A 72,089-nucleotide genomic window follows, 5' to 3' on the forward strand; every position below is an offset into this window, starting at 1 on the left:
CAGTGATGTTTAATTTTCATCCAACTTGTTCATAAGATCAAACAAAAATGGATGAAAGGAAAAAAAAAAACAAATATCAGCTTAATCTAAAACTTCCATGGCCCCCGAGAACTTTTCAATGGTAAAAGTTTAATTCACACTTTTTACATTGGTGTTGTCCAGTTGATCTTTTTATAGGCCTCATTTTTGGGCTAAAGTCCTAAAATTATTTGAAAAAATGGATGAACGGGTTGGATAAAATGCATGAATGAAGGTGGACCCCATAGAGTTTACTCAGTATGCTTAGGATACTGAGTTACTCAGTACACTTAGGGTACTGGCGTACTGAGTAACTCAGCATGCAATTCGCTTCCTGTCACATTGACAATGGTTTATTGACTGAGGGGTAGGTGTACCATGCAACAACTGGTGTATTGACATCAATAAGTTTTGTAGGTCCCATCATGAAGTATGTGTTATATCCAAATCATCCATCCATTTGGCGGGCTTGTCTTAAGGCTTGAGCCGAAAAATAAGACTGATCCAAACATCAAGTGGACCACACTGAAAAAAGTAGTGGGGAGTTGAACGTCTACCATTGAAACTCTTTTAAGGGTCACAGAAGATTCAGATCAATATGAAATTTGTTTTTTCTCTTCATCCATGTAGTTGTGACCTTATTAACAGATTGGATGGAAAAAAAAACGTTATGGTGGGCCCTACGAATTTATTAATGGTGAAAATCATTATCCTTGGTGTGATTCATTTGAGCTTTGGATATGATTCATTTTTTCTCTAATGCTCTAAAATGATCTTGAAAAATGGATGAATGGTATAGATATAATACATACATCACTGTGGGGCCATGTAACTTTGATGTCCTTTGAACCATTCATACAACTCGAAGCATGACAGTGTCTTTGCACGACAAGTATCTACACAAGTTTGACCTGATCCGAACAAAGGCCAACTTGATACGACTCGGTATCTCTAACTGAGTCGGACTCAGTTCGGGTCAATCCAGTCAGGATCCGGTTCGGATCGAGTCAGGCCCGCTGGACTTGGCCCTGATTCGAATCGAGTTCGGATTAGGGTTTTGACGGTACCGGATAGAGTCGAGTTGGACCTAACTCGGTCTGACTTGGCTCGATGCCCACCTCTATATATCAGTACCTTGCTAATTAGTACTGCTAAATGTTTTAGAATTGTACATTTGTTTTGCAAGGCCCAACCTGACAGTGGATCAACCTAATTCTTGAGCTAGGGGATCAATATAGTGGGCCATTTCTAATAGATGGATTGGATCTTAGACCTGCATACCATGATGGGTGTGTATATGAATCATATTGCATACATGCCCACTTCTTTTTACACACTTTCGCGCAACCGCGTACCCACACTACAATATGATTTCACACTAGACCCCATACCCTCCAATTGAGCACATGCTTGGGCTCAACAAATCTTATCTCCCGATGACCTTAACTGCAGAGCTGTGGGGCCAGCACGATGACCATGTCACATGGACTCCATTCATCCGTTTTGCTGTACCATGCTAAGGAAGAAAAATTGGGCAGATCCAAGACAGTGGCCCTCGCCATGGCATTAAAACATTGGTTGGGCAAATTTATTTATTTTCCTATGCACTTTTTTTTACATGAACAATTCTCAGGAATTGTTTATGCAGTTCCCAGTAGCAACTCCGAACGGGTCCCAACTATTACAGTTCACAACAAGTTGTGACCACGACGCGTATAATTTAGCGCCGGCGTATCAACGATAGCGGTCAACCGGAGTATACAAATGCAAATAACTATTTTTTTTTTAAAGGTTCTGGGTGGGTAGGTTGGCCGCATTTCGTTGCAATTATATTGGCTCAGACGGTAAGAAAAAACGCGTCTTCATCTTGTCTAGTCGAGAAATATACATATCAAAATTAGGGGAGAAAGCAAAAGCGAGGAGAAAGGATGTTTCCGGTTGATCTAGCTGTTCCCCTTTCCAACCGGAGAAAAAGAAGAAGAAGAAGAAGAAGTGAATAGAGATGGATGGATGAGTGTCGATACAATTCGTTTATTGAGGGAGGGGCAGGTGCTAACGTGCGACTTTTTCCATTCGGAATTGGATTGGTTTCTCTCTCCTATTCGATCGATAGGTGGATAGATGGATAGATGGAATTAGGGTTTAGAGGAGGGCTCGTTATATTTTATTTATTTCTTTATCCATAGACTTCTCTCTCTCTCTCTCTCTCTCTCTCTCTCCAACTCCAGTTGGATCTGAAGATGGAATCAGAACAGGAGGAATCATCCAATGTCAAAGGAGAGAGTCTAATGCTTTAGCAATGTCCTTGGCCTTTGCAGGCCCTTCACTTGACGTTCCTGATTCCAGCGTTGGTAATATGTTGGTGCTGATGAAATGGGTGTCTAAGGCTGGTGGAAATGCAATGAAATGAAATGATGATCAACTGGATTTGACCTAATCATTATGGAATGTAATGGCAGCAGTCCCTTGGGAAGAGGAGATCATGGGAACAATCTCCTAGATCGAAGCAAAGTTAGGATTCTGCTCTGCGACAATGATTGTAAGAGCTTACAAGAAGTTTTGGCTCTTCTCTGCAAGTGCTCCTATCAAGGTACCCTCATGCTGCCCCCCCCCCCCCCCCCTCTTTCCTTTCTTTCTGAATCGAATTCTTGTTAGCTTTCTTAACAAAGAAGAAGAAGAAGAAACCACACATGGAGACTTTTTTCCCCATTGAATTACATCCATTTAACCCTTCAAAAAAAAAAAAAAAAAAAACATACATTTAGGAAAGTTGCTTTGATCTCCTTCCATTGGTCTGTGCTTTTCTTGGGAGTTTTTGATAGCAAATTAGATTGCTCTGCGCAACTAGTCCCAAGTTTGCTGTTGTATATTAAACATGATGATAAAAGCAAAACCAGAGAACATGGATACGTGATTGTTTGTTCAGTTAGGATTGTGCACATGTTTGAGATATTGGATCCTGATCCACTGGAATGACCAGCTTGGGCACTCTACATTGACAATCTGAACTGGAATGAGCATCACTTTCAACGAGTAGGCTGTAATGGGATCTCTCTCTCACTCTCTCTGTCTAGATCCCTACCAATACCTTTCAGCATGTAAATACTGAAATGAATCGCCATGAGACCAACCCATTTTGAAGTGTTAGCTGACCTGTCAGATTTTTGCAATTTGAAACTTTAAAACATGGAGCTATAACCCTTATTATGGTTACCTTTCCATCTTCCGTTTAAAGATTCCTGTCACAATAAGTGTCTAAGGTGTACCAGTAGGTGCAAGCCAAGTGGCCTAGTTCCCAGTTTTCCTGTTATTATCCTGACAACGTCGCTTACATCTAATGTGAGTGCAGTTGAAGAAAATTCTCAACATCCACCATCAACCAGATATTTTTACAATCCAACAGCAAGGAATCATGTCTGCCCACAAAATGTAAACTGTTGATCAAATGGCCCACATAATGCTCATTATAAAACTTTCAAACTTCCTATCCTAACCATCTGATGAGCCATATCCTACAAATTCCCACTTGGTCACACACAGGCTAATTTATGAACTTTTCAAGTAATCATGTTTGGAATTTGGCCAAGTGATTGCATAAAAAAAAATAATCGGGCCAATTGAGAAATGTATGTGAACCTTTGGAAAGTATGTATGTTGCCAATGGTACTATTCAGACCTTAACGTAGATATGCTTTATTATGCATCCATAGTTAAAGTGTGGTAATGGTCGCTAACATAAATGCGTAAGATCTTTACAAAAGGTTGTGGACAACACACTCATGAGACAAAATGCTTATGGGCATCTAATGTGCAAGAGATTTATGCAATTGTGCTAGTAATGGCTATTTGCCTGTAAATGCATGATGAATTGCCATGGTTGAGATTCACCACTCTTCATTACTGTGGAGTCCTCTCTGTATGATTATCCAGGTATACCTAAACCCAGGCATTTTGAGAAAAGCCTCCATTTTTCATGGAGATCTTTTGTAAGTAGGCTTACCTAGTGGTATGGAACATTCTCAAGGATTTCATCTCCTAATTCCAAGAGAATATTTTCCATGCTAGGAACATGGTAACTACCTTTAAAAGAATTCAAAAGGTAACATCTCGTTTTGGAGGCTAAATTTAACCATCATCATTCATCAATAAAACAATTTATGCTGCAATAGGATAAAAGAACGCCCTTTAGTTTGTAGATCAGTTAGATTATCTTTGGAAGTAATTTGCTAGACCTCAAACTCACTATTGCTAACCTTCTCCCTAACAAAGTGATATTGAAGTTGAATGTGTTTCAACTTACATTGGCAATGAGCATTTTTGAAGAACGAAACAGCAACACCATGACCACACCAATTTCAGGGGCTCTTAATCTAATCATGGTTTGGAAAGAAAATACCTTACTCAAATATTAAGCTTTCATGCTTCATACCATTTTTGTATACAACTTCCATGATAGATAGTGTTGTGCAAGCTTTTTGCATACTGCAAGATATGGCTCCACAAACTATCATGAAGAGTGGAGCATTTTCACACCTTGTCCAATTAGAATAAAAGCAACCCAATTGATGGGGACATCTTGTGTACATGCATGCCCCCCTACGCACATACGCGAGGAGGAGGAGGGCCCCACCGTCGATTTAGATCGATGACGACGTCCAGGGAGGGCCCCCTAGTTAGAAGATTATGTTTCGGTTCCTTGGAGTGGGCCCCATCATCATGTGGATCCCACCATTGGATCTCATGATCGTGGCTCACTATTGTAGATGATCTAGTACTTAGAGTTTTGCCTATTATTGTTATTAGGAATATCATGGATGGTTTAGATTGCTTTGATTAGTTATTATTTTTGTTACTTCGTCTCTAAGTAATAGGGTGCGCACATGCCGCAGTTTTTGGGGTATAGGCAGGGTGTCCCATATCTGTTACGATATGGCCGTTTCGGTTGATACGTAACGGTAATGGTTGACATCGTTACACGATACGGGGTTAAAACGGGCACCCCCCCGATTCTGTGACCGTAACAGCCGTTACAGACCCGTAACGGCTGTTATGGGCCTTAAAAAAATAGGAAAAAAAGAAAAAAAAAGAAAGAAAGAAAGTAGGAAATCAACTCGCAACACGCTTTTATCGCATGAGTTAATAAAAGGTCCACATGCCGCGTGGGCCCCATCATGATGTATGTATTTTATCCATGCCGTCCATCCATTTTGCCCCATCATTTTAGGTCATGATCCAAAAAATTAGTAAGATCCAAATCTCAGGTGAACCACACCATAGGAAACAGTGGTTATAGAATGCTCACCATTAAAAATTTCTTAGGGTCCACTGTAATGTTTATTTTCCATCTAACCTATTAATTGGGTCACACTAACATGGATGAAGGGAAAACACACATGTCAGCTTGATCTAAAACTTTTGTAGCCCCCAATAAATTTTTAATAGTGGACATTTAATTATTGTTGCTTCTTATGGTGCAGTCCACCTGAGCTTTGGATCTGCCTCATTTTTGGGCTCATGCCCTAAAATTATTTGACAAAATGGATGGACGGTGTGGATATAGCACATTCATCACGGGTGGGGCCTAAAAAACTTTGACACTCGTGTGCTACACTTCACAATCCGAGTCCCGCCTAATTCGGGCCCTTAAAAAATTGTACATGAGACATGTATTAACTTAAAATTTACCAATTAAATTATGGATTGCAGTTGCTAACTCATAATGCCAAAATCAAATTGTTTGAATAGTTTTAATTGTTAATTTGTGGACGCTTATTTTTTAAAATAGGACCTTTTGATTTTTTTCATGATTCACTATACAATAAATGTCCACCAATTCATAAGTGGGATAATGCCAATAAATTGCATGAATTTGAGGCTGATTTGGGGCATAGATAGGTCTTCCAAGTCAGCCCCAAATTGGCAACGCCATCTACCTGAATTTAATTTAATTTTTCAAAAGAACTATTGGGAGAAATGATATCAAATTGTTAAGTATATAAATTAGATATTTAGAAAATTAAATATATGAATTTTGTAGTCAAATTCTGGTTATCTGGTTCATAAATTCATCAAACAGTCCGATACAACTTTTCACCAAAGAGTGGACCGTTACACCACTATAAACATGTTCCAATTTATAAATGAATGCATATTTGGAATGCTTAGAATATTATGGATTTAATCCATATTTTTTCATATTTTTTTGGCAAAAAAAAAATTGCACCATTATGGGCCGTTACACCCCCGTATCGCCATTACACTCCCATATCCATATCGGTATCGGAGGGCACCGTTATGCCAACCGATACCGATACGGGATACCTTGGGTATAGGTTTTTCTTATAAATTGGCAACCCCTTGTAGCTTTTTTCACTGAATATTATGAATAAAATTATGCGTTTTCCTGCATCTTTAATTCTCTAAGTTGTGGAAATCCAATTGGGTGCGAAATCCTCTCTTCTTCGAAGGGCCAACTACCGTGGTGCGAAGCCACTCCCATCTCAAATCGCCCTCGTCTCCTACCATGCATAATTATCATCTCCCTCAACTATCCTCGCTTTAAATCCACCATTATTTTGCAGCCAATTTTTCTCTACAACAGATTTTCAGAATCAGGCCCTTTAGGAGGGCTGAAACTTCGGCGGAGCATCGTGCTCAAACCAGTCATCCGTTCGATCTGAAAATTGGTGTATGGGTGGCCCATCCTTGGCCGACCAACCCCTTGCTAACCCTTTTTGGGTTCGTGAGCCCCACACACGTGCGGGCCACAATTCACACACGTGCGTTAGGCCCGCATGTTACCCACACGCGTGGATTGATCCCAGGTTCTCTCTTTTCTCTCGTTCACTCCTCTCTCACTATATTTCCCTAGCCCTAACTCTAGATTATCCTAAATCCCAATTTCTATTTCTCTTTTTTTCAACCCTAGGGTTTCCCGAATTGAAACATGTGAATCCCTTTGATTGTGGAAATAATCATTTGCATGTGTGGATGAATATACTCTACTTTGATCATTGTTTGATCTATAATTTTAATTGATCCAGCCCTAACATGTGGAGGCTTGGACCCTTGTAGATTCCCCTTGATTGAATACTTGACTTTATGCAGGATGTAGAAGTTTTGTGAATGTTTCTAAATTAGTATGATCCAAAGTCTGAAATCTTGCATAACATGTTTAATTTCTGTGTCCTGCATCACCAACAATTCAATAGAATCACTAAGCCCATAAACCAACATACTCAGGTGCACATGTATGTATGTTTGATATATTTGAGCACCTTTCTAGTGTTCTTAACTTGGATTACTTTGTAATGCCCAAGGAATTTGACAGTAAAACCAAGTCCGCCTGTTCCAAAATCAGTGTACATCAAATATCCTATTGCAGAAGCATAGGGAAGCTCCTTCATTTTGTCCTTTTCAAACTTATCCTTGGAGCACTGCCATGGTTTGCAATATCGGTATCTTATTAGCTGATATGAGCGTATTGTATCTGTATCGGCTGAAGAAGGACGTGATACAGGGTTCCCATCATTAAATTTTGGGCTTTCTTGGTACTGATATCGTTCTGTTGTGGCTTTGGCTAATACGACCATAAAGTTCCATTTTTTTAAATTTTTTTTTAGAGTTTTTCTCTCATTTTTCCTCTCTCTCTCTCTCTCTCTCTCTCTCTCTCTCTCTTTTCATTTCAACCATGGAGGAAACTTGGAAGGTTATCCAAGACTAGATCTAAGCCTATTTTTGAGGTTCACAATTAAAATTTTGAGTGGGATGGGGCAAATAGAAACAGAATGGACCATTACAGGAAAAATCAGAAGGGTAAACCATCACAACTATTTTTCGTTCCAGGTTTTCATATTCTTTTCGTTGTATTTCAATGTTGTAGTTCCTAATTCACCAAATCATGCTTGATTTGTATTCGATTAAGGCCCGTTTGATTGACTTTTAATAGGTAAGAGTTGACAGACAACATTCTAATCACAGAATGGAAGCAAAATGGACCATTAAGGGAAAAATCAGAAAAAGAGTATACCATCACAGGTTTTCATCTTCTTTTTGTTGTATTTCAATGTAGTAGGCCTAATTCACCAAATCAGCTTGATTTGTATTCGACTAAGGCCCTTGTGATTGACTTTTAATAGGTCAGAGCCAACGAACAACATTCTTATCGAAGAATGTCTGATACACCATTAGATACATGTCCAAAAGAACCGGCAATATTTTTTTTAATTTTTTTTTCTTAAGCTTTTGGCTTATAAAAAATTCAACCTGTACGAGCCAATACCGATACTCAACACTGGTATTGTATCGTTTTCTAGCCGGACTGATACACCCCTGATACTGGTAAGAGAATCATGTGCACTGCAACACTCGAAGTGCCTGCTTGGTGTTGCTCATTTAAGTGATTTTGGGCAATTTTGATTCCCAAAATTGCTTCTATGTAACTAAAATGCTTTTGGTTAGCCTTGGAAATTAATTGCTTATTAAAAAAGCAATTGTAAAAAAGAAGAAAGAAGCACTATTTAGGGGAAATGGTCTTGAGAAGTTTCTGAGTGCACTTTTATGCCAATGAGGGTGGACTTCATTTGAACTGGCAGAACACTGAATCAGATATACATGTTTACAACAAACATGGAAGAGATCCTGGCCATTCATTTGTCAAAGGAAATATCAATCTACACAGCAGATTTACAGCTTTACAGATTTACAGATTTACAGCTTTACAGATTTACAGATTTACAGATTTACAGCTTTGCAGATTTACAGATTTACAGCAGATTTACAGCTAATATCTACAACAGATTTACAGCTAATAGCAGATTTACAGCTAATATCTACAGCTTTGACTGATATGACAGTTATACAGATTTATTCCTTCCTTAATTAGGATATATTAGCTGTACAGTATATTTAGATAGATGTATATATGATAGGGGCTGAAGATCAGCTTGTATTTCTTCCCTAAATAGCTTGTAATCTACCTATATAATGGGAAATTGTCAATAAAGAAAGGCAGACTTTTTCAAAAGGACTCTAAACTGTCATGGTATCAGAGCTATAGCTCTAAATTTCCATTTGTCTCGTGCTCTCAAGTTTCTTAGTCTCGGTTATTCTTGTTCTAGTTCTGTAGACCTCATGTCTTCCGATAAGTCTGATGTTTCTTTGATTCGTTTCAATGGCAAGAACTACTCTGCTTGGGCGTTTCATTTCAGGATTTTCGTCAAAGGTAAGGAGCTGTGGGGACATGTTGATGGCAGTAACCTAGCTCCTGACAAAGACAAAGACAAAGATCGACACGCCAAGTGGGAAGTCAAGGACGCACAAGTTATGGCATGGATTTTGGGATCCGTTGAACCCAACATCATCTTGAACCTTCGATCTTCTCAGACTGCAGCTCAGATGTGGACATACCTGAAGAAGGTCTACAGTCAACAAAACACTGCTCGTCGTTTCCAGCTTGAACATGAATTGGCCACTCTCCAACAGGATAGTCTTTCTATCTCTGATTTTTACTCTAGATTCACTAATCTTTGGGCTGAATACACTGATATAGTTTATGCTGACTTACCATCCGAAGGTCTTAGTTCTGTTCAATCTGTCCATGAAACTACTCGGAGGGATCAATTTCTAATGAAACTAAGGTCTGAATTTGAAGGCACCAGATCCAATCTTATGAACCGAGAATCTGTCCCCTCCTTGGATACATGCCTAAATGATCTTCTTCGCGAGGAACAGCGCCTTCTCACTCAAACCACCATGGAACAACGACGATCTACATCTGTTCCTGTAGCCTATGCAGCACAAGGCAGGCCACGAAGCAGGGATATGAGCACTGTTCAGTGCTTCTATTGCAAGGGATTTGGTCATTATGCTGCAAACTGTCCCCGAAAATTCTGCAACTATTGCAAAAAGGATGGCCATATCATCAAGGAATGCCCAACTCGACCCCCCAAGAAATCGGAGACAGCATATACTGTCTCAGTTGGCTCTTCTAGTGCGGGTAGTTTGGTGAATACAACACAAAGTGCTCTTGCTCCTGCTCCCGTTTCAGTCCAACCCGTGACCCCTGACATGATTCAACAAATGATCATTTCTGCATTTTCAGCTTTAGGACTCTCAGGTAAACCCTTCACTACATCATCTCCTTGGTACTTTGATTCCGGGGCTTCCCATCATATGACAAACAATGCTGCTTCTCTTACCAATGTAAACAAATATTTTGGAAATCTCAAAATTCATACTGCTGATGGCAATCATTTACCTATCACGGCCCCTGGTGATGTTTCCTCCTCTCTCACTGATGTCTTCGTATCTCCCGGTCTTACCACCAATCTTGTGTCTGTCGGTCAGTTAGTTGATAATGATTGTAAAGTAGAGTTTTCTAAATCTGGTTGTGTTGTGCAGGATCAACAGTCAGGGCGGATGATCACGAGGGGGCCTAAAGTGGGACGTCTTTTTCCTCTTCAATTTCCTTTGTCTTCTTTTTCTTTGCCTTTTGTCGCTTGTAATTCTGCTCATGTTGATTATCGAGCGTGGCATAAACGTCTCGGACATCCAAACTCTAATGTACTTCATGCTTTATTGAAATCTGGTTTTCTTGGGAATAATGAAACACCATCTCTTAGTGTTGTTCAGTTTGATTGCAATTCTTGCAGACTTGGCAAAAGTAAAACTCTACCCTTTCCTTTTCACACACCGCATGTTGTCAAACCTTTCGATCTGATACATAGTGATGTGTGGGGTATGGCACCAGTCACTTCGCATGCTAATTACAAATACTTTGTCACTTTTATTGACGACTATAGTCGTTTCACATGGATTTATTTCCTTCATTCCAAAGACGAAGTATTTTCTGTTTTTAAGATTTTTCATGCATATATTCAGACACAATTTTCGGCCCATGTCAAAATCCTTCGTTCTGACAATGGGGGTGAGTATATGTCTCATTTGTTTCAGGACTTCCTACAGAATCATGGCATCATCTCTCAACGGTCTTGCCCTTCGACACCTCAACAAAATGGAGTGGCTGAAAGGAAGAACCGTCACCTTCTTGATGTGGTTCGCACTCTTCTGTTAGAATCTTCCACGCCCTCTCGATTTTGGTGTGAAGCTCTTTCCAATGCTGTCCATCTCATTAACAGATTGCCTTCTCCCACATTGAACCATGACTCACCTTTCACCAGGTTATTTGGTCACCCTCCAACTTATTCTAACCTTCGTACCTTTGGTTGTGTCTGTTATGTTCATCTTCCTGCACATGAACGCACAAAACTTACGGCTCAGTCAATTAAATGTGCTTTTCTAGGTCAGTACAGCAGAAAGGTTTTCTTTGCTATGATCCAAATCTGTGTCGCATTCGAGTTTCTAGAAATGTGATTTTTTTCGAAAATCAATATTTCTTTTCTACCCATCAGGATCATGTTTCTCCTTCATTTTCTGTTTTGCCTATGTTTCCTAACTCTCTTGCAGATCCAGTCCCTTCTAAACATCTCCTAGTGTATCGACGACGCTCCACCGCCACTTCCCACCAACCTTCAGCACCTCCTGAGCCCCCTCAAGCTTCTTCCCCGACTGCTGCTCCTGTTTCAGCACCTGCACCTCCGACTCAGTACTCGGGTTCGTAGACCCCCAGATAGGTTTGGTTTCTCTTCTCCTTCATCCTTCACAGCCACTTTGTCGTCTATTTCTCTTCCTTCATCTTATAAACAGGCAATGGAGCATGAGTGTTGGCGAAAAGCAATTGAAACCGAACTTCTCGCACTTGAAGAAAACCAAACATGGGATGTTGTTCCATGTCCCTCCTCCGTGAAACCCCTTGGCAGTAAGTTCGTGTTTTCTATCAAGCTTAATTCCGATGGGTCCATAGATCGTTACAAAGCTCGGTTAGTGGCACTTGGCAACAAACAAGAATATGGTCTCGACTATGATGAGACCTTTGCACCGGTCGCCAAAATGACCATTGTCCGAACTATACTCGCTCTTGCTGCATCCCAATCCTGGCCCTTACATCAAATGGATGTTAAGAACGCATTTCTCCACGGTGATCTCAAGGAAGACGTTTACTTGAAACTTCCCTCTGGTATGCCCACTTCCTCACCTACTGATGTTTGCAAACTGAAACGTTCTTTGTATGGTTTGAAGCAGGCACCAAGAGTATGGTTTGAGAAGTTTCGATCCACTTTGCTTAGTTTTTCTTTCACTCAAAGTCAGTATGACTCCTCTCTTTTTCTACAAAGGACATCCACAGGTATCGTCGTCCTCCTTGTTTATGTGGACGATATCGTCATCACTGGCTCTGACTTGAAGGCAATCTCTGCGGTTCAGACTTTGTTGAATTCTACATTTCACATGAAAGATCTTGGCCAGCTCACCTATTTCTTGGGTTTGGAGGTGCATCATCAGCCGCACGGTCTCCTCTTGCATCAGCACAAGTATAGTCAAGATTTGGTTCAGCTAGCCGGTCTCACCAACGCTACTTCGGTTGACACCCCCATGGAACTTAATGTGAAATATCGACGTGACGAAGGGGAGCTTCTTGAGGATCCTACTACCTATCGGAAGTTGGTTGGTAGTCTTATCTATCTAACCATTACCCGACCAGACATCTCTTATGCTGTTCATACCGTCAGCAAATTCATGCAAGCACCGAGGCATCTCCATCTATCTGCAGTCCGTCGCATAATTCGCTACATTCTTGGGACACCTACTCGTGGCTTATTCTTCCCTTCCGGTTCTTCACTTCAGCTACAAGCCTATAGTGACGCTGACTGGGCTGGCTGCCCAGACACCAGAAAATCTACTACCGGCTGGTGTATGTTTCTTGGTGATGCCCTTATCTCTTGGAAATGCAAGAAGCAGGACCACGTCTCCAAATCATCTACTGAGGCCGAGTACCGAGCCATGTCTGCAGCATGCTCCGAGATCATTTGGCTGCGTGGTCTCCTCACAGAGCTCAGTTTCATTCCTGTTCATCCTACTCCACTCCATGCTACTACACTAGTGCCATCCAAATTGCCGCAAACCCAGTCTATCACGAACGCACCAAGCACATCGAGGTTGACTGTCACTCAATCAGGGAAGCCTATGATCATCAAGTCATCACTCTTCCACATATCTCCACAACTTTGCAGATCGCCGATATCTTCACAAAATCCATGCCACGTCAGCGCCATCATTTTCTCGTTAGCAAATTGATGCTTGTCGATTTACCAGCATCAATTTGAGGGGGGATGTCAAAGGAAATATCAATCTACACAGCAGATTTACAGCTTTACAGATTTACAGATTTATCAATGCTGATTCTGATTCTGACAGATTCTGATTTAATATCTACTGATTCTGACTAATAGCAGATTCTGACTAATATCTACAGCTTTGACTGATATGACAGTTATACAGATTTATTCCTTCCTTAATTAGGATATATTAGCTGTACAGTATATTTAGATAGATGTATATATGGTAGGGGCTGAAGATCAGCTTGTATTTCTTCCCTAAATAGCTTGTAATCTACCTATATAATGGGCAATTGTCAATAAAGAAAGGCAGACTTTTTCAAAAGGACTCTAAACTGTGGGCTGAAGATCAACTTGTATTTCTTCCCTAAATAGCTTGTAATCTACCTATATAATGGGCAATTGTCAATAAAGAAAGGCAGACTTTTTCAAAAGGACTCTAAACTGTCATCATTAGATAGGGTGCACATTGATTATGCCACATATTAAAATGTAGGGCAGCAAATTCCTCGGGTGAGTCAGACATGTAAGCTGAATCTGAACCGTTGGACCTTTTCTTATGACAATGTATTTCTCTTATACAATTATATCTATCTGATCAGTGAACCAAGGTTCTTTTTGGTCCATGGCATGTTCATGTGTAAACTGCCTGATGAATGGCCCTAATATTTGACATGTGTGCCGTCTGCCCAATCTCTAACACATGTTTCACTCGCTCAAAAATAAGGTGTCATGTGTATGATTAGTTCCAATTCGAGCAACGAAAAGGACACCTATTGCCTTTTTTCCAGCTGGAGATGGGGATTCCTTCTCCAATTCATATGGGAACCATGCAACAAAAGGCTCTGGAGCCCACCTTGATATATGTGTGATATCCACTCCGTCCATCTCTGCAGGGAATAGTCTCGCCTTAGAGGGGCGGGGACATCCTGTCGTCATAAAAATAACAAAAATCCACTTCGTTCATCAATTACACTAGCTGATGTTAGGATGCGAGCCCAAAAATCAGCAAGATCCAAAACTCAAGTGGACCATGCCATGGGAAATAGTGGGAATGGAGACACTCACCTTGAAACCTTCTTGGGGCCCACAAAAGTTTTAGATGAAGTTGATATTTGCATTTTCCCTTCAATCTTGGCGGGACTCACCTTATGAATGAGTTGGATGATACAAGCATTATGGTTGGCCTTAGGAAAGTATCAATGGCAGGCATCCCCATATCTGTTCTTTATGGTGGTAGCTCACTTAAGTTTTGAATATATCTGATTTTTGCAGCCATATTCTGATATGAGTTGGCACAACTGACAGACTCAATGGATATCGCACACACATCGTTGTGGGCCAAGAAAGATTTTTGTTGCACGGGCTCCTAGACTCAGGAAATTCGCATTTGACCCGAACGACCCCACAAAAACGGTTAGGCATTAGATACTTTGGCAACTATTCTGCAATAACTGCGCTTGAGGCCCATCGGATTGTGTGTATTACATCCAACCTGTCCTGTAAGATCGCCCCACCATGGAAGTTGGACTCCCAGAAAATAGGTTGATCCAACCATCATATGAGCCACTACCTGAATTTAGGGGTTTGTGGATCGACGTCCATTATTTTCTATGGTGCATCCCACCTAATTGTATAGGCTTGATTTTTTGGCGCATCAACACGCCCAGGGTTTGGGCAAATGGCTTGCATCGTGGGTTTGCTCCCCATAGACGCGAGTTTAATTCCCCTCCCCTTGTTTTACCCGATGCACGTGGTTTGCGGGTGATTGTGTCTCGCCTTAAAAAAGGGGCGGGGACACCCCGTCGTCATTAAAATAAAATAAAATTGGCGCATCCCATCATCATGGTAAGGCTCATGCAATGCATGGGTTGGATGGTGTTTACCCAACTTAGTAGGGTCTACCCAAGGAACAATGGACAACCATCCAAAAATCTCCAATGCACGTGCCATCATCAAGTCTTGCCGACGGAATCCAGGGAGGAGGTGAGATGGGTGAAAGTGTTTGTGTGAGGAAAAGGAGGTTGTTGGCATCGCCAAAGAAGATTATAGTGTTGGTTGGGAAGGTTAATGTGGTGGTTAGGGTGGTGTAGGAGGTAGAGTTGGACATCGAGTCGAATCAAGTCGAGCTTGACATAGCTTGACTTGGTTTGGCTAGCAGCCTATCCCAGCTCGAGTTCAACTCAGCTTGGTCCTCGAGCCTGACTGGCCAACTCAGCTATGTTCGGTCAACAACTTGGGCCAGCTCGAGTCGAGTTCGAGCTCAAGCTTTTGAGTCGAGTTCGAGTTCAAATTGTCGAGTTGTGTTCGAACTGTCGAGTTTGAGGTTGTACATAAAATTCAATTCATCATATATGTAGAAGTGAAAATCAAAGACGACTTACAAACAAAAAGTGAAAATATTATAAACTATAGAATGTTCACAACATTAACTTAATATCTTCCATAGGAGTGCCTTCCTAGCATATAACAATAGCCATGTCCATGATAGATACCTCCTGCATCTGAACCGGATCCATTACTGTTGCAGTCCGATTTATCCTTAGATGCGTTTAACAATGAATTACTGTACATCAAGTCATCAACATTCAAGAAATAGGAGAGAGAGTAGAATGAGTGCTTGAAGCTTTAATCTTGATATTGATCTTCTTGCTTTAATCTCATAGAGAAGAAGGAGCAATAAATCGTAAATTTCAGCAACCTCATATCAATCTAAAACAGTAAGCAAGTGCACAATATGTAGGATCATAGGCTAATACATACTCGGAATGGGAACGGTTAACATACTCAAGCAATCAGTCCCAATGGGATTAAGAAACCCCCAAATTAACATAGGGTTAGGCCATCAATCAAGGGAAATCACTTGCATCCAAAGGAGATTAAGGGGAATTAAGATTCATAAAAGAAAAGGGGGGTTTAGGGTTATGAAAGAAAGGGAAAAATATGAATTAGGGTTATGGTTTTGTGAAGGAGTTGTGATGGGATGAGAGAGGAAGCAAAGGGGATCAAATCCACGTGTTAGAGGGGGCACATACATGGGGCGTATGGCTGCCCGTACGGTCCAGTTTGTATGGTTGTACGGATGGTCGGATTTGTATGCGATCGGGTGGGGTTTGGGATTAGAAAGGGTTTGGGTTGATGGATTTGGGTTTTGGATGCTACAGTTTGAGATTGGAGAAAGGAAAAAAAGGGAGAAGTTACCTTTGAGAAATAAGAGAGAAAATAGTCTTGGATTCACTCCAAGGTAGTTTCCTCTTGATTTCACACCAAGGGGATGACTTCACACCATTAAAAGAACTCCATTCACAAGAGCATAAGAGAAAATTCTCAAACTTTCATTCAAAATACCATCCCCATTAGGGTTGGACGTCCAAGGCTCTTCATAGCTCCAAATTTGGAGTTTTACTTTAAAAAAAAAAAAAAAAAAACAACAACTCAAGTAAAACATGGTTTGCTTTATACCCCCTAAGTCACTTATTTCAAAATACCTGCCCTACTAAAAGGGAAATGAAAATATAGTCCAACAAATCAACTAACTAACCAAAGCACTAAAGCATAAAATAATCTAAACCATCCTAAGAGCCCGATGGGTCCCAATGATGTCCATGATCAAGACGGGCCACAATGATTAAGTGGCATCCAATGGTCCAATCATGCCGTCCTCGCGATCCAACGGTCAAAACTTCACCAAGCTCATCCTTCATGCAACCCACAAGCATCTTCCCAATGTGGGGTCTTTGATGATACTTGTACATGCTATGCGGGGCTTTAAAGGCTATTGTGTTTTTTTTTTTTTTTTTCAGTTAGTTGGCAAGAATTGTAATTTTTCTTTCTTAGACTTTTTTGTTTGCTTTTATTCTTTGGTTGCGGCCTTTTTTAATAAATTCCAATGTTCAAATAAATAAATAAATACATAATAATTAATTGGTGTTGGTTACCTGAATCCAGTTCTGCCATTCCACTCTATCAAGGGCTGGACCTTCAGTTAGACCATAGTCATCAAGTTTGTGTGCATGCGTAAGTGTTGGCCATTTGGGCTAAACACAACAATTTTGCCTCAAATTTCTTGCTTCCTTCTCCTCTCTTACTCTCCCTTTCTCTTTCCATCTCATTGCTTTCTACTATGGCCAGCAGAATGGCAAAAAAGGATTAATGTAGTCGACTCAAATTTGTTCAGGTAAGGCTTAGATGATGATGAAAACTGGACAGATTCCTTGTGGGTTTTGCAAGCCATTTTTTGCCTTTTAAAAATGTTTTCTGTTTATTTGTGTTTTATTCAGAATACTAAAGAACTGCGCTTTTTTGCTGGTAATTTGAAAGCTACACTGTTTTATATAGTTATGTATTTTAACTTCTTTTTTTTTTCTTTCTTTCTTTCTTTTGAAAAATACGCTGTGGTAAATGGCATCTTGCTATGTTCTTTACAATCTCATTGTACTTTAAAGATCCATTTGCATCAGATAGCCTTGCCTTTTAGAGGTAGGTAATCCAAGGTCCAAGCATCATTTTTATCATGGTCAGTTTCTTCTTTTAGTAATAGCTTCTGATGCAATCTTTTCTTTTCTTGAATTGCTGTTTGGATTTGAAATTTTGATATAGATATAAATTTAAGAATGCAAGTTGATTCAACTCTGGCCTTTCTACATATTTTCTTCAAGGATGCAGCTATTCAACAATTCATCCAATGTTTGCTGTTGATCTTAATGTTATCTTTCATGATAAATGTTTTGTATGAGAGGAGATCGGATCCGATGACACTAAAAATGAAGTCATCATCAAGATCAGTGTTTCAAATAGCTTGTAGTGTACGCTATGTAGTGTAGCGCTGCCATAGCACTATGTAGCACAACCAAATAACGCAAATCTCCTGTAGCGTAGGTGTTCAAGTATCGGTATCACTACAAGTTTCGCTAGATGGGGATATAGAAATAATATCAATATCGTCGATAATATCGCTGATAACCGGAAATGCAGAAAAAATGGGGAAAATAGTAGAATTTTTTGTGAAACTTCAGGAGATGCTAAAATACACATATTTGCATATTTAGGAATAAAAAATTTGCAAAAAGAATGCATACACAATAAGTTTCCATTTAATGGGGGCTTAAAAGCATGTGTCTTCGTAAGAAACAATCTAACCATCCCATCTAACCATCAAATCATCCATCGAACCTTCCATTCAAACATCCATCAATATTGCAAAATATCGACGACTCACGATATTTTGCCAAGAAATCGTCAACAACTAGAAAGGAAACGAAAGATTTTGGTCTAGATATCGCACATGTTGCAATAACTATAATATTGAGATATTATCAATATTAGCAATGACAAATTGAAAACTGCATAGAACAATGTGCTCATAAAAAAATGAAATAGAATTTTTTAAATAAACATACTTTCTATGACATCTCTACGTCGGTGATATTATTGAAATATCACCAATACACTTGTCATACAAGTGTCACCTAGAATTTACCTAGTAAAAAATATTGGCACCCCTTGAAGGTTTTTTTTTTTTTTTTTTTTAAAAATCATTGAAGCTTAATAAAAATTCCGCATTTTTCTACTCATCTGAGTTCTCGAGTTGTGGAAATCGAATTGGGTGCGAAGCCCTCCCTTCATCAAAGGGCCAACTACCGTGGTGCGAAGCCACATCGATCCCGATTCGCCCCAATCCTCTACCATCTCTATTTCTCATCTCCTACCACCATCTCTATTTCTCATCTCCTACCACCATTCGCGCTTTAAATTTGTCCTTTATTGCAACAGTTTTCCTCTTTACAGCAGAATTTCAGATTCTGGCCCTGCAGGAAGGCTGAAACTTCGGCGGAGCACCACGCACAAACCGCACATCCGATGGACACAAAACTTGGGGGTTTTGAAGCCCTCCCTTGGCCGACCAGAGCCAAGGAGGTGCTCTCCGCGTTCGGCGCCCCCTCGCACATGCGCCCCCTGCGCACGTGCGATAGGCTTCGCCCGCTGTATGCGTGCGGGGACTATCTCCAGGTTTAGATTTTCGCCTATTTCTCTCATACGTATTCTCCCTAACCCTATCCCTAGATTGCATTACTTTCAATTTATTTGCCCATTTTCTTACCCTAGGGTTCTCTGAATTGGAATTGGTGAATCCCTTGGATTATGGACTGATTGCTATGCATGTATGGATGATTTTTTACTTCCCTTTGAGTATCGTTTGGTTCATAATTTTACTGATCTAGCCCTAGCCTGTGTAGGCCTGGACCCACACAGATTCCCCTTGCTTGAATGTTTGAACTTTTGTGTGGGATGTGAAATTTTATGTGATTGTTTCTGAATTAGTATAATCTAAAGCCTGAGTACTTGCATATCATATTTAATTTTCATGTCCTGCATCATTTTAATATGAATGAATTGACAATTATGAGAGAATACTGTACATAATTAGTAATCAGAAGAAATAAGATGAAAAGTGAACACACATTACGAGGCAAAAAGAGCACAACATTGGCAAATATAATTACATAACAAATACACAATGGTTGAAAACTGCAAAGAAAATGAAAAAGAAGATATCAAGCACCAATCATATTGGACTAATACAATCTTAAGGAGATAAGAAAGCTTAAGAAAAAAATTTTGTGAAGCACATTAAAATACTACAGACAAATTGACAGTTACATAAAGGATGGTGATTGGACTAATACAATCTTAAGGAGACAAGAAAGCTTAAGAAAAAAAATTGCGAAGCACATTAAAATACTACGGACAAATTGACAGTAACATAACGGACAGTTTGCAAACTCTTCAGAAGACAAACAAATGGAATAACTAAAAAAACATACTTCTCTTTCCACTCCCAAACTTGACTTATGAAGAAATGCCGGTTATTGTGCAATATTTGTAGTGTATGTGTTTTTATGCATTTTTTAAGTGATGTTTATTTATATGTGTGGCTATGCATTGTTTTCTATGGTGTGGACCACGTGGGGGCTCCATTGAGGTGTTTGTATGGGTGGATGTGCATTGTTTTCTATGGTGTGGCCCATGTGGGGACCACTGTGGTGTGTGCATGGGTGGATGTGCATTGTTTTTTGTGGTGTGGGCCCACGTGGGGACCACTATGGTGTACGTATAGGCGGATGTGCATTGCTTTCTATTGTGTGGCTCATGCGTGTGGTGTGCATATAGGTTTGCTTAGAAAGTTGTTGATGTGATAATTATTTGATTTGGTTTATATATGTGGATTGACTTTTGATAAATGATAATTAATAACTTGTTTGAACTTTGAACATGCTTATATTTGAAAAATAAATAATCTTTTAGGCATTTAATATATATATGTGTGTGTGTGTGTGTGTGTGTGTGCGTGCGCTTTTTTCTTACTATTTATCATATTTTTCGTATTTTTGAATTAAAAAATAGAAGTATCATGTAGTTTACGCTACACGCTATGGAGGGTTGAAGGCTACACAACACGCTACTACTATTTAAAACACTGATCAAGATTGACATTCACTTCTTCAACTCAAGTATAATCAATTTAATTTTTTGTATTTTGGTATGTAGAAAATGTAGTTTAATATGCAAAGTTATAATTAATCTATCATCATCATATGATCAATTCATGAATATGATTCAGATATATGCGTATGTGCAGTCACATGTATGTAAAACACATGTAATCATGTACGAATCTGCCCATGTGAACATGATTTCTGGATCTGATTTTTAATCAGTTAGAAACTGGTCATATCTAAACATAAACATTCATTGCAAGTCTCACATGTTTCCTCTCAGACGACATCTGATGTGCAGTTTTTCATGTTCATAATTCACTCATGACCATACCAAAAAGAAAAATCTTTACATTTTCCCTATTTTCAGAATATAATTCCTTTCGTATATGATCATGCATTCTACAAACATTCTTAAACATGACTATCACAGGGTCTAACGCCTGCCTAGGATCGCCTCTGAGTATGGATAATGATGGGCCATCCACTCAACTCAAGAATCTCCATGACTCTCTTGAAGATTTACATGTACAGGATAAACATGTAAAGGATTACGAGTGTACAAACACATACCCTATTGAACTGATCATCATGCTTAAAGGAAGATGGGTGGCTTTGATACCAATTCCAATATCAAATTAGAATGCTATCAACAACAAATCCGAAGTTCACTGTTGTACATTAAGCATGGTAATAAAAATAAAATCGGAATATATGAACATATACTTGATCTCATAGCTAGGATTGTCTGCATGTTCGAGAGTTTGGATCCCAATCATCCGGAATGACTAGCTTTGAAACTTTAGATTCGAAATTCGAAACGGGACTTGCTGTCACTCTGAATGATTAGAGAGTGATGGGAATCTGTCTCTCTATTGAATAGACAACTCTGCACTCTTGGAGTTCTTTTGATTTCACATGAGTATCCAGTTAATGCCTTTTGGCATATAAATAGACATAGAAACACGGTACCAACCCATTTTGGAGCCTTAGCTGCCCCATCAGATTTGTACTTTGAAACTCCAAAATGTGTAAGAAACAAACCTTTCCAGGTTTACATCTTTAGTTGAAGGAATCCCATTAGGATATGTGCCTTGAGTGTAACCAGTAGTTCCCATTATTATTAGGACCATCATGCCCATTCACCATCTATCACATCCCATGATCCATTGGTAGAGCATCACGGTCACTATAACAAAATATAAACAGTTAATCAAATAGTCTGCATAATGCTCATGATAAAACTAGTTCATGTTTTCAATGTTAATGATCTGTTGGGTCACATTATACAGTTTCCACCATTAACTACCTTACATTACCAACACATATTCCTGTGCTTGAATATGCATTGTAAGTTGACATGGATATGGTATACTGATATTTGATTTCTATTGCGTTTCAGTAACTCCTGTGAGGACTGCCAGACAGGTGATCGATGCACTTAATGCAGAGGGACCAGAAATCGACATCATACTCGCCGAAATTGACCTTCCGATAGCCAAAGGCTTGAAGATGTTGAAGTACATCATGCGGGATAAAGTGCTGCGGCGGATTCCCATCATCAGTAAGCTCGTCTGGTTCTTTTATTTCTCTACTTATCTGATTAATTGTCTCTTGTACTTGGGATCAAGTATAGGTTTTTTCATCGTTATAACTTATATGTACAGAATAATGCTACCAATGATAAGGATATTTATTGTAATGATCAAATATATGAAAGACATACAACTGAATGCAATTAATAGCAAGTCAATGGACAATAACAATAAGGTTCACATACAGATTCACTCCTTCACAACTGCAACGAAGCCTGATTCATACACATATGAAAGATCCATAAGCTAGTTTACACTCGTAGTAACCATACAAAAAATGCAGACAGGTATTGATGCATGCAGAACTTTTTACATTATTTTTTTTTTGGAAAGGGACGCATTCCTCATTACATGCATCCAACGCTCATTAACGGAGCCACAATATTAAGCAAGCATCTAAAACTATGCATATGCTGATTCAGTCACACACATTTCTCAGTCATGTCTTCTCAGGATGAGGTTTCAGTAGTCGTCAAGTGCTTGAGGCTTGGAGCAGCTGACTATCTTGTGAAGCCTTTACGTACTAATGAGCTGTTGAACTTGTGGACTCACATGTGGAGAAGAAGGCGCATGGTTTGGGCAGCTTGACCCTTGTGATTGTCATTCTACCAGCATTTGGCTCTGTTATGGTTTGAAAGTGGACATCAGACAAATTGGCCAGTAAACTCACAGTGGTTCTTGTTTGTGTTGGCAGCTTGGACTGGCAGAGAAGAACATCTTGAGTCGCGACTTTGATTTGGTAGCATCTGACCCCAGTGATGCCAATACAAACAGCACCACCCTGTTCTCAGACGACACGGATGAAAAGTCACGTAGGAGCGCACTTCCAGAGGCCAGCATGTCAAATCATCCAGAACACGAGGTTAATAGGAATCGGAAATAAAATTTACAAATCTGTAAAGTGTGGCAGACTTGCAGTTCAATGACTCCAACTGTATCTGACATGGGAATTACAACTGGTCCTTTAGCCTGCATGGCCTCCTTGGTTACCTCATCAATCCCTGGTGCTCTGCTGCACTCAATGTAACTAGGGCACTTCACATTTCAGTAATGCCATGTCAGACACGTGTTGGCCTCATGTCAATATAGCTATTAGGAAGATATCTTAATTTATCTTTTCTTTTCTTGTTTCATTGGGAATATGTCGTCGTCGTCGTCGTCATCATCATCATCATCATCATCTAACCGTTATCCCAGATAATTGGGGTTGGCTACATGAATCCTGTTCCGTAATTCCGCACTATCAAGTCGCCAAGTTTTTTCTTGATACTCCCACTCATGTCTTTGGGCCATTCCCTTGCCCTTTTAGAGCCTAGGAATGTGTCAATATACTCTTTGGAATAGTTTTATTGTTATTATTATTATTATTATTATTTATCTAGTTCTAGTTCTTTTCTTTTCTTTGGTATCATGTTGACACAGCTATTAGGGAAATATCTTAATTATCCTTTTCTTCTTTTTTGGTATCATGTCGCAATATGTTCCCTATATTTTTATTTATTGAGATAGTTTTTTATTTTATGCTTTTGTGATATAAATATTTTTTCAAAAATATGTTTCAACATTGCCTCTACTATATACAACAAGGTTGTATGTCTGACACCTTTTATTTCCACGTTTGGCACTAATACAGGTATCCATGTAAGTTTGTGGGTTTTACTGTCATGGGCCCCGACCCCTGAGTAGCTTATTGCCTTATTCTCCATGCATTATCCTTTTAGTTTGTCTGGTCTATGAAGGTAAAAGGAATAACACAGGCAGAAGGATCTATTCAAATAGTTGAAATACTCGGGTACTAGCTATAGACCCGTTTTATACTCGGGTACTAGCTATAGACCCGTTTTATTCCATGAAATGCTTATTACAATTATCGGTGCTGTATGGTCATCCTGATTGTTCTTGTCCTGAAACATATCCTTTGCATTTTCCTGCTGCAACTTGCTGCTAAGAGATGTCTAAGTTGCCTGTTTGTGTTTCCTTTACAGTCTAATGTCTCTGCTTCTGTGGATCCTTCACTCTGTAATTTGTCAGAACTCCATCGTAATGTGTTGGTTCTTAGTGACCGATTGGGTAAGCGACTCCACTTTTTCTGCCGCGACTGATGATTGATTAGTTTCTTTGTGAATACTTGTAGCTGTAGGTCTCCTCTCCCTCCTCAGTAAAATAAATAAATACATGGTATTGTCAGGAGGAATTTCATCATGCCCAAAGAAGAGTGAACTCAAGGTTGGGGAGTGTTCAGCATTCTTTACATATGTGAAGTCAAGTGTGCCAACAAACAACCATCCTAGATTTGGTTGTGTAGATGAAAATGTGGCTCCATCAAAACAGTTAATCACCAAAGAGAAACTTCCTTTGTCATGCACGCAAGTAGGTGATACTGAAGGCCGCAATAGCAGAGAAGAATGGGAAAACTACTCTCATGGAAGTAGTTTCTTGGGCGGTGAGAATATTCCCACATTCAGCACTTTGGAGAGGTCTTCTAGTGCGCCTGTGCCTCTGTACTATCCACAAGGATGGAACTTTTCCCAGGAACAACTCTCAACATCATGTTTGCATCCGAGCAATGAAAGCCAAGTTGAAGTTCCACATATTCCATCTCTCACTCCTTTGCCATTTTATTTGCCGGGAATGATGAATCAAGTCATGATGCCATCATCTGGGCAACTGTATCAAGGAAGCCTGCATGAAGCACCAAAGTGCACAACCCCAGCCATGCTTCCTCAATATAATGCTCTTCCACAGTGTCCTCATTTACCTATGATGACACCCTTTTCTTATTACCCAGTCAATGCCAATTTGCAACCAGGTCAAATGCATAGACCTTACCTGTGGCCATCCATTGCAAGCTCATCTTCAGCTGAAGTGAAATCTGTTCGAGTTGAACGAAGAGAGGCAGCGTTGATGAAGTTTAGGCAGAAGAGGAAAGACCGATGTTTTGACAAAAAGATCAGGTATGTCAATCGAAAGCGACTTGCGGAAAGGAGGCCTCGACTTCGAGGGCAATTTGTGAGACAGGTGAATGATGTTGATGTTGATCATAATGGACTCATTGCTGATGATTCTGATGAGGATGAAGAAGAGGGTGAAGATGAGGAGGAAGATGCTTTGGAATTCTGATCGGATTTTGGTTGCATTGGTATCTTGATATATAAACTGTGAAAGAGCACTTTTCATATATATTTTATGCTGTATATTTTGGTAGCCGACGGCCATTTTTGTCTCTGTAGATACACTGAATTATCATTGTTGCGCATCCACACCATCTTGTTCTGCAATTTAGCACAGATGAATGCTAATTCTGGACACTTTTCCATTTGTGTAATCTCATTATCTCAGCAATACGTACAGTTTGATTTGGGAAGCTTATTTTTCTTGCTATTGAAGCTTCCTTCATTAGCTATTTTGCATACGAAATTGTAGTTGTATTATCTAAAGATAAAATTACGACTTCTTTTATGATTTGAAGAAAACTGCCTCTAATCGTTTTTTTGGTTGAACTTTTTTTCCATTGGAATCTTATCTCTATTACATATTTATTAGCAATGCTTCTGTATCTTTTTGTTGTTGATAGGCTATTTACCTTAACATGGTTTCTTCCATAACAAACCACAAGTTCTGTTGAGAAATAAAACTTTCAGTTTTCTTCCCTTTCATATGACAAGTATCCTGCATCTAAGCCTTGTCTCAACTAATTGTGGTCGGCTACGTGAGTCATGTTCCAAGTTCCAAAAGGGCAAGGATGACCAGTGAGTTCTTTTGGGCCTTCTCCTTGCCCTTTTAGAGCCTTTAGTTTGCAACAACCCACTCCTAAGCAGCACAGTTCTTGGTCTTTGTTGTACATGACCAAATCGTCTGAGTCTCCTCAGGCATCAATGGATAGTAAGAAAGGGAAAATAGACTTGGATGATTTGATGATGTGCAACAGAGACCAAGAATTATGCGGGCTAGGTGTGAGTAGTGAGTATAAGTTGAAGACCTCTAAAAGGGCAAGGGCAAGGGGAAGGCTATGGTCAAACTAAACTACTCTGCCTGTAAGTTCTTTCTGCTCCAAAAGAGGGAAACCCTTATTTCGATTTGCTGGTGAAATATGAACATTCGCAAGCATGCCTACTGCGGTGTATACACAGTATATGTACCACTATCTCAACTTTCAAATAAAATCAGATTTGACCGGAAGATTCAACCTGATATTGTTGTCAATTTCTTTGTTGGATCTGCACATTTGACTTTAAAAAATACCATGGCCTCCAACCGGGATTCAATTCTGTAGGCGCAACTCTTTGATTGGAACCGGTCAACACAGGGAGCCCACTGTTCGAATTGTTTGATTGGAACCGATCAACGGGAAGCCCACTGTTCGAATTGTTTGATTGGAACCCGTCAACGGGGAATCTACTGTTTCAATTGTTTGGATTGGTCGTGCTCTGCCCAAGCATCTTAAGTTTTTCTCAGCAGGGAAAAGAATGTCAAGGAGTAGGGAGCCTGCAAAGGAAGCGGATTGTGTGGGGGCACTGTGATGTATTTGTGTATTCATGACGTCCTTCCCTTTCCTCGGATCATTTTAAGGTACGAGATCCAACGCTCAAGGAGACCTCACAACATATGATTCTTACCTTTTAGTCAATGCAGGGTGACTTGCATTTAATGCAACCCAAGCTTACTATTTGGTGGTCTACTTGAGCGTTGGTGTGCCTCATTTTTTGTTTCATACCTTAAAATGATTTGAGAAAAGAATAGAGGCATGGACAAACAGATACATCACAGTGGGCCTCCTCACAGATATGCCCATTCCTGGCTAGAGACGCAATCCACCTCCCCCTGCAAAACCTGCCGCTTGCAATGAATCTCGCATACACTAACGTATATATTTTCTTATTTACAAAACTATCCATCTCTTTTAATAAAGAAACGTTTTTCATGACGTCATTATAATAGAAATTAAAAAAAAAAAAAAAAAAAAACTCAGTCGAATAACCCCCATCCACCAATTGTAACATCTCATTTTAGGCATGAGTTCCACATAGGAAAAAAGTGGGTTGAGAAGCTTAACCCATCCACCAATTGCAACATCTCATTTTGAGAAGTTTAACCCATCCACCAATTGCAACATCTCATTTTGAGAAGTTTAATCCATCCACCAATTGCAACATCTCATTTTAAGCATGAGAAAAACTGGGTTGAGAAGTTCGTACTGTGAACTATATTCAATGTTAAGTAGCAGGTTGAAAAGTTAGTACTGTTGAAACTATATTTAATGTTTACTGCTCTGTGGCCTACTTCGAACTTAATATCTATATCATTTTTTTTTGTCCCAAGCCTTAAAATGACATGCAAAAATTGGTAGACGGCTTAGATTTCTCTTAAACATCATGGATTTCCAAATAGAGTATGACACGAGGAGTCGGATATGTGACTGCGCATCACTCACATCATTATCATGCACCCGTTGAATCTTATAATGGGGTGGGGCCTATTGGCGTGATTCTTGCCATTGATTCAAGGAATTGGTGAGTTTCACAACAGAAACTATTCGGATGGTAGCCTCTAATAGTCCATCATTTGTTGTCTTGTGGCTCACTTGAGCATTGAATCTGCCTCATCTTGTGGTCCACTATCTAAAATGACTAGCCAAATTAGCGAACGAGTTGGATTTCTCTCATACATCATGGTGGGCCCCACCACCATGGTTAGAGTTTGACATTAGGGGCTGACCTTTGATATGAAACATCTACTACGTGAACCTGTGTTAATATGGACCATCCATCGTCTGGGTCCCACCTTTGATGTGGACCGTTCATGATGTGTGGCCTCTTTTAATATGGACATACATTACATGTCACATGAGAGAGGCAGAGAAAAATAAAAAAGTTAAAGAAGTTGAAAAGTAAGAAGGAAATACTAACGAGGAAAGTAACTTTGGTAACATAAGATAATTTAATTATGAAGAGACACTTAAAAAACTACCTTAAGTTAAAAATAAAAAATAATAAAATAAAATAAAATTTAGTGGTATCGAAACTGGTCCTTAATGCCTAGGGAAAGCCATAAGCAAATCAGAGAAGGCACCTTGTTCGCTAAAAATTTGAAACTCCCAAAGAAGCTTAACGTCTCTTTACCTCTTTAGCGTTAGGTTCCATCCATTGGGAGAAAGGTCACTGTTAAAGGCAATGGCAATGGCAATCGCACTTCTCACAAATCATCAGTGTGAACAAGACCAATCCATAGGATCTTGAATGTTAGTTCACCCCCAGTTTCCTCTATAAAGAATGCTAATGTTCTTCTTCTTCTTCTTCTTCTTCTTCTTTTTTTTTTTTTTTTTTTTTTTTCAGGGTTGCAAATGAGGCCATCGGATATGCGATCCAGACCATTTATCTCCTTGGTCCCACCTTAGATGGACATGTGCATTTGGGATCCAAACGATTGATGTGGCGTTTCTAATCAAATGAATGGCCGCGCTATATTGTTTTGACAAACGTGGTCATGCCTAATCAAGCCACTGTCTGTACTAGTGGGGCCTGCATTTTATTATTATTATTCAGCCCGTCGAATCATGGCACTCGTCAACATTTGTGACATCCATGCTATGTATAGGGTGGGCCACATATGATCCAATCCACTGATCATCTATCTATTTCCTCAAGCGATTATGGCCAACCATATCAAAGGTTTAGATCTAAAGAATAACATAGATCTTTGCAGTTTACAACAGAAGGTTGGGCTAGGGCTATGGCCGGGCCAAGCTTATCCTGGCATTAAGAAAAAAAAAACCTAAGAAGGTTTGGTTTTGCAGGCCAGGCTTGGACATCTTGGGTCCATACCAAGCCGCTGCTTACAGCCCTATAGATCTAATTCAATATCTTGAAAATTCTCTTTTTTTTTTTTTTTTTCTTTTCCTTTTTGCTATTTTATTGTGACATTATATCACTAATTTAATACAAAAGTTGATAAGAAGTTAAAATAATCATTTTATGCCTATATATTTAAACTTTGAAAAATTATTATTTACAAATCTTATTTCGAGTGAGATTTTTCCAATAATATTGTTGTGAGAAAAACATCCACGTATGAAAATCTTAGGCCGTGAAATTTCAGGAACGAGATTTGTCGGTGTATTGGAGGGGTACATCCAAACCGTGATATTAGTTCCATAATGTGCTGCTGATCGATGCATAAGAAATTTATTTCTATAAGGATTTTCGGTGTATGGTTCACTGAAGTTGAGGCCCATCAGATTAAACGGTTTGGATTACCTAAGCCATGGAACCCACTTGAACAAGTTGAGAAACTCTAGGCCGAGCATTAATATTTGTGTGCCATGCACAGCGCTACTGTAGAGTAACAGACATGCTTCTTAATCCAAACCTATCAAACCAAGATGGATTGTCATTCATTTTTTTGTGGCTATCAAACGAAAATTAGGCAGTCTAATGCTAGTACATGCTCCTTGATAACCATCGAATTCATATATACTACAAAATCCGATGGCGTCCATTTGGTTGGCAATAGAAGTTATGGTCAAAATAAAAACTAGGCCGTCTGATTTTGAAGCTACGTCTCATGCAAGGTGGGTCCTGCAAATTTGAAGGTCTGGATGTATGTGCATACAGACAGAAGATACAATATTTCTTCATACATTCAAAATCTTGGAGAATGACAAATTTATTACTAGCTCATTGAAATACAGTCCGTCCATCTAGTGGGCTCCCATCATGGATGGCTTGTGTTTAAAAAGTCCCACCTGTTATCACCTCTTTTAGAGTCTCAAGTGTCTGTATTATTTGATAGTCTAGGGGAAACATATGGGTTTTGTTCAGGTAATCATTAACCAACTATCAGATGGGGGAATCTCCTTTGCTCCCCTTTCTTTCATTCATTCATTTCATCTTGATGGCCTCTGCTTGTGGGCATCAAATCAAACTCCTCCCAATCTACTGCAGCTGGGAGTCTTCTTAGCTCCCCTTACTTTCATCATTCATTTCATCTTGATGGCCTCTGCTTGTTGGCATCAATCAAATTCATCCCAATCTACTGCAGCCGGGAGTCTTCTTTGCTCCCCTTTCTTTCATCATTCGTCTCATCTTTATGGCCTCCACTTGTTGGCCAGCGGCTAAGTAGATATTGCAGAGTAAAATGTAGTAGCCTCCTTCATCTGGCTTTAGCTGGAGCAACTTCTTAATGACCCGTTCTCCCATATCCACATCCCCGTGGATCCTACAAGCACCAAGCAGCGCACCCCAGACTGCATCATTGCTCTGGATTGGCATCTCCATGATGAGACAGTATGCCTCCTCTAATTCCCCTGCTCGCCCCAGCATATCCACCATGCACCCATAATGCTCAATGCCTGCCTCTATTCCATAATCTCTCCGCATGCTCTCAAACAATCTATGCCCCTCTTTCACCCATCCCTTGTGTGCGCAAGCACTAATCACAGCCAGAAATGTCACCGAGTCTGGTCTCGACCCTGCCTCTTCCATCCTCTCAAACAACCCAATAGCTTCTTCTACTGTTCCATGAATTGCACAGGCTGTAATCATGGAATTCCAAGTGATCAAGCTTTTCCTCTCCATCTTCTCAAACACTCCCCTCGCCTTCTCCAAGCACCCACACTTGGAATACATGTCTATCAGAGCATTACACAGCGAAACCATCCAACCAAAACCACTCTCTTCCACATAAGAGTGCATGCGCAGCCCTGCCTCCAAATCTCCTAAGCTCGTGCAGGCTGAGATCAAACCCACCATTGTGACCTCGTCGGGACTCACCCCCTCAGCTTGCATCTCCTGAAACAATTCCAGAGCCTGTCTCGGACGTCCCGCCTGGGCATACCCAGAGAGCATTGCCGTCCAAGAGACCACATCCTTCTCTGGCATATCCTCAAACAAGTGTCTTGCTTTATCCAGTTGCCGGGCCTTAACATGGGCGACCACCAAGCCCGACCATGAAACAACGTCGGGGGTGGGTGTCTCATCAAACACCTGACATGATGCGTCTGGGGCTCCTTTTGCAGCATATAGGTGGATCAATGTGTTCTGAACGAAGGTGTGGGAAGGATACCCAAATTTTAAGACCTGAGCATGGATCTCCTCCCCGCAGAAAGGCATCATCTGTGGTGATGCTGCTGCCTTGAGGAGGAAGGTGAAGGTAAATTCATCAGGTGCAACAGAATTGCGGCGCATCTCTTTGAAGAAGGTGATTGATTGGGAAGGTGTGTGGCTCTTGGCATGGCCCCGGATGATGGTGTTGTAGAAGAAGGTGTTTCGTTGGTGGGTTTGCAGCATATGATGGAAGAGGAGCCGAGCATAATGAAGATCGCCTGATGGGGAAACTGCGGTGAACCTCAGCATCTTTGCAAGGATAAGATTGTTGAGGTTGAGGTTGTTCCTGATTAGTCGAGCGTGAATTCGTTTGAGCTGTCGCATACTGGTGCAGCTCTGTGATAAAGAAATCAGGAGTAGGCTTGTACCACTACTAGCAGCGTGAGTAAATCCTTGTTGTTCACTGCTTGCAGGCATCAGTTCACCGCTTCTGCTATTCATCTTAATCATGATAGCCTCTTCTTCTTCTTCTTCTTCTTCTTTGCAAAAGATAAACTTTGAACTATCATTGGAACGGCTTGCTTTTCACTTGTTTGCGACAAGGACATGAAATATACGATAGGCCTTTTTCTGTGTACTATTTCCCGTATTTACCAAAAAAAAAAAGAAAAAAAAGGATAGTTAAACGCATGCTTTCGAAACATTTAAAAGCAAAATAACAGTCACCATGGATCAGGGGGGGGGCTTCAAATTCCCGGCGTTATTTTGCACCATAAAGTAACTAACTGTGGGTTTCAAATCCCCTCAATCACGGGTTTGGATTACGTCTAACATCCTTGTAAGAGTTGCATGTATAACATGTATGTCAAAAATTACGTACGTTCACTTATTAAAGATATTAAAGTTGATTTAGTGATTAAATTCAAAACCTGTAAATATACAATAGCTACTTTTGGATTAAAGTTGATTCTCAATCTAAGGCCAACACAGCAAAAGGATTTCAAATCCAGGGTTCCAAATCCACGCTCGCAAACGGGCCCCAAGGTTTGGGGCATTAGACATCGAGCGGCCGGTTGTTGTACGGTGTTAGGGTTATATACCGTTCATAAACCATATTTTTTTAAAATACAAAGCTGCCTTCATTTTTCACTCATTCAATGCAGCCATCTCATTTTCTCACTGTTTGATTTTCCAACTACAGTTGTAGTTTAAGGTAAATGGGTAATTATTATTTACCTTTATATTTTTGGATAGATTTTCAAGGTGATGTTGCTGTAATTTAAGGTAAATGGGTAATTATTATTTACCTTTATATTTCTGGATGGATTTCTAATGTGATGTTGACAGCCACCTTCATTCATAGCTCCATCATGATGTGTGTGTCTTATCCACACCGTCCATCCCTTTAGCCAGCTCATATTAGGGCCTGTGCCAGAAAATGAGGCAGATACAAAGCCCAAGTGGACCGCACTAGGAAACAATGAGAATTGAACTCCTACCATTGAAAGCTTCTTAGGGACCTTGTAAGTTTTGGATTAAGCTGATATTTTTGTTTCCCTTTTACTCATGACTTTGTGACCTTATGAACAAGTTGGATGACAAATAAACATTAATGTGGGCCCTAGGGAGAAAACAGCTTTCAAACGTTGACGTCTTTATAATCCTTGCTTCCTAAGGTGTGGTCTATTTGAGCATCTGCCTTATTTTTTTGGATCATGCCTTAAAACGTGTTGTTAAAGAGGATGAATGGTGTGGTTAAGTCACATATATCATGAAGGAGCCCACATATTTAAATAAGTAATAACACGGTTTTCATGGAGCGACCAATTTCAAACATGTGAAATAAGTCATAAATACCTTATCAGGGAAATTAAAAATCAAACAGCCCCATCAATAAAAACATCAACCGAGCTGTCTCCTCTGATAAAATTCTAAGCGCGAACAACCAATCATCTTCTCTCTCCTGTTATGCACTTCTTCCCTTTAATAGGGAAGATCGACAACCCCTTTCACTCCACCGTTGGTAAAATCCCAAGGGCGTATTTGGACAGGCGGATAGGAAGGGATTGGATGGTATTATGGTGGATGGCAGCAATTTCAAGATAATGATGGCTGCGCCAGTGGATTGGTGCCAAACCCATGGGATTGGTATATCCCATGGCCCACTACGTGGCATGTTTGGCCGGAGCAGACTGAAGTTGGAATTGCCAACATGTCCGCGTGTTTGGCTGGGCATGGGATTGCACGCAATCCCATGGATTGAATCCAAAGGCTGCCAAGGGTGGGCAGAGTTGGTTATAACCATCTCTAGACAAGGAACGGATTAGCTACTCCCCCTGCCACCAGCTCCATGGCTAGTGGTCTGGTTTGTGGGCCGCACCATGGTAATTGTTTCATCAGTTCCGTTCATCCATTTTTACATACCATTCTATCTCTTGATCCCAATAATTAGAGGGATATAAATCTCAGGTGGACCACACCACATGAAAACAATAATGATTGGATATCCACCATTAAAATCCTCATAAGGCCCACTATACTGTTTATTTGACATCCAGTCTGTTGATTAGGTCATGCAGGTCGTGATGAAAGAAAAAACAAAGATCAGCTTGATCCAAATCTTTTATGGCCCCCAAAATGTTTGTAATGGTTGACCCTCATTCAACATTGTTTCCTGTAATGTGGTCCACATGAGTTTTGGAATCACACCGTAAAATGATCTGTAAAATTAGATGGACGGGATGGATGAAACACATACATCATGGTTGGGTCCACATAGCACCGACCACTAGCCATTGGCCAGTTTTAGGGGGAGTAGCCAATCCGTTCCCATCTAGACATGCCCACAGCACGTCCGAGCAGGCCTCTGTGAGGCCCACTGTGATATATTTGTCTCATCCATGCCATTGATCACGCCACTAGACTGATGTAAGTACACTAGCCAAAAATTGAGCGTTGTCCATATCTTTAGTGGACCACATCAAAGGAATTCGCGATGATAATGAAACTACCATATACGTGATTCCATGGGCCACCGTTCTTTGCTTCTTTTTTTTTTTTTTTTCCATCCAAAAAAGTAGTAGGCCACACCCTAAAATCTAGTTTATTCAATCAATTTCAGTCTCACGTGGGACATGTCCATGTATCCGGTGGACCACATCATATGACGGTGGTGTGATATAGACATATTAAGATAATATATGGCAGTCAATAATGTAAATAATTGCATCGGCTCTTATGGCCGATGTTAGCATAAGTCATACACAAAAAAGATTTTTTAAAAAAAAGAAAAAAAAGAACCAAAGTGACAACACAAAAGTTACAGCACCAGTGTTGGGCTAGAATTTAAAAATAACAATCAATGTAAGAAAAGAACCACGACGGCAACCAGAAGTGCATAGAATCTCTCACTATCTGATGGGGTAAGATCATCAGTCGACGTGGCCCTAGAAACCATGGCCTAGGTCGTCTGCATTGTCTATCAAATATACGAAGTCAAAGAATGGTGGATGTCCACCTTATCAGAATATGTGGCAACCTGAACCGCAGGAGATTCTGTGCGAGGTCTCGACGGTGTACAGGCATTACTGAAGTGATCGTCACATCATGGAACAGCTCCTTCCAGTTCTTGAAGGCTCAATGTCTTGCTTCGTTAAATCCATTCACCTCCAACCTAGCATCGTCTCATGTCGGATATATGCCTGGCCGACGTCCTACCAAGACAAAGTAGTACTTCTCCTTTCCCATCTCCAATGACATGAAGGCAATTGGCATAAGATTCGTGTTTTGGAATAGGATCATGAAGGAAGTGTACATTCATTAATGTCGTAACGAAAAAAAGAAAAAAGAAAAAGAAATACAAATAAACTTACTAAATGAAAAGAAAATAGATTGTAAGTACGTACCCTTCCAAACAAGCGGAGTGTGTGGTCTTATCTGTCTTAATTTGCATAATCCAAGCATGTGTTTACATATACGAAAGATGTTAATTAGCAAAAAGTTGTCACCATCGCATAAGTCATATTAGTATACACTACGCATACACCAGCATATATCAATTCAAAAAAAAAAAAAAAATTCAAAAATCATGTCGAACAAAGTTATTACATGCCCAGTTAAGTAATGAGAAAACATAATCAGGGACAACACTTCCTCAGACGGATCCAACAGGAATATAGATATACTTAACAAAGAGTCACTTTGGTAGTTTAAAAGAAATTTCATAACTAGAGTACATGGAAACTAACACTAGTAAATCCATCCGCACAATGCTGGTAAGAAAAAGAACAGACCGAACTACCAATCCAACTGTACCAGCATATATGATATTCAATCAAAGTAACATCTCATAGGAAGTAATTGTAAATTCTCGAAGATCATTCCACATCAAGATTAGAGAAATTAGTAGAACTTGATAGTAAATGAAATTACACAGAATATTAAACCAAGAATCCATCTGCCCACATTCTGAGAAACAGTACTACACAATAGATGAGAATAACCATACCAGAGAAGTATAACAAATCCAAGAGATGACACCAATGAACTTCTAGTCAATGAGACCATGTTGCAAGCAACCAATAGAATTCTACGAAAAGAACGTGACTTTAGGTTAAACAGAATAAGTATATTCCCTACTTAAAGAAGGAATCCAACTGCATATATCTAGATTGAATCGAAAGTATATAATCGAAACCACAGAAGACAACAATTTTCATGAATTATAAAAAAAAAAAAAACAATTCTTCTTGCAAGTATATGTCTTCCTGTATATGAACTAAGAAAAAAATTTCATATCCAAACTAAATGTGAAGAACACACCACGTAAGAATCTTTGCACAAACAAACAACTTGACAAATTTAACTTAAGCTGAAAATACCAGCATCATTCAATGCCATATGGTAGATGGGTGGGAATGTAAAATCTAGAAATTTACTGAGAATACATTCCACCTAACATATGAGTTCACTACAATTTACTTAACAGAATCCACAGATGATTAACTTTTAGCCAATGAAGATAGCTCTAGTAACCAAAGATTCATATACGTAGCTAAGTCATGAAATTTCATAACTTGATTCCAAGGACACCAAAACCACTAAATCTATCTGAGATCACTGGCAACAGGAAGAACAGAATGAGATTGAATACGAACTTATTCGACACATGAGATTCAATCATAATAAGTCTCTAAGGAAATTAATAGTAATACATGAAGAACAATCTACACACTTCCTCAGAAATTAGTAGAGATAAAGACAAATTTCCACTTTATGCAATTAGAAGAAAATCCATATGACAAAACATTCAAAAATATTCAAATGAGTCATCAATCGATATTAAATGAAATTCCGCACAATATGAACATAAGCATCGATATGCCCACATTCTAAGAAACAGTAAAACAGGAAAAAAGACAGGTGTAAAAAATAGGATAATTGATAATGGATGACAAAACATACAAAAAAATTCTGAGAAAATTCAGTCTAAACTGAATGTGAAAAACAGGAAAATTTCTGTGCATATATTCCATGAAAAAAAAGGATTTCATCTCATTTGATTTAGATCAGCAAATGAAGATAGCATTGATCAAACAGTGATTAATATACGTATCCATAAAAAAATTTCATAACTCGATTCCAAGGAAAACCAACCAAAGTATATCCATCTGACTACGAATGTAACACTCCAATTTAGTAAATAGAGATTCTCAGAAGAACAATCTATGGTAAATAGTCCATAAATTACTAGATTATCTAACATATGAGATCTACGAAATCGAAGAAATCTCAAATAATCAAATTCCTCATATATATTCAGAGAACCCAAAACCCCATGGATCATGATATTGCCAAGACATTTTATAATCTGAATCCAGAAGGCCTAAACCTGAGAATCGATATAGAAGAAACCCCACACGGCCATACTCCTACGACATCTCATCCATCCAAGTTAACAGAACTTGAAGATAATGAGACGATGCAATAACCTCCATTATTAGATTTTTGTAAGAAAGGTAAGAGCAATAGGAATAAAAACACAGTATATAGGACCTATGAAGAAGAAATCCAACTGCACATGTATATCAGAACTCCAAAAGAAGTCATCGCAACTAGCCAGACAGGCCAACTCCATCTCGGAGGGCCTGTTTCGCCGGTGATGACAAGTTTACATCAGATGCATGAAAACCCTATATGGCCCTCTTAGATGCTACATAAATCATCAATATCTGGAACATGAAAGACCTATGAACAGTACAGAAGGGCGTTACATGCTCAGTGTGAGGAAGAAGATCTACCTCAGCCTGACCAGACCGTTAGCTCGTGATGGCAGTGCCCGATCGATGAAGATGACCATCGCGACCTAATGGTGGTTCTTATAAACCCGATTTCGCGCCAAAACAAAACCCTCCCTCTACCAGGTCTCCCGCCAAATCAAAACCCTGTGAAATCCCATCCCACAATCCATATGATGGACTGTGGACAGACATGGGATGGGATCGAGAAGGGATAACGAAGATCAGTGATTTCAACTCCATGGGATTTCGTAATCCAGCAGAAAGTCTCCCGAATCTAGCGAAACCTCCCATCAGTCTTCAATCCCTCACTGCCCAAACAGACCTGCATACGGACGGGATGAGATTCGAGGACCCTATCCCACCTACTACACCCTACTCCAGCATAAGATGCCCGTCCAAACATGCCCTAACTGCTTGTGCAAAAGGGCGAAACATCTTGATACCTAGTACCCTCCATTCCCCTCATTCTCTCTGCCCTCTCTCGTTCTCTCTCTTCCCTTTGGTAAGATCGACAACCCAGTTTTACCTTATGGTAAACCCTAATCAAGCTTGTCCATGAACAACGATCATTCCTCTCCTTTTCACCTCATTTCTATATTACAATGGCAACGTTCATCTCGATGAATCTATCCTTTTCATACATGTTTGCTACTATATATGTAGAGTTAATATGTATTATGAATGAAAAAGTATTGGCCAAGAAGGTAAGGTTAGGTCGCGCATACCATGAGATTGGCCAACAACCGACATGACAAAGGGCTTAACCTCAGAGTTTAGTTCAAGCAAGAGGGGAGCTCGGCCCCAGTTATCTCAGTCTCCAAAAACAAGTCAGCAGACTATTGACTCACCCGACGTCAAAGAGAGCATGACAATGGTTCGACAAGAGAACCCAGGTAGGCCAAAATCTTCCTCGGGACAAATCCACCTCGATCCTCTACTGAGTGCCTCCATTAAGTTCCAACTTGGAACAAGCTGTCCAAGTCTCGCCGAACTTCCTCACTTGAGATTCAGGCCGAGAATCCAGTAAGGTGATCACAACAAAGATCTACTTGATATCTTAGTTGAGAATCTTGGAAGATCCTCACGACATCATGTATGGGATTCGAATCCATCTATGACATGTCCCTGTTAAACAAGGAGATCTTCTTCTATGCCATCGTCTTGTCCTAACTATAAATAGGAACACTCCTAATAGTGAAAGCTACGCACCATTTTCAACTTAAACCCTGTTTATGACTAGACTCAGATTCCCAACCTAACTTAGGCATCGGAGGGTTCCCCGTATTAGCTAGGGTCTCCTTTGTTCATTCTTTGTGTAGGTGCTTGAAGGTTTATAAAAGGCTAACCAAATTTTTGCATTAACAGTTTAGCGCTATATGTGGGAATGACATCGAAAGCCGTTCTCATAATTCACGAGGCTTCGACAATGGCGAAAGGGAGAAAGAAAGCCCAAACCTACATTGTTACACCTGATTTTATGCCAATAGAGCAATCTGTTCATCTTCCCAACTTCAGGCTGACTCTGCACTTGCAGGACCGATGCAGCGATCCCGAAATCGAGGAGGATGGCTTGTCTCTATTGAACTGCAAGTTGAAGCATTGACTAACAATATCGACTTTATAAAACGAATGTTAGAGCAACAGAACCCTCCCCTCGTCCAGGGGGCTAAGGAAGCAATGGCTTGAGCAGTCACAGAAATCCTCGCACCAATGCCCGCCGGGTCCCAGAGGAGCAAACAGCTCAGACTATCGAGGCCGGCACCCTCCCATGTCTCAAGCACTGCTGTGTTGGCTACCTCTAACTTACATCATGAGTCCGAGAAGAAGAGGTGTGACAAAGCTCCTGAAACTGTGGCCAAGGCAGTAGCCGAAAGCAAAGATCCTTAGGAGGCTAAGCTTAACAAATTGTGGGCTAGATCGATGATATATGGCAGGCTTACCATGCACATGGTCCGACCTCAGTAGAGGCAATGCTGGAAGAAACTGAGCCCCCATTTACCACTAACATCATGCATGTCCAACTCTTGCCTAGGTTCCGGATGCCACAGATCACCATGTATTCTGGAACCACTGATTCGGCTAAACACCTGGAATCTTTTAGGGCCTTGATGGAACTTCACGACGCATCAACCGCGATTATGTGCCAAGTGTTTTCCTTAACCCTAATAGGAACGACTTAGAAGTGGTTCTGACAGTTGAAGCCTCAATCCATCAGCTCGTTCTCACGGCTCAACAAAGTGTTCATCACTAACTTCATTGGAGAACAAGAAAGGCTCAAACTGACTACTTGCCTCCTTACCATCATCTAGAAAGAGGGCGAGCTGCTAAAAGACTACATCAAATGCTTCAACCTAGAGGAGATGTAAGTGGAGGGGCACTCGGAAGAGATCACATTGGCTGCCATGATGAAACGCTTAAGGGAGGAGAGGTTCCTTTTCTCACTCGGCAAGAACCCACCAACAACTTTGGCCGATCTTCTCAATCGAGCTCAGAAATACTCCAACGTTGAGGAACTTTTTAGCTTGCAAAAAGTTACTCGAAACAAGGGTAGCTCGACCAAGGAGAAGTGACCTAAGGAAGAACAAGCATCGACCAACAACAACAAATGAAAAAAAGACAACGACTCAATTAGAGGTCAGCGTCTGAGCAGGCGACTTGAGAGTAGGTTTAACTTCTACACTCCCCTTAATATGATGCCTGAACAGATTCTCATGGAAGTTCGAGACAAGCGGATCCTCAAGTGGCCGAACATAATGAAGACCGATACCGACAGGAGAGATAAACAAAAGTACTGCTACTTCCATCGAGATAATGGTCACTCCACCAGTGACTACTTCGATCTTAAGGAAGAGATCGATGCCCTCATCTGTGACAGACACCTACAAGAATATGTCAACGGGAGGGAAGAGTGGCCTGGTCGAAAGAACGAGTGGTCCATCAATAATAACGAAGCCACCAGATAAATCTACACCATCTTCCGCGCACCTCGGTTGTTTTTGTTTTTCTTCAACTATTCGCTTGGCCTTGCTTCATTAGTTCTGGAAGGATGTCCATTCTTGGTCTTCTAGTTGACACGTGGAAGATTTTGTAGCTTATCCAAACCATCATCTACCATGTGCTTTCCATAAATGACCTTTAGTTGGAAACGGAACCAAGACGATAATCCTATTCATAAGTATTGTGGCCATCAAGTGGACGCACGGTTTATTTCAATCTATTCTTCCGAAGAAATTGATGGCATGTATCATACGTTCAATGGGACCTTAAGCGAAGGGTGACAACACGGTGGAGCCGGAAGAGCAGGAATATGAGCCATCTCTCTCCAGTATGCGTACGTATCAATCTAGTCCATCCATCTACTCGGTCCTACCTGATGGAGATGGCTCATGTTGGAAGCGGATGGGGTGGTGACTCCAACACCACCTATATCCTTGGTGACTCTGTGGGCCCACCATGGTGCATGGGTTTTATTGACACCGTCCATTCATTTTGATATCATGTTAGGGCGTACGCCCAAAAGTGAGGCAAATACAGGGATCAAGTGGACCACACTGCAGGAAGTAGCAATGATAATAAGGCCCACCAATGAAACATTACAATGACCTACGGTGATGTTTATTTGCCACCCAACCTGTTTATTAGGCCATGTAGACTTGGATGAAATGAAAACACAAATACCTGTGTATTCCAAAAATTTTGTGGTGCTTATGAAGTTTTCAACTGTTGGTGTTTAATTCTCACTATTTACTGTAGTGTGGTCCATTTCAGCTTTGATTGTCTCTATTTTTTATTTTTTATTTTTGGCTCATGCTCTAAAATGAGCTAGCTAGATGATTGGACTGCTAAGATCTCATCAACTGCAACCCATTGAAATTAAAACTCTCCATCTGTCCTTCTATACAATCATTATCAGCCTCGGCAAAGGTATAGTCCACTTTTATCATCTTCAAAGGTTAAATTGGCTTTTTATGAGAGAGAACGTAGTATTCTTTTGCAAATCCATATATGAGTCAAAGTAACTAGGCAATTAATTAACCATTTTTAAGATTAATTGACCGTATTTATTAAAAGGTAGGCATTGATATGATGTTGATGGTCCGAAAGGTAAGCAGCCGTACAGGAAAAGTACAAAAATAAAATAAAATAAAATAAAAGAAGAAGAAGAAGTAAATGCTCAAATCGTTTCCATTTCAACATTCACGTTTTGTATTATTTCTCTGTATCCATTCCAAGACCCCCCTCAAGAACGAAAGGAATAAAAAACAAGGCACTCAATCGATCCATTACATAGTAAATCTGCCAGCGCCCGTGAGATGGACGGTAGGGTTTACAGCACATGTGACAAAATTAGGTACGTGTGAGGGAGTCCGCTCATTCATATGCCATACCAATGCTTGAATAGGGCACTGCTATTTTTGAGTCATATATATGATAGTACTCATGCTGCGTATGCTTCATACTCAGGCACGCAAAGATTGTACACGTGACACACAAGTAACACAAAGAATATCGAATAGATTAAGCAGTCCACTGTCGCCGGTTGACAATCTCAAGACCAGATGGGTTGAACAATCCTACCCTCTGATGTGTACACTTGTTTGTGAGTATAGGACGGTGAATATTTTCATTTCTAACTGCATAATAGATGTCCATCAATCAGATAGACAATTAAATAGCTTTTAAATTCATTATACATCTACACTAGGTACTGTGTTTAGACAACTTAACTTGATTACTTGCATGTCACCACTGTAATTTCTAAATGCTTATTTTGATAGAAAGAGTGGAAGTGGTAACCCTTAAGATCTGACGGTCTACATGATATGGAACCTTCACGCCGAAGATTAACACTACAGATCCAGCGGCCTGCGTATTCACTACTGGAGCAGATGAGTCTATTTACCCCTCTGATTCTATGGTATAGATGACCCCGGATTACGATATATGGCTTAGATCGTCCCATGGACAAATTAAATGGATAAATTTCTATATACCAACCACTATTTCTGTCACGACCCTAATTCGAAAATCGGATTCACTGGAATTCCGATCGGCAAATCCGGTGTTGACAGCCTCCGTAATACCCCATTCTCGGCTCCTAGCATCTATACGCCAGATTTCCGATCCTGGGATCCTACAAGGAGGATTTTTCAATGTACATTTAACTCATAATAAGCATAACCACAAGATTACCCAATTCACAAAGGCAACATCATCATCACATATCCACTAATATAATCATTTGGGTACAATGCTGAAAGGGAAATACATAAATCGAAAATCAAGCTCCAGAAAATATTTGCACACTCCAAGCTCAACGCTACTGCAACCTAACATCACCTGCACGCATCTATCGTGCATAAGCTTATAGAAAGCTTAGAGGGCGGTGTAAGTGTGTGCGAAAGGTAAGTGTCAAGTATTCAACACAATATCATATTCATACAATACTGGAAATACTGGTAATCCATAAATGGCATAATATCGGAATAAGCAAAGATACTGACAAGATCATGAATAATCAGAGTAAACAGAAATACTGACAAGATCATAAATCACACGATAACAGAGTAAGCGGAAATACAGATAAGTCCATGAGTCAAGCAATATCAGAAAATGCGATACAGAACAACTATGCAAATGAGGAGTCATAAAGAGCTAAATATCAGATGCCGAGGATGCGATGTAATATGCAGTGCAAATGGAATGACCATGCTGGAATGTGAAGTCGGGATGATAGTACGTAGTATCGCAGGCTATAGGGTCCATCACAAGGGACTTCTATCCAAACAAGTCCCATACCTAAATTTAGATAGTCAGACTCAATGTGGTAAACTCCTGATCTCAGGTTAGTCGCGCGCCCCAACTGAAATCCTGGCCATTGCGAAAGTTCATATAATAAATAATTGCGCACCACCAGCCCGAGTGGGTAGTGAATGAATGAATGAGTGAGTATGCAAATCCTACTCAATAAGTCCACATATCAGTACGGTTCATCCCCGGGATCTATTACACTTCAAACCAGATTGCCGCCCCATCGCACGCAACAAGGTGAGTGGAAAAGACCTCACTATCCGTCTGCTAATATCGGGCCCGACTCGTCGATAGCGGACCCATTCCTCGAGCTGGTTAGACTCAGCCTAGCATTGCCATCTCCTCTCGGGCAGGTAAGGCCATACCCCCTTCCAACCGACCATGACACAGTGGGAGACGCGGCCTAACGGTATACGGCCCTCATGCGCTCATGCCTCTACTCGGTTTAGACGTTGGAGCAACCTCTGGAACCAAGAGGGTTTAAGGACTTTCACCCAGGGATATCTATAGCACCCCATATAGAACAGATTTTCAGTGTCCCGTCTGGCCATCCACGATATGCCTGTGGAGGCTACGACCCTAATGTCGCTAGGGCACACAATGCAAGATGCATGAGTCATACAATCCAGTCATGCATCAACCCTGCACACACCGTACGCTCATGTGAGATAACCTCCGCCTATCAGGGAGTCTCATAACAATCTGCCTAATGAAATATGCAATAGTTAACCACATCTCATAACAAACATGCAGATGATGCGTATGGGTATATATCATGATGCTATGCAGTCACATACTCATAATCGGTATTAATGACCGGCATCTACAATCGACCTCGACTATGTGGACATTTAACCAATATTGCCCCTAAGGAATGACCCTCATGGATCCTAACATATAATGGACCCATGACCTCACACAAGGGCCAAATATACAACACTATGGGCCTCACTCAAGAGCTTAATACACATCACGATGGGCCTTTCACATGGGCCTAACATACATCACAATGGGCCTCAACTACGAGTCGCATATACACCATATAGGTCTCGATAATTGGCCTCGACAATTGAAATCGGTCAATAATCGAAATCAGCAAATCAATTACGTTAATCGGAATTGGCGATTGGTCATGATAAACGGCTTCGATTGCTAATCGGCAATCGGTCAAGTCAGTCGGAATCGGCAATCGATCATGATAAACGACCTCGATCGCTAATCGGCAATCAGTCAAGATAAACGGCCTCGATCGCTAATCGGCAATCGGTCAAGATAAACGGCCTCGATTGTAAATCGGCAATCGGTCATGATAAACGGTCTCGATCGCTAATCAGCAATCGGTCAAGATAAACGGCCTCGATCGCTAATCGGCAATCAGTCAAGTCAATCGGAGTCGGCAATCGGTCATGATAAACGGCCTCGATCGCTAATCGGTAATCGGTCAAGATAAATAACCTCGATCGCTAATTAGCAATCGGTCAAGATAAACAGCCTCGATTGCTAATCGGTAATCAGTCAAGATAAGCGGCTTCGATCACTAATCGACAATCGGTCAAGATAAACAGCCTCGATTGCTAATCGGCAATCGGTCATGATAAACGGCCTCGATCGCTAATCAGCAATCGATCAAGATAAACGACATCGATCTCTAATCGGCAATTAGTTAAGATAAACGACCTCAATTGTTAATCGGCAATCGGCCATGACAATCGGAATCGGTCAATAATCGGAATCGGCAAATCAGTCACGACAATGGCACCGATAATCAACAGATAAACAAAGTGAGGTCCATAAATGATCAGCCGATCAACCATAGTATAAAGATCAACACTCGGCCGTTGTTATATCAAATCCGATAGCACGGAGCCGTCCGTCTACGGTGAATGGGGCCCACTTATTTGGATTAACCCACTAAGGGAATGATGAGAATGAGCCTAACAAGGCCTAAGGAAAGGTCACAATGTGGACATCCAACCATCATTGCCCATCAATGTGGACATCTAACCAACATTGTTCCCAAGGAGTGGCCTACATAGAAACACATAGTAGGCCTATGACCCCACGTTACAATCATGATGGGCCTTATTTACGTCACATAGGCCTCGTCATATGGGCCAATGTACATCTCATCGGCCTCGAATACACAACAGGTGGGCCTCGCACCTGGGCTTCAAATACATCATAACGGCCTCGCACCTAGGCCTCGTAGGTTAAGTGGGCCACATCACATAGGCCGCATTATATGGGTCGCACCATCGGGCTTCATGTATATCAAATAGGTCGCGCCAGTGGGCCTCATATATATCAAGTCGGGCCCGCCCTTATGTATTTAAAGACCCGACCTATTCATAAGGTAACATAGGGATCATGAAGTGAAAACAATATCAGCTTAATTGGAAACTACGATGGCCCTTAGAAGTTTGAATGGTGGATGTCACGGTCCGCTATTTAAATGATGGGGTCCACTTGAACCTTAGATCTAACCCGTTCTTTTGCTCACACCATAAAATGATATCACAAGTAGTTAGATGGTATGGATACAACACATGCATTATGGTTGGCCCCACCACCCAAACAATGGGCCGTGAAGATAAAACACAAACTTCCTAACGGGCCTACACGCAGAATAGCAGTGGGTCCCACAGAACTTAACGGTGTGGATTGTATCACAATTACAACCGGTCCCACGGACCTAGCTGACGACAAGGCAGCAAGAACAGCTACATGGCTGCTGGACGTGCAGCCTCAGCTGTTTAAAGATACAGAGGTGGGTCCCACGTAGGGCCACCCTCATATGATATAAAGTGTGTGTATATATATATATATATATTTATATTTATATTTATATTTATATTTATATTATATCTAATACCCAACAACGTCCAGTCTCTGGACGTGCGTTCATCACACGTGCATACATCACACGTGAATGCCCGGATGTGCATACATCACACGTGGGTGTGTCCCACGTAGGGCCACACCATATATCTTATAGTATATATATATTACATTATATTATATTTATATAATATAATATATCATGCAAGGGCAAAAAAGGCCACCGTCCAGACCGTTGGAAGCTCTGGACGGTACTGATCTTTGGCACAAATCATGTGGGTCCCACACGTGGGGTGTGTCCCACCGTTCAAGCACAGTGGACACCACATACATGATGGTGTGGTCCACCTCAATGGATGGACGGCCTGGATGGGTCCCATCAACCCCACGGTCAGGTCACACTTCACTGTCAGCCACCCCCACCAGGCAATCAATGCCAATACGCCAGCGTTGAGCTAAGGTCTGGTCCTAGCGTTGAAACTAGGTGCCTTTCACGCAATCTACCACAAGAGCTATGGATCCAGGCGTGTGGGTAGATACCAAGGATGGCCCCACACGGACGTGGTCCCACCGTCTAGGGATGGTGGATAAGAGACCCATCATAATGGGCACCATCGCACACCGCTGGACAGTTTGCATACGAAACATACATCATGTAGGGTCCACATGGGTGGATGGTGTGGGACAAACACTTACATCAACGAGTCCCATGCAGGGCCCACCATAACATTTATCTGCCATCCAAGCCATGGATAAGGTCACACGGACCCTGGATAAAGAGGAAAACAAATTTCATAATGATCCAAACTTCTCGAACACCCAAAAGGGTTCCAATGGCAGATGCTCAATCACCACTGTTTCCTGTAGTGTGGGCCACCTGAGTTCCACATAAGGCTGATTTTTAGAGGGTCCACTGTCCCAAAAGGGGACCCAACAAATGCATGGTGTTGATGGTCGACACACATCATGGTGGGGCCCACGCTGGGACCCAACGGTCCCTCTCCAACCGTCCCAACGCAGCGTCAGCTGCTGTATGCTTTGTTATTTTTTTTAAATTAAAAAAAAAATAGTTTTCTTGTGGTTTTTTCTAAGTAGGGCCCACATCAGGAGTATCCGACCCAGCCATTGGATTTTATGGCTGAAGACAGTCCAAATGAGCTTGATATTGGTTGTATTTTTGAGGTACAGAAACCTTAGGATAGATTTCAATGCTACAAACACTTCTTTCTATGGTATGACCCTCCAGAAAAATTGGATTTACTTCATTTTTTGGCTCAACGCCTAAAATAATCTGGAGAATGGAATGGACGGCTTGGATTAAATTAATGCATCAGGGTGGGGCTCGTATGAATGGCCCACCCAAAAATCTAAAAACCCACTGACGTTATACGTATAATATATATATATAGGTTAGCTTGTTGGTACACCACCATGTCAGGACACGCACTCCATGTTAGCGACCTCCACGTATAGCGTCCAGGGACACTGGACGGCATGGATTGGATAAACACAGCATCATGGTGGGCCCCACATGGACGTGGCCCACGCTTTATCAAGGTGGGTCCCACAAGAACGTGGCCCACCTAATGGGTCCGATATTTGTGTTTTCTCATCATCCATAAGGTAGGGTCCACATGATTTGGACAGTTATAATAAGACATACATCAAGGTGGGGTCCATCTAAGTGGGCCACACATCACACAAAAATAAAAAAGAGGGAGAGAGAAGCACCCACCTTAGAGCTTGGACTTCTTCTTCCACTAATGTGATCTAGTACTCCAAGGGAACAAGATTCAATGGTTGGGATTGATTTTGGAGGGTTGGATTTGGGGGTGGAGAGCTTGCAAAGGATTGGAAATGGAGAGCTCTCATGGACGTTGGGAGCTCTCTCTTGCTAGGAAATAACAAAGAAAGAGGGAGGGAGAGAGATAAGAGAGAGAGAAAGGAGAAATGATTGTTTTTTTTTTTTTTGTTTTTTTTTTCTAGATATGCAATCATGAGTTGTAAGGGAGGCATGGACTAAGGTCATTATGAGTTGTAAGAGCATGCCTAGGGCTATGGGCTAGGGCTATAGCTAGGGTGATGTCACCCCTAGGGTGACATCATCCTCATGATGATGGTTGCTAGGGAAATGTACAATCTGGATAGGTGGGTCCCTCAACGTGCGGTCCACGACTATTATCATGCGCGGTCCACAACTTAAATATCTAAGCGTCGGATTGGTGCACGAGACGCGACGTTCGAACCGCGACGACAATGCAGTCATGACAGTACAAGTTTCGACTCGAGCCAACTCAAATATACTGGCCACGACTCAAGATTACGCGCAAATGCCGGTAAAAGATCACGGGTTGCCGGAATTCGATCGGAAGGACCACGGAAGCCTACGAAACGATACAGTTCAAGACACGAGTCTTACAATTTCTCTTTGTACTCTTGGTATTTTTGATGATTTTCACAAGAGAACTTCATCCCTTTTATAGGAAAGGATGAGAGTTTGGATGAGATCCGAAGTTATCTGGTCTTATCCCCATCTCCCTATTTAAAACCAAATTCAAAGTTGAATTTAAAATCCAACTGAAAGGAAGAGGCCGAAAGAGGCCTAAACTCATGGGACCACCCGACTAGTGATTGCCCACCAGTGGGCACCACAGGCTTATGTCCAACATATTTACCATTGGATTTTTGTCTCTCATCCTTGACATTTGTACATGGACTTTCAATAGTTGTGTGCAATGTGGCACCTGCTTACCCGCACAATATTGTATTATGGAGCTTGTGTAACAAAGGTTCTACACCCTGATCCATAGCTCAAGTGGTAGACTGAGTGAAAGATACCTCACTTCAACACTTGAGGTCTTGGTATCAATCCCCAGTGGGGGTGGCCAACAGTGAAGTGTTAACTAACAGTGGAGTGTACTAACAAGCTAATAGATATATATATATATATATATATATATATATATATATATATATATATATATATATATATATATATATATATATATATATAATATAAAACAAAGGTTCTATAGAACTTGCTATGATGACTTTCTAATATTGATCCAAATCATGTTAGAACATCAAAACAAAATTTGACCATATCTAAAACTAGAGTGGGCCATAACACTGAAAATTTTGAAAATAAATTGCCCACCATTATAACCATTCTGACCACCCTTCTCTTTCTCTCCATGTGTTGCACACACTTGCTAGCCGCATGGGCACTCCCCAATTAGAAAAACTTTCATACTTTGGTAGTGTGATAGATGATAAATAGCATGAAGTAATCAATCAAAACTGTCTAAATTATGCGTCTTAGCACAGATTTGCAATGAACCAACATTCGTGTTTTTCTATGAATTTCACCATGCACCTCTGGGTACTTGAACCCTAGACCACGTGCTGAAACTCCTGAGTCTACCACCAAGGTAAGAATAAAGACCCAAATTGGTGGACATTTTATGGATGGTTAAAACTTAAAAAATCCAAATATCACGTTTCAAAGACAAGTGACTAAGAAACGGAGGTTGGGATTGTCTGAAAATATTCTAATTTTAAGACAATGTCTTAGAGACAATGGGTTCACAATTTGGTTTAATTTGAGTTAATACATGCCACATGTATACTTTTGGGTGCTGGAATATCAAGATGTTGCTAAGTATCAAATAACAGTCCCTCCTTTTCTACATCTCCCTTCCTTTCTTCGTGTGCATCACACTTTACGCCTAACTTGTACTCCAAATTTGGGACATGCGGACCTTCTCTTGGGTGCATTATGCTTTATAATAGTAAGAAAAGAATATAGAAGTCGAATCCAACACTCTTAATACTATGGACATGGATTGCTTGGTGACCAAACATGGCGGCATCGGATTGGGTCATGTACCACGGTTAGAGATGGAGCCTGATCCAGCACATAGTTGACCTAACAACTTTCAAACATGCTTTGTATGTGCTCATCTCTAACAATGGCACAGTCTAATGAAATGATACCATGTCGGGTCATCGTGGATTTCTATGGTGGCAAGATCATTGCGCAATCCACGTCCAATGCTATGTTGGCAAGTGGCCTTGCTTGTTAATGATGGGATTTCATCGAATATGCACGACGGAATATAATTTTCTCTAAAACTAAAAATGAAATTATAATTCTAAGATCTTCTGAATACGATCAAGTACAATTTCTTGAATTAAATAACTAACTTAAGAAAGTTGGATCATATTTAATTTGATGATATATGTTGATGTAATACCAATGATGGTCCTCTAAACAACGAGGTCTCTCCTCGATCTATTTTAGTACTGAAGAGATCTAGACAACTCAATAAATTTTCTCTGGTATATGCCAATGAATCCCACAATCATCCACAAGAATTGACCTCATAGAAATGGAGAAGATGATGGAAAACTCAATTGTTATCGCTATAGAAAGTTCTCTATTTTCTCTAATATACACACTCAAGGGAAAAGGTGTCTAGGGCTTCTCATATCTATTCCTTTAGGATAGGATCAAATAAATAAGGAGAAAGCTACAGTTTCATGGGAATACCAGTATAATAGTTTGCCACCTTAGCACAACTTTGTAACTTACTGTGAGAAAAATGCGTCGATCCACCCCATCTATACATATACTAATGTAGAGTGGGTCGCTGACAGTTTCATGGCCAAGATGGATCAGAAAAGGCCCGATTGATGACAGAAGTCATCCGGACCGTCTGACCTTAAATCAGGCATATCTTGCAATCTGGAATGAGTTATTCGACGTAAAATATATGATTTTGGGATAAAACAAGCTACTTTAGCCACCCAACCCGGCTATGCCAAGTTACGCAGGTTGGATTTGTGAAAAATTATCAAATCGATGATTGTTTCCCTATTTTAATTCCATTTTTACTATAAACAATAAGTTTTAGTTTGATTATAACTCTTCATCCCTTGGGCTTTAGGAGTTGTGCCCAATGTGAAAAGTGCTTAGAATAATTAACAGAACATCTTGGTGAAGCCAAATAGGACACTTACTATTTTTGGCCAAAAACCTTGCGCACTAGTAGACAGCACGACCATCTACAAATAGTAAGTTTTCTATTTATAGTAAGCTGCGAATTCTAAGAGTTTTAGTTATAGAATGATTAAGAAATTTCTCTCATTGCTTGGTCTCCCTATTTAAAGGGTTGTGAACTCGTTTAATTTATTCATCAATCAAATTACGAATTTTATAGAATTTATTTCTATTTTGCTTGCTTGCTTTCTTGTGGATTCAAGAAGTCTTTGTGAAGAGTCTAGAGAAGTTCTATGGATTCGAAACAGTTATCCTGTTGAGGAAGATGGTACTCGACCTCATGTCCTTCCTTGTGTCATATACTCATGATCTAATCCCTGGTCATCTACTAATGATCATATCCTACGCCAATTAAAAGTGGACCATCAAATCTAGAACATTTAGTTATCATCAAGTGCGATTAAAGAAGTTTTAACAGTTAAAATAAAACTTTAACGATTATAAACCTTTGAAAAGACGATTAAAATAATCATATTGTTGGACCGTGTGGAAAAATCACTTAATGAGTTCCTGATATATCTAGATCAACGGTATAAACATGTTCCTAGGCAAAACAATATATTTCTTGTTGGACTATGTATGCCAGAATCAGCGGTTTCTGATGGAATTACTTAACTACATCAACTTTATTGGCTCCCGCATAGACCTCGTAGGAAGAGTTAAAGCTGACCAATCAAGATTACAACCCTTACACGTCCTCAGGTATAAGGATTAATCATCTTTCATGCATCATCAAGTCATGATCTCACGATTATAGTCCATACTAATGGGCCTCCAAACTGTTGACTTGATCTTGATCCACCAATGTAAGTGACCAAAGACTCGAATCCAGATCCTTTGTTCATAGCACAGTCACACTCTTATGTAGGATAACCGACATCAAGTTGGTTCTCGATGGTGGAGACTGACCATCCTAACCCATGTCAATCTCTTGTCCACAGGTGTGTTCCATGTATCTGTGACGGTCATGGTCTAATAGGGTACTAAGATCCATAGACCATGACTCTCTCAAGTTAATGACTGTCATATCCAATCTCAAGTTCCATGGACGATTAGAGGAATCACTCCTCAATAAACCTATAATAAAGTGACGCATGGATGAACATGATGAGGATAAATACTCCGAATCCACGGAGCTTCTCTGGACTCCTCACAGAGACTTCTCGGATCCACCGGAAAGAAAGCATAAAATAGAAATAAATTCTAATAAATTTGAAATCAATTAATTAAATTCATAAAAACGAGTTCACAACCCTTTAAATAGGGGTACCAAGCAATAGGAAAGAAATCAGAATCAAACTACAACTAAAACTCCTCGATTCCGCGACTTACCATAAATAGTAAACTTACTATTTATAGATGGTCGTGATGTCTACTAGTGCGCAAGGTTTTCGGCACAAAATAGTAAGTGTCCTATTTGGCTTCACCAACCGTTCTCCTAATTATTCTAAGCTCTTTTCACGTTGGACGCAACTCCTAAAGCCCGACGGATGAAGAGTTATAATTAAACTAAAACTTATTATTTATAGTAAAAGCGAAATTAAAATAGGGAAACGAACGTCGATCCAGGGGTATTTCGCAAATCCGGGCTGCGCAACCCGGTATAGCAGGGTTGGTTGTCTAAAGTAGCTCATTTTACCCCAAAATCATATATTGTACGACAGATAACTCATTCCGGATTGCAAGATACACCCGATTTAAGGTCTGATGGTCTAGATCACTTCTGTCGTCAACCGGGCCTTTTTTGATCCATCTTGGCCTTGTAACTGTCCGCGACCTACTCTACATCATAAAGATTTAAGGTAATACCATATATTGATGATCAATGGGAAGTACACCAAGGACTCATGCTCATCATAATCCACAACTAAGATCGTCCTAATCACATCCACATGGTTAATAGATTAGAGCTTGCATTTGATTTTTAAGGTAATGGCTCCAACAATTGACTAGAGGGCTTAGTAATTTGTTGACCTATTCAACAAAATTATGGAAAGAAGAGGGTGATGATTCAAACAACTGTCCTTTATGGGACCAGAATACAAGTACTCCAACATTTAGAAAGACAACACACATGTAAGAGATTTGGATCATTCATCAGGTGCACCTATCCTGTATCAACTACCAAGCCTATGGTTATTATGTTGAATATACATCAGTAAAAAGGTAGAGCACTAGGAAAAAAAAAACCAAGAAATCCACATTTGATGTTCATGTGTGACCCACCAAATGGCCCAATTAGCTTATTCAAGGTAACGCAGATGATTTGTGGGTCACTTCCAATGAGACCCATATTTTGCACCTATCTTCCATCTAATTCAATCATCTAATCCTTATCCTAATTAATTGGGATGGACTACATAAACCTTATTTTACCATTTCACTCCATCAAGGGTTATACTTTCCGATAAATCATAATTCATCAAGTATTTTATTACTATTTTTATCCATGTATTCCCTTGGTTTTTCATTTTTCTTTTAGGACTTTCAACTGGTACCCACCCACTTCTAATTGGCACATTTCTTGATTTTTGTTGTAGCGGTCCAAACTTTTTAAGTCTACCTTTCCTTACCTTATTATATATTAGTACTATTCCAAATAGTGCTGTCAATTGGCTAGGCCTAAGGTAGGTCTCAGCCCGGATTTTGAATTGTTTTGGGCTGGGCCGTCAAGCCAGCCATAATCAAAATTCTGATTTTCAGGCCTGAGCCTGGCCCATTGACCCCTCTAACTCCAAAGTTCCCAGGATTTATACGTAATTCTAATGCATTCGTTTGTCATTTTATATTTCCTTATCTTTCCTCTTATCCATTTCAATATTCTCATTTCCACTATCCCGTGAAAATGTTGTTCCTTAACTACTCAATGTTTGGTCTTAAAAGGCACATAGTTGGTCTTCTAGCTATCCAATTAGCTTTTGATAAACTTATTAAATTTCATTTAGAATGGAGTTAGGTTCTTCCACTCTACAAACTTATTTATAGTTGAAAGGTCCATACACAGTATAAAAGTTTGATTAAGGAGGACATGGCCAATGCCAAATTAGTTGCCAGCTGCTGCATCTCAATCACCATTACTACTCATCCACCACCTATGGAAGGATACTCACACGATAAGGTGGTGAATAAACTTTATGGAGTCTACCACTATGTATGTGCCATTATCCATGCCGTCCATCTATTTTACTAGCTCATTTAAGAGCACGAGCCCAAAATTGAACTGTGCTCAAAGCTCAAATGGACCACACTACAGAAAACGGGTGGAAATAATGATGTCCGCCATTGAAACATTACTAGGGCCCACAGTGATATTTAAGGAAAATACAAAATCAGCTTGATCCAAACTTTTGTGACTTGAGGAAGCTTTCAACGGTGGTATGTGTTCAATTTCCAGTGTTTACTGTTGCGTGCGTTGATGCCCTAAAATGGGCTGGAAAATGGATGAATGTATGCATTATGGCGGGCTGAGAGTTTACTCACCAAGTAATCCGCCGCGTCTCTTACGAGCATGGAGTGACAGGTGCGGACGGCAAGCATATGTCGTTTTGGACCTGACCCAAACTCTCCCACGTACAATAACCAAGAACCAGTAACGGGATACATGCACTATACGAAGAAAAGCATTCTGCGGGCTTTTGAAGACCTTCAGGGCTTGTTTGAAATGTGTAATAATTACTTACCATGAAATTATCACATCATATCCTGTGCTTATATTGACGGCTTAGCTTTTTGGCATTAAAATTGGGATAGCCGTCAAATGAATATAGGGCTCACTGTAATGTATATGATGTATCAATGCCGTTCATCTTATACGTCAGCCTCATTTAGGATATAAACCTAAAATTGAGGCAGATCCAAAGCTCCAGTGGATCACACCACAAAAAACAGTGAAAATTGAATGCTTGCTATATTAAAATTTATGTGGCCCTCAGAAGTTTTGGATGAAGTTGATATTTGTGTTTACCCCTTATCAATGTTTTTATGACCTCATGAACAGGTTAAATGACAAATAAACATTAATGTGGGACCAATAAACAAAATGACTTTTAATGGCAGACATTTAAGGCCATTGTTTCCGGTGGTATGGGCCACTTGAGCTTTAGATTTGTCTCAATTTTGGACTAAGTCCCTAAAATCTTCTAATAAAACACATGGACGGTATGGATATATCATACACATTACAGTGTGGTCTACAAATATAAGTGAGCTTTTTCGTACCAATTTTCGACCAATTTTCGAGACGAGAATGAAACAGGGTAAAAGGCTGTAATAAACTTTTTCAAGGGAACAAATGCATTCTACGAAGAAGAAAAGCATTCCGTGCACTTTACCTTCGAAGACCTCAGCAGCACCCGTGCTTTCTACGAAGAAAAGCATCCCGCGGTCTTTTGAAAACCTCAAGGACATGCATGATAAGGATTAACAACTCCCCCGCAAATGGCGGGTGGTCGGTCCTCCGTGGTCCTCGCCATTACGTGTTTCATTCATGTTGCTCGTATATTTTTCTAAATAATTTTATAATAAGATCCTCAAAATGAGGTAAGTCCCAATCTCATTAGAGGAAACAGTGTTGATTGATCGTCCACCATTAAAAATTTTTTGGGCATAAAAGTTCCGGATCACGATGATCTTTGTTAATTTTTCCCCTTCATCTAGGTTTTCATGACCTAATCAATAGATTAGATATCAAATAAACAGTATAGTGGGCCTTAGGAGGAGGATTTTAATGGTAGATATTCAATCACTACTATTTTCCTGTGGTGTGGACCGCCTGAGATTTATGTCTCATTTTTGGCATGAAGCCTTAAAATGATCAGTAAAAATGGATAAAAACCTGAATAAAAGATATACTTCGTAGTAAGGCCAGCAAGGCCAGCGGAGCATTGACCACCAGCCACTGGACTAGTGACACGAAGAGTAGCCAATCCGTTTCGACTTTGAAGACCTCTTGAGCAGGAGCGCGTCTTGCGGCACGTGGGTCCCACCTTAATGCATATGTTTTATCTACAGTGTTGATCCGTCATGCAAGCTCAATTTAAGACGCCTAAAAAAATAGGCGTGTACAAAGTTCAAGTATAACTAAAGTGTGTACTGACCGTGGGGTGTCTACTCAATAAATTAACCCAAAACAATAATAATAATAATAAATTTTTTAAAAAAAACAAGAGAATAAACGTTCATTATTAAAAACTTATACGGTGGTGTAGAAGTTTTAGATCAAGCTGATATTTGTGTCTTCTCTTCATTCATGCTTCTGTTATTCAAGAATAGGTTGGATGACAGATAAACGTCAAGTTAATTGGTCCCACGAAGGTTTCAACGGTTGAGGACATCATTATCATATCCGTTTCCTGTGGTTTGGTGTGTGGTCCATTTGAGCTTTGGATCTGTGCCTTATTTTTGGATCATTGCTCCAAAATGAGCTCGAAAAGCGGAAGGACGGTATGGATAAGAGGCAAACATCACGGTGGCCCTACAGAGCTTGGGTCACGTCATGCTGCGGGTCCTACCGGCACTGTAGGCAACCCGCGACCCTTTGTTCTCTTTCCAGGGTGCTTTTATCCATGGTAGAATTTCCGTTTTTCTCCCCTCATTTCTCCGTTCAAAGCACCGTGGCGGCGTCTTGTCTGCTCTATATTCTCGTTTTCGTCTCCTTAAACAAAATTTTTGCCTTGTTTCGCAGCCATTTTTTGATAAAATCTTCCGATTTGAATTTGTCTATTTCTCCCTTTTCTATGTTGGATTGCCTCTCCTACCAACTTTTTGACTATAAATATCTCTCTCATTTAATCTCTCTTCGGTCTCTCTTATTTATCCTTGTTGCTTCTCTCTCTCTCTCTCTCTCTCTCTCTCTCTCTCTCTCTATCCATCCATCTATCTCTGTCTAGTCTGTTGAAGAGATTGTTTGTTTAGGGAGTGGGTGGGAAGAGGAAAAAGATGAAGTTTGGGAAAGAATTTGCATCACAGATGGTGCCGGAGTGGCAAAGAGCTTACATGGACTACAACAAGCTAAAAGGAATATTGAAAGAAATCCTCCAAATTAAGCAGCAAAGGAATCCAGCCATGGCAGCGACTCCAGAGGGTGGGTTGAAGAGGAAGATGACAATGTACAGGGCCTTCAGTGGCCTAACACGAAGGTACAGCTCCAAACAGAGGAGTGAGAAAGGGGAGTCAGGTGAGGAGCAGGTGATACTGGTGAATGCGGTGGAGAGAGGTGAGGAAGGAGAGGGTAAGGTATCAGGATCATCATACGAAACCATGTTCTTAATGTCATCGGATGTTGGAGGTGAGTACGAGGTGATCTTTTTCAAGAGGCTGGACGAGGAGTTCAACAAAGTGAATAGATTCTACAAGGCAAATGTTGAGGAAATGATGAATGAGGCCAACTCCCTTAACAGGCAAATGGATGCTCTCATCGCCTTCCGACTCAGGGTCGAGAATCCACATCATCCCACCGCCTTTAACTGGTCGCCACCCATCCCAACCATGCCAACTACTCCTGCCACCCCAGGTCCGTCTTACTCTCTCTCTCTCTCTCTCTCTCTCTCTCTCTCTCTCTCTCTCTCTCTCTCTCTCTCTCTCTCTCTCTCTCTCTCTCTCTTCAAATGAGAAAGTTCATCATCCCAGCAACTCTAACACAACACCGGACACGGAACAGGTGGTGTTGGTGTTAGCGGTGGTGTGTTGATGTGTTGGACGCTGTGTGTTCTATATCCACGCCGTCCATCCGTTTTGCCCCTCAGCTGGGTGCCCAACGACTCGACTTGGCAAACTCCACTCGCTAACTCGTTCAAACTCGACTCGTTCCGAACTGAGTGGCCATGGGTGAGTCGATTGGAATCAAGTAGACTTCGTCCAATCGGAACTCAAATCGAGTCGAGTTCGGGTCACCCAGTAACTCGACTCGATTCGACCTGAAATCCAACTCGGTACTGACTTACTCGATTTGAAACCCAACTCCTACATGTATATGAAAAAAAAAAAACCTCAAATTTGAGGTTTCGTATCTGAGATGCCGTGTAGCTGATGGACAGGCTGCAATTCTAGCAGGTGCACCTAGGTTTTGAGTTGTGATTTCAGCATGTGGATACCCATAGCACCTGACCCGACTCGGTGTTGACTCGACCCAACTCGCTACTTGTGATTGGGTCCGACTCAGTTCGGACTAGTTCAGGCTAGACCCGGACTCGGATCAGGTCAGGCATGCCGGACTCGGTACCGAGTTGGGTCGAGTTCCGGACAGGTCTATTTCAAAACTAGATCGAGCTGGGTCAACCCTAACTCATTTCAACTCGACTCGATGCCCAACTCTATTTTAGGGTATGAACACAAAAATGAAGTATATCCAAATATCAAGTTAACCACACCACGGGAAACAGTACCAATTAAATGATAACTATTAAAAACTTCTTGGAGCCACCAAGGTTCTTGATTAGGCTGAATTGTGTGTTTTTTTCCCATCCTTACCAAGTTGAATGACAAATAAACATTACAGTGGGCCATAAAAAGGTTTCAACTGTGGGTGTCATTATCCCCACCGTTTCTTAGGTTGTGGTCTATTTAGCAGCAAATCTACTTTATTTTTGGGTGAATTCGGATCCTCTGCTTGCCACAAGCAGAAAACTCTTGCTTGTTACAATCTAATAGGACCACGCACACACTGCATTTAATCCAGTAGTGTTGATAGCATCGATGATGACATGGACGAATCACATTGTATAAAAGTAAGATTTTCCTGCTTGCGGCAAGCAGAGGATCGATCCTAATTCCTTTTGGGTGCATGTTATAAAATGAGTTGGACAGTGCGGATATAAAGCATATGTGTCATGTTGGGCCTACAATGCTCAATACATCAACACACCTCTGCTGGGGTGGTCTGCATCCCATGGCACCTGTGAAGTTGGTACTGCCTGCTAAGGGAAAACCTCTGTGACCCCACTATGATGTATGTGTTTTACCTACACCGTCCATCCATTTTCAGCTCATTTTAGAGCATGAGCTCAAAAATGAGACAGATCCTAATCTCATTTGAGCCACACTACAAGAAACAGTGGTAAATGAATACCCACAATTAAAAACTTACTAGTATTCACTATAATGTGATTTGCGATCAAACTTACTAATTAGGTTCACGGATCCAACTTGCTGACATTCCTGGATGAAGGGAAAACACACATCAGTTTTGCCATCCAACTTGCTTATTAGGTCACATAGATCCACTAATTGACGTGAGTATTGCTCTTTGTTTTTGATATTATGTCTTACCCAATGAAACCTCAAGGTAGGGGGCAAACCTAGTAGAAGGGTTGAATGTGAAATGCACAAGAAATGATGGTAGTTATCAGCTGGATGCATGGTAATTCGTCATCCAATCAGCTGAACTGAACTTTTCTTTTTTAAAAAATAATAATAATAATAAATAAAATACAATAAAATTTGAGTGTGTGGACGGTGGAATGGCATTGGGTCCTCTTACGCTAGTTATAGGGAATTGTTCATTGTCGAGTCCTGTTCCTAGGGAATTGTACGTTGTCATGTCCTGTTCCACTACCAACCTAACATTATTCATGTGAATCTAAGAGTTATTCACCTATGTACCTACCTATGTGGGCCACGTTGGTGCGTGAATACTTTCGACCGTTTCAAATGTTGATAGAAATAAATAAAAATCATGCCTACCCAACCATCAGGCGAGCCCCACCATAAAAAACAATTGACAACCACACGAAAACATCTAAAATCAGGTGTTGGCCGCCATGATGGTTGGATCAGCCTACCTGTTGGGGGAGAATATGATAGATGGATCGGATGCCATACCACACGTAATAAGAGGGGAGGCACCTGAAATGAACAAATGACTTCATTGTTCAAAAGCTAAAAAAGACATGAAATAAGAGAAAACACAAATATCAAATTGATCTCAAACTTTTGTGGCCATTAGAAGTTTTTAATGGTGGGCGTCACTGTCCCCACTGTTTTATTTGCTGGGGTCCACTGGAGCTTTGGATATAACTCATTCTTTGAATATTGTCCTAAAATGATCTCTCCAAATGGATGGAAGGTTTAGATACAAAACATACATTATGGTGGGGCCCACGGAACTTGGTGATGTCACTTCAGTAGCGAGTCTCACTACTCAACCTGTCAGTGGCTAATCCGCGCCCTTCATCGAAAACTTTCAACAGTAGGTATTTAATCTTCAGCCCGTGCAGGAAGTTCTGTGTTTGAGTTTTGGATCTGCCTGAATTTTTGCTCTTGCCAAGCGTGGTTTTCCGCAACTGATGGACGGATTGGATTTGTCACGGTCATCTCTGTGGGCCCCACAGCTTCCAACTTGGAGATAATTCAACTCGTGCGCTCCACTGTAAAGATTGGACACGTCAAAAAATAGGCAAATCCAACCATTAGTTGATACTACTTTAAAGACAAATAAGGTAAAAAATAAAATGACTTGCACTTGAAATGGTGCAGGAAAGGCAGCGGCACGTATGGATGCAATACAGGAAGTTGAGATGAGCAGTGAAGGGTACTCAGCAGAGGGGAATGAGGAGGATGAAACAGGAATCAATGTGACCAACCCCACAAGCAATGCTAGTAATAATAGTCACCAGGAAATAGAAAAGAAGAGCAAAAAGATATCATCTACACCATCTCCATTACAAGTCCTTGAGCATGTTAAGATCAACATCTCACTTGAAACTCCACGCTCAACTTTAAAAGGCATGTTGATGGATTCCAATCATAAAGAGTTAAGTTTCAGTAAGGAGGAGCTGAGGAAAGCTGAGGGACAATTGAAAAAGGCCTTTATTGAATTCTACCAAAAGCTCCGTCTCCTCAAGAGCTACAGGTATTTTTCTGGACAAGAATAACAGGTTTTAGGTTTATTTTGATCCACCTCTGTTTGTTAGTTTTCTACATTTATTCTTGCTATCTTTCAAGTGGGATGGTTTATTTGCTTGATCAAGTATATGATACTTTTGCTAATGGATGCAACAGCTTTCTGAATCTTTTGGCTTTCTCCAAGATCATGAAGAAATATGACAAGGTCACATCTCAACCGAAATGGTCAAATGTTCTCTCTTTTCCTCGTCTTTTTTTTTTGGTCAGCTTCAAACTTGAGTTTTACTTGCACAATTTTATACTTATACAGTATGTATTCAACTCTCTTTCGTTTTGCTTCAGTGTTATAATCAGGACAATCTACATTGGATAATTGATGATGGTTTTGTACATCACGTCTAGTTACCAAAACTGTGTTTTAAACTCTGTAATTTTTAAAAGACTCTTACAATAGATCACATTTAAAACTCTGGACATTTTGAAAGATGGGTAAAAATAAAATAAAAAAAATAAAAATCTTGGTATTCTTCAGCAAACCGAACTAAACACTTTTTTGTTTTCCAATAAAACACATTTTATCAAAAACACATTTGGTAGAAACTTAAAATTTAAAAATTGGTAGTCACCACCCATCAATAAAACTGAGTAGAAGGCAAAAATTGTTTAGAGACGGATTAATTTATATGAGGATTATTTGAGAGGCAAAGAACACCATTTGACTATCTTTATACGTTATTGTTCATATATATAGATATATATATTTTCTATTTTAACTTATACATAATTCACACACTTATATATGCATATGTAGTCCTTTTTTCACTCCATTTTTTAAAGTCCAAATCATCTTAAATCCGAACTTTTCATTCTACAAACATTTGGCGTTCCCCTTTTTTACCAAAAAATTCGATGTATTTTTTATCATCTACACTGAATCAAACAAGAACATTTTCCGCGCCGTGTGTGTGTGTGTGTGTGTGTGTGTGTGTGTCTTTTTCTTTTTCTTTTTCTTTTTTTCCATTTTCCATTTTCCTAGCTATGGTCACATTTAATGTTTTCCGTATCGTTATCGTGTCTTGTATCACACCCTTCAGATATGGATACATATTAGTTATGTACCGTGTAATGTATCTGTTGTTGGAAAACATTAAAATTTTTGTCAAAATTTTCAATGAAACTTCAAGGGTAATTAAAAAAGACATTAATACACACATGGAAATCAAAACATCACAAAAAACTAGTGCTTATAATAGGTTTCCTTTGTATAGGGTCCTAATATATGCGCTTTTTGACTGAACTGATGCAAGCATATTCAAGGTCAATTCATATAATTTACTAACATTAGAAAAGACACGTATGGAAGCATAAGCAATACATTTAACAGGAAAAAAAAAAAAAACCCTAAAAATATACATGTGAATATGGTTGTGGCTTAGACCCACATAAAGCTATGCATATACTAGGAGTGAAATTTTGGAAGAAGAACAAAAAAAAAAAAAACGTGAAATGGGGGCAAATTGATCGCTGATCCAAGTGGAATTTTGTGTGTGTGTGTGTAAGAATGATTTTTTTCTGAAAATTTTCAACTAAGAAAATCACTAGATCAAGTTACATACATGTTTGATTTTATGTTTGGACATTAAAATTGCAACCGATTTTAATTTTTCGCAAATCGGCCAAACTTCCCCAAAATCCCAAAATTGATGTTTGTGATGATGATTTCGTCAACACTCCTAAATACCCTAAAATGGGGGTCAATTGATTGCTAATTTCATCATCAAAAATATGTTTAAATTAAAATTATTTTTTCTAAAAAATTTTCAAATTACCAAGAATCACTAGATCAAGTTACATACATGTTTGATTTCGTATTTGGACATAAGATTGCAACCGAAATGGAAGAAAATGATAAATTTTCAAAATTTCTCCAATTTTCTGCAAATCGGCCTATCTCTCCTAAATCTCAAAACGAAGCTCCAAATTCATGATCTTTCATGCTCAACATGAATAATGATAGATTTCTAACCATTTGACACTAAATTTAAAAGATTTTACAATAGAAAAAAAATGGATCGAAACTCGAAATACTCACTAGCAATGTTGTCAAAATCGTTATCGCATCACAAATCATTATAGGGTTGAATCATATCGAATCACAAATCGTATCGTAAATCATAAGATTTTTTTTATAATTTTCTTTAAAATTAAAAAAAAAGGAAAAATATAATTAAATTAGGAAACAAATTAAAACTCATCAATCATCCTTTTGCCATCAATATGCATTAAGTAATACCATGTCATGATAGTGTTAAAAGGATTCATATCTTTCCTTTATTTTTGTCTTTAAAGAAATTTCCCTTAAAAACATTGATCCAGGATATGAAAACTAAATAAGATATGCGAGATTTCAGGCTTAAGATCACGTTAGTTCAGAAACAATTACACAAATTCCATATTCCACATGAAAGTCCAAACATTCAATTAAGGGGAATCTATGCGGGTCCAGGCCTACACATGATAGGGCTGGATCAATAAAAATTATAAACCAAATGATATTCAAAGATAAGAAATAATCATCCACATATGCATAGTAATCAGTCCCTAATCCAAGGGATTCAAAAATTCCAATTCGGGGAACCTTAGGGTAAGAAAATTGGTAAATAACTTAGGAAAAACGTAATCTAGGGCTAGGATTCATGAAAAACGGCTATGAGAGGATAAAAACCTAAACCAAAAGATGATCCCGCGTGTGGATAACAACAATGGCCCAGACGGACGTGCGTGTGATCCCGGCCGCACGTGTGAGGCCCACTATTTAGAAAAAGGCCACCTTGGCCTTGGTCAGCCAGGGATGGACTCTAAAACCCCCAAATCTCAGCTCGATCCGATGTACGGTTTGTGCGTGGTGCTCCGCCGAAGTTTTAGCTCACCTGCGGGCCGAAATCTGGAAACCTGCTGTAATAAAAAAAATCTGATGCAACAAAAGGGACGAATTCGAATTACGGATGGTGGGGGAAGATGAAAAAAAAGATGATGGAGGATGGGGGTGAATCAGGGTCGGTGTAGCTTCGCACCACGGTAGTTAGCCCTTCGAAAAGGGAGGGCTTCGCACCCACTTTTGAATTCTTCTACAACTCATGAAGAGAGCAAAAAAATAAAGCATGAATTTTTTTTTATTACTTCAATTAATGGAAAAAAGCTACAAGGGGTGCCTATCTATAAGAAAATCCTAAACCCCTAAACTCGCGCCATGTGCGCAACCTATTACTTGGTGATAAAGTAAACTAAAATAAAAACCAAACAAAGAAATCTAAAGCATTCATGATGTTCTAAATAATAACAATAAGCAAAACCTAAAATATGAAATCAATCCGACTAGTGGGCCACGATCATGAGATCCCATGATGGGCTTTTCTTGACTAACGGGCCCACTCTTTTGAACCAAACTTCGTCTTCTAGCTAGGAGGCCCTCCCTGGACGTCGTCATCGAGCCAAATCAACGGTGGAGCCCTCCTACTCCGTGCGTACGTGATTTGATGCAGGACATGAAAATTAAATAGGATATGCGAGATTTCAGGCTTAAGATCACGTTAGTTTAGAAACAATTACACAGATTCCATATCCCATATGAAAGTCTAAACATTCAATTAAGGGGAATCTATGCGGGTCCAGGCCTACACATATAAGGCTGAATCAATAAAAATTATGAACCAAACGATTCTCAAATATAAGAAATAATCATCCACGCATGCATAGTAATCAGTCCCTAATCCAAGGGATTCAGAAATTTCAATTCGGGGAACCCTAGGGTAAGAAAATTGCAAATAATTTAGGAAAAACGTAATCTAGGGCTAGGATTCATGAAAAACGGCTATGAGAGGATAAAAGAGGATAAAAACCTGAGCCAAAAGACGATCCTGCGTGTGGACAGCAACAATGGCCCAGACGGACGTGCATGTGATTCCGGCCGCACGTGTGTGGGGCCCACTATTCATAAAAAGGTCACCTTGGCCCTGGTCGGTCAGGGATGGACTCTAAAACCCCTAAATCTCAGCTCGATCCGATGTAAGGTTTGTGCGTGGTGCTCCGCTGAAGTTTCAGCTCGCCTGCGGGCCGAAATCTGGAAACCTGCTGTAATAAAAAAAATCTGATGCAACAAAAGGAATGAATTTGAATTACGGATGATGGGGGAAGATGGAAAAAAAGATGATGGAGGATAGGGGTGAATCGGGGTCGGTGTGGCTTCGCACCACGGTAGTTAGCCCTTCGAAAAGGAAGGGCTTCGCACCCACTTTTGAATTCTTCCACAACTTACGAAGAGAACATAAAAATAAAGAAGGAATTTTTTTTATTAACTTCAATTAATGAAAAAAAGCTACAAGGGGTGCCTATTTATAAGAAAATCCTAAACCCTTAAATTCGCGCCATGTGCGCAACCTATTACTTGGCGATGAAGTAAATTAAAATAAAAACCAAACAAAGAAATCTAAAGCATTCATGATGTTCTAAATAATAACAATAAGCAAAACCTAAAATATGAAATCAATCTGACTAGTGGCGACGATCATGATATCCCATTATAGGCTTTCTTAACTATCGGGCCCACTCTTTTGAACCAAACTTCGTCTTCTAGCTAGGAGGCCCTCCCTGGACGTCGTCATCGAGTCAGATCGACGGTGGAGCCCTCCTACTCCCTGCATACGTGCGTAGGTGGGGCAGCGTGTGTGCGCGTGTGCGCGAGATGTCCCCATCAAACATACAAGGATCCTTTAATAATTATGTTATGGTTACTTTTCTTGAATATAGAATCACGTTATTAAAACTCATCAATCATCCTTTTGCCATCAATATTCGCCAAGTATTACCATGTCATGAGTGTTAAAGGATTCTTATCTTTCCTTTTTTCTTTTTCTTTTTTTCTTTTTGGTCTTTCAAGAAATTTCCCTTAAAAAAACAAACAAAGATCCTTTAATAATTTATGTTCTGGTTAACTTTCTTGAATGCAAAATCACGTTGGAAAAGTAGCATTTGATACTGTAGACCAACGAAAATAGATATCTTGATTTCTAAACATCATTCCACAATACATATAAGTCAACATGATTATAACCATCCAAAAAAAATAAAAAATCCAAATAAGCCGTACATCAATTTGGTGTTTCAATCAATTAAGAAGTAAGAAATTATATAATAATTAAAAAGCTCCATGATTTAACGTTAAAGAGAATGTATATCATTTAATCTCTTGTAAAGAATAATTTACATTTTCTAAATGGTTCTTAAAGCCCTCACCAATTTACAAACATAAAATGAAAGCCGAGTGAAGCTTAAAGCAGGAGACCGAGTATAATTGAATTGTAAATCATCGGATTCAAATCATAGAATCGTAGGATTCATATAACAAGGAATTCAAGGTGGGATTCAAATAAATTTGCTTACGATTTGATTCAAATCATATATCGTAAATTGTAGGATTTTGACAACAATGCTCACAAGATTGAAAATGGCCCCAAATCAGTTGGATCTTGATTCCAACTCCAATTTGTGTTTTTCTTCGAAGAGACTCGAGAGGAAGGTCAAAATCCACAATAGATTTGTGTGATACAGGTCGATATCAAGAATTTAATAAAAGGGACTAGTTGCAATATTTCCGATATCTGCAATATTATACGATATCTTTGCTTCCAATTGGGTAGGCTTGGAACAAAAATTCAAGTTTTACTTTCCTTTTGGGTAGCTTTGTTTATGTTTTTCGCTGTGATGAGAATTTTCTTCTTTATAACTGCAGATAACTTTAAGGACTGCATCTAGACCTTACTTGAACATGGTGGACAATTCCTATCTTGGCAGCTCTGACGAGGTGAATTTTGTATTCATCATCTTTCTATGAACTTCATTGTGTAGTTTATATATGAAAAGCTCCACAATTTGAAAATTGCCTTGTGTGGCACATGGTATGTTCATGAAAATGGGTATTCATATACATCTTTTCTCCTTTTCCCATTCGGACATAATGCATTTCCTTTGCATATTATTTATGTCCTGGTAATATCTTTCCATCAATCTAGCTGGATTTTCCTAAAATAGTGCTTCTATGAACTAATATTGATGTAATGATACATCTTTTGGATTCCGATATTAATTAACTAGAGAGAAGTTTCAGCATATATGGTTTGTCGATGGAGCCATCTAATACCCTGTGTTTGTGTATGACACTGAAACACATATCTCAAAGGGCTTATGGTTGCCATTGATTCTTTGTTTTCATGCAACTATTGCCTCATAGTTATCCAATAGCTTGATTGTATCCTTCGCCTTCCCTTCACAGGTTACCAGGCTCTTGCAGAGGGTGGAGGATACCTTCATCAAGCATTTCTCCAACTCAAACCGCAGCAAAGGCATTAACACCTTGAGGCCAACCGCGAAAAGAGAAAAGCATCGAATAACATTCTTCCTGGGTAAAGATAGATCTAATAAACTGCATCACACATCTTGTCATATCTTGAATTGATTGCCATGATTTATGAATCATTGGATGCAAGTGTAGAAAATTTTCTCAAGTTCAATCATTTGATGAGCATTCTGAGACCACATGCATGTTCATATGCAAGCCTGTGCATATGGTAATATAAAGGATCTCTTTTAACACTTATTTTCCAACCTCTTCTTTTTACGGAAGGTTGTTTACTTAGATGCTTTCACACAAAACATTTTTGAAATTATATCGCATTCTACAATCTTTCCAGATGTAGGGATGTTTCTTTGAATCAAACGTTTGAAGCTTCAATGCTAGCTTATTGCAGTTCATTGCCTTTTAAAATGGGATCTTAAAGGTTGCAATCTGATCTTCTAGTGAATTGTTGCCAACATTGAAGAATTAGCGCATTACATTTCATCAGGCAAAAATTATGGGAAAATACTATTAACATAAATCACTATATATCACTCATATGCTTGAAAAGAAATGGAATATATCAGATACTGCAATCTCATGATGGGAAAAGAGTGTCTAATCTTTCAAATGAAGGTCATATCATTCCTTGCAAACATGATATAGAAAGCATAGAACCATGCTATAATTTTTTTCGAGGCAGTAAGAGCTAGGTTCTCCATTTTAATTGATTTTGTTGTTCTTAAGCAATGAAATTTTCTTTCTGGGATCTTTTGCAGGGAAAGAACTCTATGATAACTTTTCTCTATCATCATTTGCAGGATTTTTTTCTGGTTGCTCAATATCACTCTTGGTGGCCCTTATTTTGATAGTTCGTGCCCACAAAATTATAGATAAACAAGGGAGTACTACATACATGAAAACCATGTTTCCCCTTTACAGGTAAGCAATAATTAGGCATGCAACAAATACATAGAAAACAATGAGTTTGGAAACAAATACATGCTTCTTTTCCGAGGAAGGCACTACCATCAATAGGGAAAAAGAAGCAAACTATAACTAACAGTGAGTCAAAAAGGAAGAAACTGAGAAATGCCCAAAATGCCCAAAAGACTTCTTTCAAAATTCTACTGGTAAGTTGATTGGGTACTTCGCTAAAATTGATTTTCAAAACACCGATCATGGCCTTTTGCGAGAATACCTTCACATAGGTGCCTCCAGTTTGCTTTATCATTTTCGTAATTTAACTAATGATGGTAACTTCTCTCAAGTTCAATATTTTAACCCCCAAGTAGTACTCTTTCCTAAGTCAAAGGTGTTTATATGACAATGGTACTGATCAAACTCTTTCCACTTCTTTATCCAATTTTTTTCTTTATCAAATATCATCAACTTCTTTGCAGCTTATTTGGATTCATCGTCCTACATATGCTTATGTACGCTGCAAATATCTACTTCTGGAGGCACTATCGTGTCAATTATCCGTTTATATTTGGATTCAAGCAAGGGACTGAATTAGGTTACAGAGAGGTCTTCCTTCTCAGCACTGCTCTTGCAGTATTAGCACTGGCTGGTGTCCTCGCTAACTTGGATATGGAGATAGACACAGAAACAAAGGACTACAAGATACTAACCGAATTGGTCCCTTTGGGCTTAGTCACAGTAAGATTCTACCAACAAATTTTTCTCTTAGTGATAGCACATTGATTTTTTGGGGTTCTTACTCATGGCTTAGTGGTAGACTCACAAGAGTTTCAACACTAAGGTCATGGGTTCAAGCACCCATTGTGGTGTGTGTGGGTGTGAGTGTGTGCGTTAAAAAAGAAAAAGAAAAAGAAAAAAGATAGAACATTGATTTTACATTGATAACAATGGATAAAAAATGTAGCAAATGCTTCCCCCCATCTAAAAATCTGTCTTCAGACAGCATATTTTCAGACATGTCTACGTGGATGTCCATTTGAAAAAAACAAAAAAAAAAAAACAGTTTATACCTATTTATCTCTAACATATATCTGTTCATCCAGATAATTTTCTACAGCTCATTCTTTTGGTAATGTGACCAAGTGGTATAAGGCTGGCTGCACTTAATGCAAGTTACCCAGCGACCATTTAAGGGCCAGTTGAATATAGGTCTCCCTTACCTAGGGATGTAACAGATGCGGGGCAAGCTGATGCATGTGTGGCATTGCCTCATCTTACCATTTCACTTCTTAATATAACTTCCCAGGTTATCATACAACTGCATAAACGTGTAAGCTAGTTGGATATTGCAGGGTTACCAATTCAGACACTAATGCATGTCCAAGTCTAGTTCCATCGATGGACGATGGGTGGTGACTATTGTTTCTCTTTCCAGCATTTTGTAGGGCATCTGTGAATTGTAGATGTTAATTATAGATACCTTCTTGGATATAATTGATTAGATTCACTAACTTATGATCATTTATGCAGTTTGTACTTCTTGTGACATTCTGTCCTTTCAACATCATATATCGTTCCAGTCGCTTATTCCTACTCCAATGTGCATTTCATTGCATTTGTGCTCCTCTGTACAAGGTATGATATGAAATGAATTCTTATGCAAAATTACAGAAGAATCATGAATCATGATGTAATGTATGCTTTTCTTGCTCCGCAGGTTACCCTCCCAGACTTTTTCTTGGCGGACCAGCTAACTAGCCAGGTTCAGTATCATGATCTCCCTAGACATATTTTTTATTAAATGTATCAAAAACTCTTTTTCCCAGGGAGGTGGAAGCTAGAGTCATTAGATTCAAAGCATTCAAGTCAATGTACCACAATCAATGTTCTGAGAATTAATATCGACAATATTATCAGTACTGACAGCTCAACGATAATAATGACACAGACTCTTAGAAATTTCAGGTATTGGCAAAATATTGCTACTTGTATCGACAATAGTATAAGTTGATACCCCTCTTGAGATAGCGTACATGCGTAAATCACAGATATTCAAGAAAAAAGATCAAAATAATTAACTTTTTAAAAAAAATATTTTTTCAGATCTTGGGTTGGGGGGGAATGATGTGGTTAGGGAGTGGTATTCAGCCACTCTTCCATTTTCGTGTATCAAATCCCTTGATTTGGAGTAAAACATGCGTAAATCTACGATTTTATTTTTTTAATAATTTTTATTTTTATTTTTTGGGGGATCTAGTTAGGGAGTGGATTTCGACCATCATCTTCCATTTTCCTGAATCAAATCCCTCAATTTGGGAAGTGATTTGAGAAAGAGGGAAAACATGTGTAAATCTGCAAAATTAAAAAAATTAAAAAAAATTAAAAATTAAAAATTTAAAAGTAAAAATTTTCTATTTTTTTTCATTTAAAAAAAATTTTGGATCTAGTTTAGGCTTCAGTTTTTGGAATTTTTAATTATTTAAATTTTCAAAATTGCAAGAAAAAAATCTATTGCATTTTAAAAAATAATGACACTATTACATGAAAAACTTATTAATGTTTTCTTTTTATGGATGAATGTTGAAGAGTGATTTGTTGTATTTTCAATAAAAAAAATTATTTTTTGGATTTTTAAAAATTATGGTAAAAGATCTGTTTACTCTTAAGAAGTAATTGTTTTATTTCATAATTATGTATCCACGTACAGATACATATATGATATATGTATCTGTGGATGTGTGCATTACGAATGGATGAATTGATGTGCTCTAGGTTAGAACTTTGAAATAGTGAGCCATTTCTAGCTTAGATCTATCAAAACCCTTATTTATTTATTTTTCCCAACATCTGCTAGCTTTATCACTTTATGCTATCAGTAAGTGGATGGTCTCCCTGTTGTACAAATTCATTCAATGCAATGCAACACAATGGGTTTGTTTGATGGGTCGGGGTCATAAAATTGCAATGCAGGAACTTATTCAATGGATTGGAACGTATATTAAAAGGAAATACATTTTAAAAAATAAAATAAAATTAGAATGCCATTCTACACACTGCATTCTAGAACTTGTTTGGATAGTCGTATAACTTTTATGTAGTTCTCATGTGGCTTTATCTATAAAGATGCAGGTAGGTGATCCATATGTTATGCTTGTATGAATTAATCTCAATATGATAAAATAACTTTCAAAGTTTTCCATGTTTGTTGCTGATAGACATGCACTGGTCTATTCTGATACATTCCATCACACGCATCTATGTATTTGTTACATTGATTAGAGACAAGATAGTTTTATGTAATGTTCAGATTATGACAAGAGTTGAAATGCATATTGTTTCAGGTGCAGGCCATTCGTAGTCTTCAATTCTACATCTGCTACTACGGTTGGGGAGATTTCAAACTCAGAGAGGAGAAGTGCACCAATTCCAATGTTTATCATGCTTTTTTATTCATTGTGGCATTGATTCCATATTGGGCACGCTTCCTTCAGGTATCATGTTCACCTATCATCTTTGTAGCCAAAATTCATCTTGTCATTTCT

At 39.7% G+C, this 72,089-nt stretch overlaps 3 protein-coding genes across 3 annotated transcripts in view; 2 read left to right on the forward strand and 1 right to left on the reverse strand.

Annotated features, from left to right (window-relative positions):
• Positions 1–1,863: 1,863 nt before the first annotated feature.
• LOC131242027 (two-component response regulator-like APRR1) lies at positions 1,864–25,850 on the forward strand. Its single transcript, XM_058240383.1, has 6 exons — positions 1,864–2,608; positions 22,149–22,310; positions 22,781–22,914; positions 23,036–23,203; positions 24,327–24,411; positions 24,530–25,850. Exons 1-6 carry the CDS (start codon positions 2,461–2,463, stop codon positions 25,459–25,461), a joined length of 1,629 nt encoding a protein of 542 aa, XP_058096366.1. The 5' UTR covers positions 1,864–2,460; the 3' UTR covers positions 25,462–25,850.
• Positions 25,851–30,191: 4,341 nt separating this feature from the next.
• Positions 30,192–31,991, reverse strand: LOC131242029 (pentatricopeptide repeat-containing protein At5g56310-like). Its single transcript, XM_058240385.1, has one exon. The coding sequence runs from the start codon at positions 31,890–31,892 to the stop codon at positions 30,360–30,362; it is 1,533 nt and encodes a 510-aa protein (XP_058096368.1). The 5' UTR covers positions 31,893–31,991; the 3' UTR covers positions 30,192–30,359.
• Positions 31,992–56,981: 24,990 nt separating this feature from the next.
• The window catches only part of LOC131242031 (phosphate transporter PHO1 homolog 3-like), an 18,548-nt gene continuing 3,440 nt past the window's right edge, over positions 56,982–72,089 (forward strand). The window contains exons 1-10 of the mRNA XM_058240386.1: positions 56,982–57,903; positions 60,864–61,239; positions 61,389–61,437; positions 67,021–67,092; positions 67,561–67,690; positions 68,445–68,565; positions 69,027–69,285; positions 70,078–70,182; positions 70,265–70,309; positions 71,889–72,038. Coding sequence (XP_058096369.1) covers positions 57,330–57,903; positions 60,864–61,239; positions 61,389–61,437; positions 67,021–67,092; positions 67,561–67,690; positions 68,445–68,565; positions 69,027–69,285; positions 70,078–70,182; positions 70,265–70,309; positions 71,889–72,038 — 1,881 coding nt within the window. The 5' untranslated portion in view covers positions 56,982–57,329. The remainder of the gene's footprint in view (positions 57,904–60,863; positions 61,240–61,388; positions 61,438–67,020; positions 67,093–67,560; positions 67,691–68,444; positions 68,566–69,026; positions 69,286–70,077; positions 70,183–70,264; positions 70,310–71,888; positions 72,039–72,089) is intronic.

The sequence above is a fragment of the Magnolia sinica genome, chromosome 4, assembly GCF_029962835.1.
Source record: "Magnolia sinica isolate HGM2019 chromosome 4, MsV1, whole genome shotgun sequence".
NCBI lineage: Eukaryota > Viridiplantae > Streptophyta > Magnoliopsida > Magnoliales > Magnoliaceae > Magnolia > Magnolia sinica.

Bases quoted from the DNA above. Each gene is read 5' to 3' on its own strand.
- LOC131242027 (XM_058240383.1), top strand. From the start codon at position 2,461: ATGGAATGTAATGGCAGCAGTCCCTTGGGAAGAGGAGATCATGGGAAC. The intron at 22,311-22,780 runs GTAAGCTCGTCT...CACATTTCTCAG, and splicing joins GCGGCGGATTCCCATCATCA to TCATGTCTTCTCAGGATGAG. The intron at 22,915-23,035 runs GTTTGGGCAGCT...TTGTGTTGGCAG, and splicing joins TGTGGAGAAGAAGGCGCATG to CTTGGACTGGCAGAGAAGAA.
- LOC131242029 (XM_058240385.1), bottom strand. From the start codon at position 31,892: ATGATTAAGATGAATAGCAGAAGCGGTGAACTGATGCCTGCAAGCAGT.